The sequence below is a fragment of the Melozone crissalis genome, unplaced genomic scaffold, assembly GCF_028551555.1.
Source record: "Melozone crissalis strain CALT ecotype California unplaced genomic scaffold, PUWL_Pcris_2 ptg000231l_1, whole genome shotgun sequence".
NCBI classification, from domain to species: Eukaryota; Metazoa; Chordata; class Aves; order Passeriformes; family Passerellidae; genus Melozone; species Melozone crissalis.
In genome coordinates this window covers 641,077-712,342 of record NW_026535993.1, presented here as the reverse complement: position 1 = coordinate 712,342, position 71,266 = coordinate 641,077, and the positions used below count along the sequence as shown (strand labels likewise).

Here is a 71,266-nt window from a genome sequence, read left to right as displayed (position 1 = left end):
AGAGCTCGGTTAGAGTTCTCCGAGCTCCCCCCGTAGGCTCCCGAACCCTTGAAGTTCCCCCGAGGACTTCAACTCACGGCTCGGACGCAAAAGTGTCCCCCAAGTGCCTTCCCGCACTCCCAAATATCGTGTTCCAAAACACTTCCGGGACTACAGCTCCCATCATTCTCCGTGGCGCCTGTACAGCGGTATTCCAGACGGGACTTCATCTCCCGTCATGCCCCGCGCCCTACCGAGAGACATTGCAGCTGCGCTTAGAACTCCTGTGATGCTCCGCGGCTCTGTTAAAGTGTATGAAACGCACACATACATCTCCCATCACCCCCCGCGCCCCAGAGAGCCCAGTTCGAGCCCCCCAAGGGCCCGCCCGGACCCCGAAGGGCCCCAAATTCCCCTCCCTGACCTCCAAGGGCCCCCCTGGATCCCGAAGTGCTGTCCCTGGACCCTGAACTGTCCCTCAGAATCCCTGAGTGCCCCTCCAAGTGCCCACCTGCTTCCCCCAAGTGTCCGCCAGACCCTCAAGTTCTCTCTGAATTCTCTCCCCAGACCCAAAACTGCCCCAAATGTGCCCCAGAAATGTCACCATGGACTCCAAAGTGCCCTCACCCCCACCCCCGGATTGTAAAAAGAATTTTAAAAGTGTCACAACAAGAATACAAATGTATCTAATTACCAGAAAGAGGAATTAATAAATAACTGCTAAATCTTAATAAATAAATGAAGGTGTAAAAAGCGCCAATCACTTGTTTTTAAAATTTTAAACTTTTAATACTAATATAATGGGTATAAAAATAGTAATGGAATTTGAGTTATAATAATTTGGACAATTTGAAGCAGGATAATATGAGACAATAATGACAGAGAATTACGGACCTCCAGGTACCTTTTTCTGGGCAGCACGAGCCCGAAAAAGGACACCCGTTATCAAAGGATTAACCCTTAATAGCAATAGCCCGTTGCATAGTCATACACTTCCTACATGATGCATAAATTCCATTCAAATACAGGATTCTGTCTGGTCATCAGCAACTACTTCTTTCTTCTAATCCTTACAGCGCCTGTGTGGCAGGAAGATGTTAGTTTCTTCTGATAAGAGGGCAAAAAATTCTTTTTCTCTGACAGATTTAGGTGTCCTTGGGCTGCTATCTGCTGTGAGTGCCTCATTCCTTTCTTAAAAACTCCTACTAACATAGTTCTTATTTTAACTACAAAAGGTATCTTTTAATTACAAGACTACATTTATTATTAAAATGTTAATAGAGCACTAGTAATCAATACATCAAAATACATATGGTAAATATCTGCGTGGAGCCATAGAATATGTGCTTTTCACAAAGGGAATTGTCTTACTTAGAAACATCAAGCATTAATTTTCTTGTCTACTAAAAATGTAGCGATTTTTTCTATATAAATATGAAAACTAGGTAATAAAATTCAATACTCTTGTTATAAATATAAATACATATAATAAATATATAAATAATAAAATAGTAACACTAAATAATATGTTACAGAGTAAAAATAAAATAATAAATTTCATGAACATTTTTGGATGTTTTGGGATCTCAGTCCAAGGGGGCGATGGTGAGGCTGGGGGTGCGGACCAGGTTGTCCAAACAGGCTCAGCATGAAGGGGCTCATTCTTCTCCCTGCCCAGGCCTCCTAAGGAGACATTCAGCATCAAGGTCACTTGGGGAACGCTTCCGTCACCTCTTCAATGAACTGAAAAATAATAAAATGCACCCTTGATTAAAAACCAATCAGGAGGTGCATTTTGGAATCTCCCTCCTGAAGAGAAGTCCAAACTGACCCCAATCCCTGCACAAGCCCTGGAGACTCAAAGACAATGGAAGGGAGACAAAGAGCTCCTGAGGCCTTTCTGTATTTTAATCAGCCCCATGCTGGATTTGGGGCTGGGTCCAGGAGCCTCAGGAACGCAGAGAAGGATGGAGAAGCTGCTCAAGGAGTCAGCAGCAAAACTCCAAGTGCCTTGGAGCATGGCTGCGCCCCAGGGAGGGCAGGGAGTGCCCAAGGCTGCCCAGGGCCTGGTGAGAGCAGATCCTTGAGGGCAGGATTGCAGGGAGCCCAAGGCTCTGAGCAGGGAACTGCAATGCTGAGCAAGGCCTGGCTTGGCTGCAGGAAGCAGAAAGGCCAAGCCCTGAGCCCAGCCTGGGCCAGCAGGGCCTGTCCCTCACGGCTGCCTCGGGGCTCTTGGTGGGCCAGGGGGATGTGAGGGGCAGCAAGGACAAATGGCATCAACATGCGGCCCCTGCCAGCTGTGATAAATAGGGCCAGGAGACCAGCTCCTTTAAAAGGCCTTTATTAAAGTCAGCTCTGGGTGGGGAACCCGAGGGGTTGCGCACACCGCCACTGCTCCCACTGGACGGCGCTGAGGAGGAGGAGTGCAGCTTTGTCTTTCGGCACAGCTGGGGCTTCCGTCCTCACGAGAGTCCTTAGGAAGGTGATGTTGGCTCCTACTCCAGGGGTATCTTTCAAGCTGGGTACTATCAAAATTATGGTTCCAGGACTGAATCCAGCTCTGGTCTAGAGTGGGTGACTTAGTGTGGTTCTGGTGGGTTAAAGTCAAAGTTTATGCGCTGGTTTGTTGTTTTGAGAGGGTTCATATAGTTCCCACAGCCTCTCATTTGAATTCAGTCTGGGTGCACATCCTCTGGGGAGCAGGGGAGCAGGGGAAGTGGTTCCCCATGGGAATGGATACAAATCCCGGGTGAGAGGGAAAGGGGTACAAATACAGAGTATGACAGGGAGAGATACAAATACAAGGTAAAATAGTAACATCTAACAGCGGCAACTAAAGGCAAGTCTTAGAATTCTAACATTCAATGTTTAGCAGCACATTAACATGGGGTACCAGTAGAGAGTATGACGAGGAGAGATACAAATAGAGGGTAAAATAGCAACATTTATCAACGGCAACTAAAGGCAATTCCTAGAACTCTAACATTCAATGTTTAACAACAGACCAAACACTTCAAATTAAGACCATATCAACTTCATTAACATCAACTACCAATTACTACTCTGAAAAAGAGCTGTCATCTCCAGGATTTTCATTCCTCACAGTATCTCCCCTCTTTCTTTTTGATCGAGTTTAAGCCCGCATCAATTTGTAATTTCTGTTTTGTGGACATAAAATTACGTAACTTCTGATACTGGTCATAAACATTTTTAGCTGTTTTATGTTCTCCTTCTTGACTTTCAATCATCATTATTTTGGTTTTGGCTTGAGCAGTTGTTTCTGAAACCTCTGTACTAGCTTGAATTGTAGATGATATAATCTTAATTAAACATGGGAGTAGGCAAGGTAAGACTATTAAACTTATTAATGCTGCCACTACTATAAAGATTACTTTCTTCCACCATTTCCCTTTAAAAGACCAAAAATCATCCCAGCAAATGGTGCCTATTAGGGGAGTCCACTCCTGATTTCCCACATAGGCTATTTTTCGTATTTCTCTTGAGATGTTTCTTATTACCTCACTTCTATCATCGATTTTCACGCAGCACTCTGATGAATTAAATTTTACACATATCCCTCTTTCATCAGCTACTAAGTAATCAACTGCAAGTCGAATTTGGTAGATGACAGTTCTAGTTTGGGCCAATTGGTAATTAATATGGTCAAGGACAAGTGATGTTCTGTTGGGCACTACTTCTAGTACTGCCTGGAGTCGAATGATCCTACTGAGCATGTAAATTGGAGTACGATATCCCCAGGATCCATCCTGGGCCCAAGTTGCAGGTCCAAGTTGCAGGTCCTCTTCTGCTGTCCAGATTTTTCCCTTCCAGGTTTGTTTTCCCCCCAGGTCAATTACATTCCTTTTTTTCCAGTTAGTGTTTCTCAAATTGTCATACAATGGAACCCCTAAACTTGACCCTGATTCCTTTGGCAATAGAAAGAAAGCAGGTTTGATGACACCTATAGTGCAGCTTCCCATCCAGTCTCCTGGAAGAGTAGTATAGGCTGTGTTGCCACAAATCCAAAATAGATGATCGGGGGCTTTCCAAAAGATGTCTCGGACTTCCCAAGGGTATTCTCAATATTTACAGATTTGTCTTATTCCCCAAAAGGGGTTTACCCCTTTTTCTGCACATTTGTGCAGCCTATAGTCTTCAGGATAAATGCACGCCTTTTCCTTTTTCCCAGTGGACCATTATTGATTTCGCTCTTGGGGAATCCATCTAGCATTTAAGTCTTCAATCTTTAGATACCTCTTGCATGCCATCTTTCCCACTGGGCTATTATATCTCTTCCCTGCCCTTATTATGCATTCTACCCCAATTACTTTAGATTTTAAGTCCCATTGTTCTTTCCTTCTTTGTCCTAAAATGTGAGGTTTCTGTCCTGATTGTTCCCACCTTAGAATTTCTAATGGTTCTAAACTAATTCCCTCCCATGGCCAAATTTCTGTCATTTTAGTACTCCCACAGACCCAGCAGTTGGTTAGATTTAGTTCCTTACTAATTCTTTCAACTAGGTCTAGGAATAGATCCTTCCCTAAGGGCATTTCTATTTCATCCTTTTTGGTGGTTACTGTTAATTGTCTTTCCTTTATTAGATCTTTCAGTCCTTCCTGATTACTTTCAGGCTCAAAACAAAACCAAGCTTTTCCTACAGGGCATTCTCCAAGTAAGCGTTGCCTAAATGAGGCAATGCTTCTCGCAATCCAATAGACTTTCCCGTCCTCTTGACAGGTAAATAACTGGGAGTAGTTAAAAAATAAGGATTTACATTGGTGTGAAGCCTTATCAGTGACCCAAGGTTCTCCCCATCGTGTAGGGGGTGATAGTACATGGATTTTCCTTACTCCCTATACTTTCCTTAAACAGGAATAACACCAGTCCTCCCAAGAGTCCAGTATGAACCATTGCCATGATCTCACCCGGCCTTGCCTCTTAGGATTGGGGAACTTTCTCCCTTCTCTTTCCTCCCACTTTCTATCAATTTAATAGCGCTCGAGGAATGTTCTGTAGGAGAGTAGGTTTGAAACCCCCGGGGTTTTCCTTGGAGAAAAATAGATTATTAGAACTCTATTGAACCTTTTGAACTTAACTATCATACTAACATTTAATTCTTATAACTCTTCAGCTTGTAACCTTGAACAGTTTAAAAGAGATGGAGGAACCCATTCTCTATATTCAAGATAATATATGAAATCTTTACACCAAACAGTTAACAAAATGTTCACTCTAATCTCTAATCCAATAATAGCATAATATACTCCAAAACAAATGAAGGCTCCAACACAAACTAAAAATTCTACATTCATAAGTCAACAACAAAAACAATAAATAATGACTTGAATAAAAACTATAACAATTTTAATATATTAGTCTCTTGTACTTTTATCAGTCTTTCTAAGCAACCTTTGGTCTCTTTCTAAAGGTGACTTTGAGATTGTCCGAGTTCAGGATTGCAACCCATGTGGAAGCGTCTGTAGCTGGTACTGTTGGATCCAGTCTGCTGTTTGGGGGGGGTGGTACCAGTCCTTTGACTGGAGTGATGTGAGTCCAGCCTCTTTGTTGTGTCCTTCCTGCAGTGTGCGTCATGAGTAATACCTGGAAGGATCCTTCAAATTTTGGAGTTAATGGCGTATTGCTCCATGACTTCGCTAGTACCCAATCTCCCGGACTTATTTGGTGCACATCTGTATCAAGGGGGGAAGTTTGGGGAAGATTTCCTCTTTTTCTCAGACTCTCTAGGGTCTTTCCAATGGTTTCTATTTACTTTCAGGTAGCTTTTTCCCCTTCTAAATAGTCCCCACTAGTATATGGAGTCATTAAAAATGGGAGTGCAAACATCATTTCATGGGGCGGAAACCCTATATCTGATCAGGGTCCTGTCGTGGTCCTTAAAAGGGCAAGGGGTAGACATTTGAGCCAGTTCATCTACGTTTCTGCAATTAATTTTGTTAATATATTTGTGAGGGTTTTATTCATTCTTTCTACCCTCCCAGAGCTCTGGGATTGCCATGGGGTATGTAATCTCCGTTTTATTCCTAAAGCCTCAATTATTTTATGTAATGCTTGTGCGATAAAGTGTGGTCCCCTATCTGAATCAATATTGTTCATCAACCCGTATCGGGGATTGATGTTAGAATTCTAAGATAATCTTGGCTACTATTTCCGCTTTTCCGGTCTCTTTTCTAGTTGGAAAGGCTTCTACCCAATGAGTGAGGTGGTCAACTATTACCAATAAGTGTTTGCAACTCTGTACAGAGGGCATTTCAGTAAAGTCTGAGTGTTTTGGTATAGTCTTTGGGCTAATTCTCTTCCCCCTCGTATGGTCCTCCTCATCACTTTTTGATTTAGTTTTTGGCAAATTAACCATCCCTCAGTTACTGCTTTTGCTGCCTCATGTATTCCGATACATAAGTTTTCTCTTAAATAGTGATCACATAACCCTTGGACTCCCCAAATTGGTTAATTCCTGTATCTCTGCTAACATTTTCTGGGCTAGGGCTTTATTTAAAAGTTTACGCCCATCTGGTGTCAACCACTCCCCTTGGTTCCCCCGATGCATTTTTAATTCTTTTATTGCTTTTAGTTCTTTCTCACTGAATACTAGTTTTCCTTTCCTTTCTTCGCCTAACACTTTGTTTACCCTGAGCAATTTCACTGGCTCCCCTGGGTCTAATGCTGCCTCCTTAGCCACTTGGTCAGCTAAGTGATTCCCTTTTTCCTCGATGGTATCCCCTTTCTGATGTCCCACACATGTACCACTGAGATCTCTGCAGGTTTAGGTAGAGATTCTAATATTGACCTTATCCGTTCTGTGTGCACTAAGTTTTTTTCCTTTGGAGTTCAGATACCCACGTTCCTCCCAAATCTTTCCAAATGTATGAACGATTCCAAAGGCGTACCGTGAGTCAGTGTAAACTGTCCCTTGGCCCCCTTCCAATAAGTCAAGTCCCCTCTTTAAGGCATAGATTTCACAACACTGAGCTGATCAATTAGAAGGCAGTTTGCCCTTCTTGGTAAACCTCATGTCTTCCTTTTCTGTAGTTTCAATTATTACATATCCAGACATCCTTTTTCCCTCGACTACTCTTGAAGACCCATCAGTAAATAATTTTATTCCATAAGGTAGAGGTATCTTTTCTAGATCTTCCCTAACTTTTGTCTGAAAGTCCACTAGTTCCAAGCAGTTATGCTCTAGTTCTAATAATGGCTCTCCAGAGAGAAACTGCACTGGATTTAGAGTTTTAGAGGTTTCCATCTCTAGGTTATCAGTATCTATTAAGATTATTTCATATTTTAATACTCTGGAGTCAGTAAGCCACTTCTGGGCTCTTTGGCCTTAAAATTGTTTTTAGATCATGTGGTGTATGGATTCTTATTTTACATCGCAGGGTCAGTTTTTGAGTCTCTTCAATTAAGGTGGTTGCTGCAGAAACTGCTTGAATACAGGCGAGCCACCTCCTAGCTACCTGGTCTATCAGTTTGGAGATGTAAGCTATTGGTTTCTTACACCCTCCCCACTCTTGGGCTACCACCCCATATGCAATTCCTTTTTCGGTATTTACAAATAGGTCAAATTCTTTTTCCAGATTGGGTAAACTTAGGACAGGTGCTGAGGTTTGTTTATCTTTCAAATTATTTCGTTTTTTGTCATCCTCATTTCTCCATTCTATTGGGTCAGCGTTTTGTCATATAAAAATTTTACCCTTTGGGTATATTGGTCTAACCATAACTTACAGTACCCAAAAAAGCCTAATAGTTTTCTGACATCTCTCTTAGTTTTTGGTGCTGGTATGGATAGTATGCCTGAAATTCTTTCAGGACTTAATTTCTTATATCCTTTCCCAATTATGTGTCCCAGATAAGTAACTTCCGCTTCCACAAATGGCAATTTATTCTGAGATACTTTTAAACCCTTTGCTCTTAGGATATTTAAAAGGCGTATACTTGTTACCCTGACATTATTCCGTTCCTCTCCAGATATTAGTAAGTCATCTACATATTGTAGAATTTGTACTTCGCTCTCAGGGTTGAATTGTTCTAAAAGCCCTTCTAAGGCCTGCCCGGAGAGATCTGGGGACTCGGGAAATCCTTGGGGTAGGCACGTCCACCTTAATTGTTGTTTCCTCCTCTTCTCTGGATGTTCCCACTCAAACACAAAGCAATCCCTACATTCCTCAGCAAGAGGACATTCCCAAAATGCATCTTTTAAATCTATAATAGTAAACGAGGCATGCTCCCTTGGGATCTGACTCAAGAGGGTGTAGAGATTTGGGACCACTGGATGCCTGGTTATAGTTCTCTTATTTTTCTTCCTTAAGTCTTGGACAAATTGGTATTTTCCACCTGCCTCCTTGATTGCTAAAATAGGGGTGTTGTGGGGAGACATACACGGCTCCAGGATACCTTCCTATAATAGCTGCTCAATCACAGGGGTCAGTCCCTTTTTTCCCTCAATAGACCTTGGGTATTGCTTTACTTGAACGGGAGGAATTCCTTTTTGCATTTCAATTCTTATTGGTGGGATGTCTAGATAGCCCCTCTTTCCTTCTCCTGCCCAAACCTCTGGGTTTATCTGCTCTGTATCTCCTGATGTCAATTTCATGATCTGGACTATCATTCTCCTATCCTTTGGGATAATCCCCACTCCTAATGAGACTTGTAGGTCCCTTCCTAGTAAATTACTTTCTAGATTAGATAAATAGATAAAGTCAGCCACACACTGCCTTCCGTTTTCTTTAACTTCTACGTTTTCAGCTATGGAGGCTCTAAATGGTTTTCCCTCTGCTCCCATCACCTCACAGACCTTCCTCCCAGTCATCGCTCCTGCGGGTAATTCCTTTATACTTGATCTATCTGCTCCGGGGACTTCTCTTAGAGGAAAAAGCTTCTCCACTTTAGATGTTTTAGATCTTGTATTACAGTAAGGTCCCTCCGTGAGGTTACCCTTCTGGGAAGAAACAGGAGGAGTGGGGCTAGCTGAGTCTTACTGGGTTAGAGATGGAGGTGCTCACCTCCCAGTTAGGAGGGAGTAATGGTATAGCAGTAGGTAAGGGGAAAGACACTGAACCCGTAGGAAGGGACACTGGAAGTGGGGCTGGAGAGACAGTTGAAGAGGCTGAGGGGGAGACTGGAGAAATAACTGGATTAGAGGGAAGTGGGACATGAGTGTTTGGAGCAGGTAAGGGAGTTGAGGTTAGGGTAGGAGTAATAACCATAGGAGTGTTAATCAGAGGTGGTAATGGGATCGGAGCGGCTGCTGATTCTGGGGATGGAGAGGCCAGAGGTAAAATCGGGAGATCTGGGAGAGGAGCCTGGGGCCTTGCCAGGTAAATAGGAGGGAATGGAGGAGGAGGAGGTAAGCAATCAAGGGGGTCCCACTTAACACTAACCTCTTCTTTCCCCTCATTATTTTCCTTCCGTTTTTGTAGTTCACAGATTTTTATAACATTGTCAGTGGTATCCCTCTGCGAACATGCAGCATATGTTAACTGCTCAAGATTGGGACTTTCTCGGGTTTTCAGGTGTTGGTTTAATTGGGAACACATCCATGGATCTCTTGTCCCATACCATGGCCACTCCCCCTGCAGGTTTAACTTTGGCCCAATACAATAGTGAATATTTTTAATTTTGTCTAAGCCTTTCGTGGCCTCCTGAATTTTGGGAATTCTGTCCATCCCTGCCCCAAAGACCAAAAGAGATGTTAGAAAATTATTAGGTTTGTTTGATATTGCAGATTATGGTTTGATCAGTATTAAATCACTAAAAGCGTTAGTCATTTAGTCATTAAATCACTAAAAGCGTTAGTCATGACAAATTGATAGACTCAGAGCCTGTAACCTGGACCTCAAATGATGAGGAACAGCTTTAGAATCTGAAAACTAAATTCTCCTCTGCCCCTGTGCTGAGCCTACCAGACCTTTAAAAGATTTTTGACCTATTTGTAAATGTGGAAGAGGGGATAGCTTGCGGAGTTCTTACACAGGACTAGGGAGGATGCAGGAAGCCGGTCGCATCTCTCTCCAAGTTACCAGATCCAGTAGCCAGGGTGGCCAGCCTGTGTGCAAGTGAGAGATGCAACAGCCACCCCAATAGAAGACACACAGAAACTAACCTGAAAGGGGAAGATCCGGGTTCATACCCCATACAATGTGAAAGGTGTTTTAAGTCACAAGGCCCCTCAGGGGCTAACTGACACCCAAATACTAAAGTATGAAGTCATCATAATAAGTACCAAGGGCCTCGAATAAGTCACTTTAAAATGTTTAAATCCAGCCCTGCTCCTCACGGGAGAGCCATTAAAAGACCTGGAACATGATTGTTTAGAAATTATTGAAATGCAGACTAAAGTGCGAGAATATTTAGAAGATAAGCCCCTCCCATATGGGAGAATTTTATTTACAGATGGATCATCACAAATGGTAGCCAGTAAACAGGTCTCAGGGTATGCAAGCATAGATGGGCAGAATCTGCAAGTTGAGGAAAAAGGAAAGCTACCCTCAAATTGGTGTGCCCAGTGCTGTGAAATCTATGCCCTGAAGAGAGGACTAGATTTATTAGAAAAAGATAAAGGAACAACCTATATCGACTCCTGGTACACATTTGGGATTGCCCATACATTCGAAAAATATGGGAAGAACAGGGGTACCTTAACTCTTAAGCCAAAAATATAATACATGAAGAGCTAAGAAAATTAGTACCAGAGTCACTAAGGAAACAAATAGAGATAGCCAAAGTTCACATAAAAGGACATCAAAAAGGGGACACCCTTGAAATAAAGGGAAACCAATTAGCTGATCAAGTAGTGAAAGAAGTAGCTTTGCAACAGGAAAGTCCAGTTAAAATTCTTAAGATAGAGAGAACACCTAGTAGAGAAAGAAAAGTGGAAAAACCCATCTTTGATGAGAAAGAATTAAGGGAGTTAGAAAAGATGAGAGGACAGCAAAAAGAAAATGGAGAATGGTGGACCCCTGATGGACAGCAAATTTTAAATAAAGCTCCAGCCCGAAAGGTGATGACAGAGTTATATGAGTTGACCCATTGAGGAATACAAGGCTTATGTGACCCCTTTCCAAGGGATCATATGTGCATGGGAGTACATAACATAGCAAAGGCAGTTACCAAGGGATGTTTAACTTGCCAACAAATTAATCAGAAAGTAATGAGAAGAGTACTGTCAGATCTGGGGGAAGAGAGTTGGCCTTGTGGCCATTCCAAAGTGTGCAGGTAGACTTCACAGAAATGCCCCCTGTCCAGGGACAAAGACTTTTATTAGTGACCATGGATCACCTCATCCATTGGGTAGAGGCATTCCCAACCAAAAGAGAGACAGCCCAAGCAGCCACCAAAGGAAACCTAGAAAACATCATTCCCCGATATGGGGTGATAAATAATGTCGATTCTGACCGAGGTCCACATTTTACTGCCCAAGTCCTACAACAAGTTGTTGAAGCCCTGGGAATGAAATGGAGGTTGCACAGCCCATTGGCATCCCTGGAGCGCCAGAGGAGTAGAAAGAATGAATAAAACCATCAAAAACATGTTAACAAAATTAGTTACAGAAACTGAGATGAATTGGCTTAAATGTCTACCCTTAGCACTGTTACAAATTAGAACAAGGCCTCAATCAGGTATAAGAGTCTCACCGTATGAAATGATGTTTGGGCTCCCCTTCTTGACAACCCCATATAGCATTGGAATTTATCCAGAAGGAGAGACAGCCACCCTAAAATATCTAAAGGCTATTGGAAGTACGTTCAAAGATCTTAGGAGAAAGGGCTATCTCCCTCAAACCTCTCCCTTAGACACTAAGGAACACAACATCAATCCAGGGGACAGGGTGTTAGTTAAATCATGGAGCTCTGCACCTTTACCCTCTAACTTTGAAGGCCCTTTTCAGGTCCTACTCACTACAAATACAGCCATACAGACCCAGGAGAAGGGGTGAACACATGAAACACAGATTAAAGGACCTGCACCACCTCCCACTGAGGAGTCAAAATCAACCGCATCTCCTACTAAGTCTTCTGATGAATGGATTGTGACTAATCACTCAGACGATCTAAAGGTAACCCTCCAGAGGAGACCTAAAGACTATTGGAGACTGTCTATAGTCAAAAACTTGTTAAGAACTGTTTAAATAATCAAAACTTGTTAAGAACTGTTTAAAATTGTAGTTACTGTTATTTATATTTTAGTTTTGAGTTTGAAAAGTAGATACTTTCCTGTTGCATTTATTATTAGTTAGTGATTATTAATGAATGTGCAGTTTTTAGTTTGTGTTGGAGCCTTTGTTTGTTTCGGCGTATATTGTGATTTTGTAGGATTAGGCATAAGAGTAAATACCTCGTTATTTGTTTGGAGTATTTTTTCTATCATTTTGGATACCCAAAATTCTTAAAGTCATCTGACCATTGAGTTCAAGGTTTTTAGGTCATGTTTTCGTGTGAAAAAGTTTAAGTGCTCAGTTAACTCCAATCTTAGTGTGCAAAGCAATCTCCTATAAAACATCCCTCAGGGCAAAAATAAATTAGTAAAGAAAAGTCAAATGTGTTGACACTGAGAGAATAAAAAACTCTGCACTAAAACCAATGAGCTCTTCTGTAGCAGAAAAGCATAAGCAGGAGGCAAGGCTGGGTGAGTCTACAGTCCGCCTAAAAACAGCCACTCCAATCACTGGGTGCAGCTCAGTAGTTGTAGAGTTTAGGGGAATGCCTCATATCAGACTCCTGGGAATGCTCTTACTGATCTTACTTGTTAACAACACGCTGGGAAGTCAGAAGAGCCCATGTGCTAAATGTTACTACCCCCTTTACAAAGGGAAAGAAACCGGATCTTTAATACGAGTACGTACAAATTTAAGCTTAAACTGTGCCAACCTCTCTCTGTTAGCAACCTGTCTAGGGGAAGGGAAGACTTACTGGATTTCACAAAATATAGCCACTTATCAGCAATGACTGCTTGGGGAGTGTCCTATAGGAGATGCTTGGCTTTGCTTTGAACATAAGTCCAATCAAAAAGACACAGCAGACTTAATAAAAGAGAAAGAAGTAACATCAATAAATGAGAAAGAAGACCTAGAAACATCTTGTGAACATCCTAAAACAAGAAAAACTTGTTCATAGATTTAGTGGAAAAGATCAGTAAAGAGTTGAATGTAACTAATTGCTGGATCTGTGGAAATGCACAAATGGCCAAAGTCTGGCCTTGGGAAGGGATCAGCCTAAGACCAATAGAAATCTTAAAATGGACACAAACAAGAAAAAAGTACCAAGTATTGGACAAAGAGGAAAAGAATGGTGGGAATTAAAGTCTAAAATAATTGGAGAAGAGCAGTGTATATCTAGGAAAGAGAAAATGTATAAAATGTATAAATTTATAAAACCTCAGTAGGAGAAATGTCCTGTAAGATATATTTAAAAATAAAACATCCAGTAGCTGGATAGATCCATAGAGAACCCAATAAATACTGGAAGTATTATTTATTATTTATATATTGGATAAATAAATATTATTATTTATTAAGTAATAAACAATAATATTTTAACTTAATAAATTTTTATTATTTATTAAATAGTAAATAATATTATTAATTTATCTAAATATTATTTATTAAATAATAATAATAATTTATTAAAAGACTATTTAAATATAATAACAATTATATAATAATAATAATATATATTAATATTATATATTAGTATATAATATTTATTAATAATTAATATAATATTTACTATATATTTTATAATATTTTATAATATTTTATAATATATATAATGAAATATATAATGCATAAAATAATATAATATAATATAATATAATATAATATAATGTAATGTAACGTAATGTAATGCAATATAATATCATATCAAATCATATAATAATATAACAATAACTAGTAGTAGTAGTAGTAGTAGTAGTAGTAGTAGTAGTACTATTATTGGTGGTGGTGGTGGTGGTGGTGGTGGTGGTGGTGTTGTATTAAAAGAATAAATTAAATACTGAAAATCCATTGGGAAGAAAGAAACGGGGTGTATGTACTGAGAAGGATCTAAATTCCATGAGTGTACTCAAAAAGGAATAAATAAAGGAATAAATAAACGAATAAACAAAGGAATAATAGGAATAAACCCATTCTGCAGAGTGAGAGAAATATCCAAGTACTGGGAATTTCCAATGACTATCAGTGATGCTTCTTGGAAAGCTCCAGAAAACCTGGTTTGGATATGTCGGAATATGGCTTACACTGAATTACCTGGGGAGTGGAGCACAACTTGCGCTATTAATTATTAAATTTTTAAACCATCACTTTCCTTACTCCCAAAAGAGTCTGGATCGAACCAAGGGGTCCCAGTATATGATGATTTGAACAGATCTAGCTGACCAAAAAGAAACTTAATTGAAATTGGAGGAACACAGACACAGAAAAACACAGTATGGAGCCCCCAGGAAATAATTTGCACTTATGGACCGGCAACCTGGGCTCAAGATGGGTCCTGGGGACACCAGACCCCAATTTATATGGGGTTAAATCGGATTCTGAGATGACAAGCAGCACTCGAGATAGTATCGAACCGAGCCTCTCGGGCTTTAGGCCACATAACTGACCAACTATCCCAGACTAGAGCTGTGGTGTATCAAATCAGACTAGCAGTAGATTATTTATTATTTGTGGAAAATTTAACTCCTCGAGTGCTGCTTAGAAATAGATGACTGCAATGAAGTCATTAGAAATATCTCAAAGGAAATCCGGAAGTTAGTTTATGTTGGAACACAAGAGTGGACCCCTACTATTGATACCAGCTGGTGGGACAATTTCTGGTCATTAAAAGGAAACTGGTGGGAAAAAAAAACTGTTTCATTATATGTGAAATTTCTAGTTTGATCCTCCTACCTTGCATGCTCCCCTGTATAATCTGAGTTGTAACATCTGCTGTACAAGCAAGTGTAATGATACCCAAAGAGCTTCATAAGAAAGAAGTAAAAGTAATCATGATGATGAATGATCAAGAAAATGAAGATGCCAAGCAAATTTACAACCAATATCAAAATTGTACTTTCAAGAAGTAATTGCTAATTGATGCAGGCTTGAGCCCGATTGAACAATTAGAGGGGGAAATTGTAGAGAATACTTTGTTAAAGGAGTTGATATAAAGTTCATTGTTAAAGGAGTTAATATAAAGTTCCAATGTTACTTACAGATTGTTTGTTGAATGTTTAATAGTTATGTCAAGTTCCAATGCCAGTTAAAGGATTTTTAATTATGTAAATCCCCTCACTGTCAGGTGTTCCCCCCACTGCTCCTGTTAGCGTTCAGAAGCACATAATCACGAGAATGATTCTATGCAGGTGCTTTTATTGAAGAGCTCTGGGTGCCAGGGGTACAAATCCAAATCTGTCTCCAACATGCATTCAGGATAAACATGTTTTTATATTCTATCGTTATATAACTTTCATGGTAATTATTAAACTTTTATTGTTCTATTGTATACATAGATTTCAGCCAAGCATGGGCTCCTCGTGGTGCCCCTTAATTTTCTAACATAGTTTCTCATGATTCTTCTGATGATTATACAATATTTATATTTAATTACTAAACAATCATCACAATTATATCATTTTTCATATACTGCTTAAGTAAATGCAATTTCACATGATCTGGCAAACACAAAGCCTAACATTTTCAGAGTCCATTTGAAACATTTTTCCAGGGCCCCACTGAGTCTAGCTTCTTTCTAATTCCCCTAATTTTATGATTTTAAAACCTTTTACTATCACTCCCACTCTAATCTCAGATGGCGAACCACCCGACACCATAAAGAAGAGGATTATGTCACCCAATAACCAAATATGAAAATGCCATAAGACCAGGAAGAAAAGAATGACCTAACAAAAACCCCTAGAACAACAAGCCACCATGCAAATGAAGAATTAAAATAACACCTCTAACCAGAGAAAACATAAGACAACATCAGGACCGTGGTCAGAGCTTTTTGCCTTCCTCACCCAAACTAGAGCAGGCCAAGAGCAGCACAGGGACCATGGACCTGAAACCAACTGTGCCTACCCAGAGACTCTTGAAAGGAGAGAAAACCCAGCTCTGCCAGGCCTTGCTCAGCATTGCAGTTCACTGCTCACAGCCTTGGGCTCCCTGCAATGCTGCCCTCAAGGATCTGCTCTCACCAGGCCCTGGGCAGCCTTTGGCAATCCCTGCCCTCCCTGGGGCCCAGCCATGCTCCAAGGCACTTGGAGTTTTGCTGCTGACTCCTTGAGCAGCTTCTCCATCCTTCTCTGCATGCCTGAGGTTCCTAGACCCAGCCCCAAATCCAGCATGGGGCTGATTAAAATACAGAAAGCGCTCAGGGGCTCTTTGTCTCCCTTCCATTGTCTTTGAGTCTCCAGGGCTTGTAGAGTGATTGGAGTCAGTTTGGAGTTCTCTTCAGGAGGAAGATTTCAAAGTGCACAGCAGGATTTTTCTTTTCAGTCAACGGAATATTTTTCTTGTTTTCATTTCAGAGAAGAAGGGACAGAAGCATTTCCCAGGTGATCTTGATGCTGAATGTCTCCTTAGGAGGTCTGGGCAGGGAGAAGAATGAGCCCCTTTCATGCTGAGCCTGTTTGGACATGCTGCTCCTCACGCCCAACCTCACTATGTCTGACATGGCCCACCGGGGACTGACATCTCAAAACATGTAAAAAAATTAAAGTATTTTTCCCGATAAATAAAATTTAATTAATAAATAAAGTTATAAACATATTATTCTAATTTATAATAATATATTTTATTATTTTTATTACATAATTTTTATATTTTTCTTTCAAAATCTATACATTTTTAGCAGTAAAAACAAATTGTCTCCCATGCTAAGAAACACACTTCCTTTCATTAATTAATTAATATCTATTGGCTATTTCTTTCTTCCTCTTTATGGTAATTACATACTTTTGTACTCTTTTTGCCATCTTTTTTATCATCTTTTTCTCACACAGGGTCAAGGGGAAGCACTTTGGGGTCCCTGGACAAATTTCTGGGGCCCATTTGGGGCAGTTTTGGGTCTGGGTATGGAATTCAGAGAGAACTTGAGGGTCTGGAGGACACTTGGGGGAGCCGGGTGGGCACTTGGAGGGGCACTCAGGGATTCTGAGGGACAGTTCGGGGTCCATGGCAGCACTTGGGAGGTCCAGGGGGGCCCTTGGAGGTCAGGGAGGGGAATTTGGGGCCCTTCGGGGTCCGGGCGGGCCCTTGGTGGGGCTCCAACGGGGCTGTCTGGGGAGCAGGCGGAGATGGGAGTTGTAGGCGCGGGTATCATACGGTTTAACGGCGCCGCGGACCATCACGGGAGTTCGAAGCGCAGCTGCAATGGCTCTCAGGGTGGCGCGGGGCATGACGGGAGATGAAGTCCATGCTGGACTAGCGCTGGACGGGTACCGCGGAGCATGATGGCAGCTGTAGTCCCGGAAGTGGCTCGAACGCGATGTTTGGGAGTTCGGGGATGCCCTTGGGGGACACATTTGTGTCCGAGCCGCGACTTGAGATCATCGGGGAAATTTAAAAAGCTCGGGAGCCCATCGGGGAAGCTAGGGGAGCTCTAACCGGGCTCCTTAGGGTGCAGGGCACGGCAGGATTTTAGACGCGGGACTGTGTTCTGAGGGGCTCTGGGGCCGCGGGGGATGAGAGGAGATGAATTCCCAGAAGTGGCTGTACCCGGCATCTGTGGGGTTCGGACCACTCAGGGGATCCGGGGACGGTTTTGGGTGGTACCGAATGTGCGCTGAAGGGGCACTGAGGGACCCTGGAGGGTCTGAGAGACACTTATGGGACATATGGGGGCGGATCCCGGGGTTCTGTGGAGCGCGGGGCATGACGGGCATTGTAGTCCCGGCTCCAATGGAGCTGTATCTGTCCGAGGGGCATGATGGGAGATGTAGGCAAAAATAAAATAAGGCGCCCATCTAGGCACCGCCCTCAGGCCTAGATTCCTTGCGCTGATTGGCTGCGGCTGCTGATGGGCGGGAGTCTCGGCAAATGGAATTAGGTGGAGGTAGGAAAAGCCCTTTCACCCTCCTCCAGTCCATCCCGTACAGCCCAGTTCATCACAAGAAGAGCCCAGTACAATCCCAGTGCCCCTCCAGTTCCTCCCAGTACAACCCAGTCCCTCCCAATACACCTGAGTTTATTTCCAGTCGTTCCCAGTTCCTCCCCGTGCCATCCACAGGATGCCCCAGTGTCCCCAGTCTTCTCTGCAATTGTCCCAGTGTCCCCAGTTTCCCTCAGTATCCCCCAGTTTCACTCCCAGTATGTCCCAGTGTCTCCTACAGTGTTCCCAGTGTTCCCCAGTATGTCCCAGTCCTCCCCAGAGTTTCCAAGGACAGTTTAATTTCTCTCGGTGGCCGTGGCAGCCAAACCCAGCAGTGGGGTCAGTGCAGTGCCCATGGCCACAGCCCCTTGCAGTGGCCCAGTGCAGCTTGGGCTGATGATCCACCCTCACAGCTGGCCCAGGGCAGCTCTGCAGTGCCTTTGGTGGCACCTGGGGCTGGCACACACCTAAGCAGTGTGTCTGTTTGCAGTGGGGAAATTCAGGTGGTTCAGATTGCTTCAAAAAATCCCAAAAAGTGAAAACTTCTCTTAGGTTGAGTGCAGCCAGCTCTGCAAGCACAGCAGGTCCCAGGGGAGTGAGGACAGACAGGATGGGGCTGGGCAATGTGGAGCAAGGTTGTCCCCACTGGGTCAGAGCTCCAGGCACAGCTTCTGTGAGCAGGCCAGAGCTGCTGAGGAGAGACCGTGGGTCAATATCAATCACAGAATGCATCAATCACCTCTGCTCTAAAGAGAAAAAAGGTACCTCCATTAAATTAGAAATTCTTAAAAGTTGTTTTAAATCTTTCTCCATAAGTGGACTAGGAAAATTTTTATGAGCCTCTCAGGACTTTGGTGTTGTTTACATCAAACTCAGTCCCTGAGGGTGTCTTCAAAAAACTACTCAAGAACTCAAATTTAGACTCCAAAGGTCCTTAAAGTTTTAATGGGTCCCACTGAGGAACACGACTCAAAAAGTGTCCCCAGGTTCCAGTTAGAGCAGAACATTGGAGGCAGTGATGACAGCTGGGGACAAACAAGGAAAAAGTGTCTCTGGTGCTGAGCAAAGCTGGGTGTGTTTGAGGAATGCAAAGGGCCAAGGGCTGAGCCCCAGCCCCTGGCCAGGCAGATGCTGTCCCTCCCTCCTTGCTCAGGGCTCTTGCCGGGATGGGCACTGGCATGTGGGGATGTGCAATGGCAAGGGCAGGAGCATGGGGCGGCCCCTGCCAGGCTGCGGAGCAGGGACAAGGAGGCAATGAGGCCCCAGACCTGCAAGGGTCACTTGTCTCCTGCTCCTGCCTCAGGCCCAGGCCCAGCAGCCATGGCCAAAGTGCTGCCCAAGTTGGCTCTGCCAGGGCTGTCTTGCAGCTGCTGCACATGCCTGTGCCCTGTGCAGCCAGGGCTGTGCTACGGTGTCCCTGCCCTGCCCCTCTGTTCCTGCAGGCTGTCGGCATCCCCCGGCTGCCCCACCTGGCTGGCCCCTTCCTTTGCTGACAGCTCTGCCTCCTTCCTGCCCCTGCCTGCCCACACAAAGCCTGGGGCTGATACCAAAAGGGTTCATTCCATGTTTACCCTGCCTGTGAACTTTCAGCACAAGAACAAGGCATGCAGAGGCTGCTTTCCCAGCAAGGATGGTTGGAAGAGAAGAAGAAGAAATCTGGCTCAAAGATGCAGGGATAGAGAAAAGAAGGAGTGAATCTGGGAAGGTAGGGTGGGTTTTATGGAAATGAGTAAATTGTAATTCACATTTAGGGACTGTGTATAAGCAACACACTGGTAGAATTACACGTTCATGTTAGGTTGGGAGTTATCCCATGTTGGACCTCTGGCCTGAATAAATGACACCCTCTGAAATAGCAAATTAGTGTTCAGGAGCCTTATTCTGATATTTCAGAGAGTTGGTGACCGTGGTTCCTCACAGAACCAAGGAGTCAGCTGTGACACTGTGCAAACTCATGGAACAAAAGGTCCATTGTCACACAGCAGAACCCCATGGAACCAAAATCCATTTGGGCGCATTGGGGCCACATTGAACCAATGGTCCATTGTGATGGTGCGGATCCAAAGAGACCATTGTGACCCTGAGAAACCTCTTGGAACCAAGGGGCCATTGTGACACAGCAAGGCCTTGTGGAACCATGGGCCCATTGTGACACTGAAGAACCTCACGGAACCCACGTGACCGTGTTCTACTGCGGGACCTCACGGAACAAAGGGTCCATGGTGACAGTGCAGAACCAAGGAAACTGCTGTGGGCACTGTGAAAGCTCATGGAAGCACAAGTACATTGTGACACAGCAAGGCCTGATATAACCCAGGGTCCCTTGTTAAACTGTGTGGCCTCATGGAACCACGAGCCATTGTGACACAGCAGGGCCTCATGGAACCATGGAGGCAATTTTTACACTTGGACGCCTTGTGGAACCAAAGGGCCATTGTGGCACTTCAGAGCCTTATGGAGCCAAGGGGACCACAGTGACACCGTGGGGCTGCATGAAACCAATGGTCTGTTGTGACACTGCAAGGCCTTATGGGATCATGGAGACCATTGTGACACTACAAGGCCTCATGGAAGCAAGGAACCATTGTGACACTGTGGGGTCTTGGCAGGCCAAGGGGCAGTTGTAACACTGTGTGGCACCTTGGAACCAAGGAGGCCATTGTGACACTGCAGGACCCCATGGAACTAAAGATTCACGGAGCAGTCCAGAACCCCATGCAACAAAAGGTCCATTGTGACATTGTGGGGCCTCATGTTATCCTGGAAGCCATGATGACACATGGAGGCTTCGTTGAATCAAGGGGCTCTGCAGGGCCTCATGGAACCAAGCAGACCCTTCTGACATTGTAAGTCCCCATGGAACCAAGGGTCCATTGTGACACTGCAGCACCAAGGAGACCCCTGTGACACTGCCAGGCCTCATGGAAGCAAGGGACCATTGTGACACTGTGAAGACCCATGGAAACAAGAGGCCACTGTGACACATCTGGGCCTGATGGAAGCAAGGATCCAATATGACACCACCACTGGGACACTGCAGGGCTCCATGGAAACAAGGGAACAGGGAGCAGGTCTGGTTGCTTGGCCTTACTGGTCCAACTGCCCTTGGCATGTCAAGGGTCTCTTCTCATGTACCCCTGAATCCCTGGTGCTCTGGGCTTTCCTTCAACTGGAAAAGAACTTCCCTTCTCATTCAAGTATCCATGGCCAAAACGGGATTCCCCCTCCAAAATTCCCTATATCCAGGGATTTCTCCCACATAAAAGCTGCCATTACAACACGTCTGCCTGACCTTGTCTTCCTGAGGGCTGGGTCTCACCTGCCTTCAAACACTGAGGCTCGGTGCTTCCCTTCCTATGGAAAAGAACTGTCCCTCCTGCACAGGCACCTATGGGCAAAGCTGGTACTTGTCCTCCAAAATTCCTACATTCAAGGGTTTTTTCTCCCAGACAAGATCTCCCAGTACAGACAGGTCTGGCTGGCCTTGGCTTCTGGTGGTTGCCTGAATTCTGCCTTGAAACACTGGGGCTCTGCCCTTTCCATCCTAAGGGAAAAGAACCATCCTTCACCAGGCGCCCATGGCTGAAACTGGGTTTCCACCACCAGAAGTCCTATATCCAATTATTGCCCCTACACAAAAGCTTCCATTACAGACAGGTCTGGCTGGCCTTGGTCTCTGCTGCCTGCAGTTCATCAGCCCCTGAAGCACTGGGGTTCTGTGCTTTCCTTCCTATGGAAAAGAATTTTCTTATTCCTGCATGGCCAGAATTGCTGCTCCTGCTAAAATATTCACTATATGAAGGGTTTCTCGAGACAAAACCTGCCAGCTCTGGCTGGCGCTGTGGGCTCTGATGGCCACCTGTCATCTACCCCGAAACACTGGGGCTCTCTGCCTTTCTTGTGATGGAAATAGAACAGTCTCCTCGTCCAGGGGCCGTGGCCAAATTTGAGATTTGGCCCCTAAATTTCATATATCCAAGGATAGGTCCCAATCAAAAGCTGCCAGGAGAGATGAGTCTGGCTGGCTTGGCCTCCCAGGAGCTGCTTCTCATCTACCATCAAACCCTGGGGCTCTCTGCTTTCCTTCAGATGGAAAAGAAATGGCCTTGCCATCAAGGAACCAGTGGCCAAAACTTGTATTCTACCTGCAAATTATGTGTATCCAAGGATTTCTCTGAGCCAAAAGCTGCAATTGCAGAAAAGTCTGGCTCACCTTGGCCCTTGGTGGCTGCTGTTCATCTGCCCCTGAAACACCGGGCCTCTGTTTTCCTTCCAATGGAAAAGAATCAAAGTGCCCATGGGCAAAACTGAAATTCGACTTAAAAAATTCCATCTATCCAAGGATTGCTCCAAGGCAAAAGTAGCCAGGACACACAGCTCTAAATGGTCTTGTCCTAAGGTGATTTTCTTAGATTATGAGCAGAATGTTTTCATTTGCCAACACCTTGAAGAGGGTTGAGAGATCTCCCAAGATGGGGTTTGGAGGCCTCAAGCACATGAGCACAATATAGGGACAAAGCATCTCTGTGCTCAGTGGGGTGGAGAAGGGGGACAGCAGAGGACAGCCCTGGGAGGGACTGAAGGGTGGTTTCAGAGATGGTAGCTCCTTTTGACATAGTAGAGAACAGACAGAATAAGAAGGAATTAATGGAAAGGACAGATAGGGAGGGCCAGACAGGACCCAAAGAGAAAGAAATTTCCCTCCCAGGGCAGGGCTGTGGTGCAACACATCCCCCAGAAGGAGCCTGGGTCCGCCTCAGGCTTTGTGTGGGCAGGCAGAGGCAGGCAGGAGGCAGAGCTGTCAGCAAAGGAAGGGGCCAGCCAGGTGGGGCAGCCGGGGCATGCCGACAGCCTGCAGGGACAGAGGCGCAGGGCAGGGACACCGTGGGACAGCCTGGGCTGCACAGGGCACAGGCATGTGCAGCAGCTGCAAGACAGCCCTGCCAGAGCCAACTTGGGCAGCACTTTGGCCATGGCTGCTGGGCCTGGGCCTGAGGCAGGAGCAGGAGACAAGTGACCCTTGCAGGCCTGGGGCCTCATTGCCTCCTTGTCCCTGCTCAGCAGCCTGGCAGGGGCGGCCCCATGCTCCTGCCCTTGCCATTGCACATCCCCACATGCCAGTGCCCATCCCGGCAAGAGCCCTGAGCAAGGAGGGAGGGACAGAATCTGCCTGGCCACGGACTGGGGCTCAGGCCTTGGCCCTTTGCATTCCTCAAACACATCCAGCTTTGCTGAGCACCAGAGACACCTTGGCCTTGTTTGTCCCCAGCTGTCATCACTGCCTCCAGTGTTCTGCTCTAACTGGAACCTGGGGACACTTTTTGAGTTGTGTTCCTCAGTGGGACCCATAAAAAATTCAAGAAACTTCAGAGTTTCAATTTAATTTTGAGTACTTGAGAAGTTTTTTGAAGACACTCTGAGGGACTGGTTCTGATGTAAACAACACCAAAGCCCCGAGAGGGTCATTAAAGTCCTTGTTCTCTGTCTGGTCTGATGAGCTGGGCTGGGCTCCTGGCCCAGAGGCAGCTCCTGGCAAACCAAGAAGAGCTTCATGAAGACATTTCTCCTGAGGAGCAGCTCCTCTCCCAGCCCAGCAGGGCTTGGGCACTGCCTGCAGCCACCCCGGGCACAGCACAGAGGCACAGAGAGCTTCAATCAGTCTGGGCAGGGAAGATGCTTAGAAGTGCCCGGGGCACAATCACTGCCAGCGCTTGGCACAGGAACCTCTGGCTGCAGGACAATGCAGCTGCAGCTCCTGGAGCCATCTCCTAAAGCTGGAATATCCCAATGCCTACAGACTCTGTGAGTAAATCTCTGAATATTTCTGGTGCAGGGGAGGTGAAATGCTCATGAAGTTTTGAAATGCTGAGGAATGCTGGCCAGTCATAAAATATTTCCAATACAAGGATTTCATTAAAAATTAGGACATATCCAAAGACTTTGTATTCAGTTTCCTAATATTGGAGAATGGCAGGCAGCGGGGGGGAATTACCATTAAAGATTGATTATGAATTATTAATGATGAAATTTTAAAAGTTCCTCAGACATTGGAACTGTTATTTTAGTGTTCCGTAGATTCACAGGAGATCCCTAATGTGCTTGAAGCCACTCTGCCCATGGACAGCACCAGCATCCCCTTTGCTGGACCCATCAGGCTCAGTCTGAGCTGTCCTTTGTCCCACCTGCAAACACAACCTGCCCCAGCCAGTGCCCTGCAAACAGGCAGGGTTCTGTAGGGCCAAGGAGAGGGCACAGAGATTTGAGGCCTGTGAGTTCTGTCAGGAAGAGATCAGGCACAGGGAAACACCTGCAGGAGGGAAATCTCCAGGAAGCAGAGAGAAGATTGGGCAATGAGAGAAAACAAACCCCAGCAATGCTGTGGCAGAGAGAGTTTAGAGATGCCCACAGGATCCCCTCCAGTGCAGCCCCTCCCTCTGAACAAGCCTCCTCCCTCCTGTGCCCCAGCCCAGCCTCTGCCCTCAGGGCCGGGGCTCCAAGGCGTGCAGCCCCTCCTGTGCAGGCAGAGCTGCAGCAGAGCCGTGGGGCAGCTCTGCAGCCCCGGGCCCAGTTCCCTCGGCAGAGCACAGGGCTGGGAGCAGCTGCCCGGCCCTGGGGGCTCTGGACGGGGCACAGCTGGCTCAGGGTGACGCTGTCTCCAGTGCCCGGCTCTGGGCAATGCTGTCAGGGCAGCCAGGGAAGGAGCTGCACCTCCCTCAATCCAATGCCATCAGAAGGACACCTGGAATATCCCTGAAATTTCAGTCCAAGCTTTGAGCTTCCCTCCAGGATACAAACCTCTCCTGTAGCATCTCTGTGTTATCTAAAAGCCCCACGGTGAGACACAGAAGGTCTGTGATGAGAAAATGCTGTTGGGTTGGTGAAATGAGCTCTGTCTGTCCCTGGGTGCAAACGTGGGGCTGAGACCTTGAGAAGGGGATGGACATTTGGTGGACTGTGGGGATCCATCTGCTCTCAGCAATGTCAGGATGGCTTTTAAAGGAAACATGGGAGGGTGATCATCCTCTGTCTGGGAAAGGTGACAGCCCAGAGAATCCTGGAACAGGACAGGGTGACAGACCTCCCTCCCTCCCTCTCCACTCACCACCCTGCCTCAGAGAACTCACGGTTCTCCCTGAGGGCAGCAGAAATGCAAAGAGTTTCTGACATCCAAAAATAATCAGCAGGGGAGATGAAGAAAAGCTGTAAATAACACTAGTACATTTAACGAGACTTTACCATTCCTGTTCTGTGGCAGTGGGAGGGCAGATACTGACAGGGCTTTCTGTGTTAACAGAGATTCAAAGAGGAACACGAGGACCGCTCCCTGTCCCCCTCCTATGTCTGCACATCAAGGCTGAATTATAAAAACCTCTGTGTGTACCTGCCCTGAACCTGAAGTCCCAGTCAGGCAGCACCAGCAAGGGCTCCACACTTGGAGCTGAAGGAAAATCTGCTGGAAATTGAAAAGGGTGTCAGAGTATTACAGGAGAAGGGTCTGTGGGAAAAGGCTTTGATTTTGCCGGAAGAAGTTTCTCCCAACCGGTCACTGACTTTTCTCCATGAACAGCTTCCAATGGCCAGAGACAGCAAATGTCCAACAGCAGCTCCATCAGGCACTTCCTCCTGCTGGCATTGGCAGAAACGCGGCAGCTGCAGCTCCTGCACTTCTGCCTCTTGCTGGGCATCTCCCTGGCTGCCCTCCTGGGCAACAGCCTCATCATCAGCGCCGTAGCCTGTGGCCACCACCTGCACACGCCCATGTTCTTCTTCCTGCTCAACCTGGCCCTCAGCGACCTGGGCTCCATCTGCACCACTGTCCCCAAAGCCATGCACAATTCTCTCTGGGACACCAGAGACATCTCCTACTCAGCATGTTCTGCACAGCTCTTTTTGTTTGTCTTTTTCATTTCAGCAGGGTTTTTTCTCCTGACTATCATGTTCTATGACCGCTTCATGTCCATCTGCAAACCCCTGCACTACGGGACCCTCCTGGGCAGCAGAGCTTGTGCCCACATGGCAGCAGCTGCCTGGGCCAGTGCCTTTCTCAATGCTCTGCTGCACACAGCCAATACATTTTCCCTGCCCCTGTGCCATGGCAATGTCCTGGGCCAGTTCTTCTGTGAGGTGCCCCAGATCCTCAAGCTCTCCTGCTCACACTCCACCATCAGAAAAATTTGGATTTCATTGGTTGCTGTCTATTTAGGTTTTGGCTGTTTTGTGTTCATGGTTTTCTCGTATGTGCAGATCTTCAGGGCTGTGCTGAGGATCCCCTCTGAGCAGGGACGGCACAAAGCCTTTTCCACCTGCTTCCCTCACCTGGCCATGGTCTCCCTGTTCTTCAGCACTGCCTTTTTTACCTACCTGAAACCCTCCTCCATTTCTTCCCTATCCCTGGATCTGTCAGTGTCAGTTATGTACTCGGTGGTGCCTCCAGCCCTGAACCCTCTCATCTACAGCCTGAGGAACCAGGTGCTCAAGGCTGCAGTGTGGAGACTGATGACTGGAAAATTTAGAAAACATTAAACTGGTTGCCAATTTCGGCGTATCTCTTGTAATAAAAGTCATATTTGGCACATTTGTTGGATTGCTTCTTTTCCCATCTGTTTTAATTTTTTAGTATTCTCCCTAAACCAAGGCCATTGTTTCTGCCATTTCTAGTTTTGTTTCTCTCCATCTTCCCTGTGGCCCCAGACTGTGTCAACAGGACCTCTGTTCTGAATGGCTTCAAATGAAATAAGGGATCTCTCAGCATAATTTTCAAGGGAGATTCCCCTTATGTTGCCTTCTCTGGAGCTGCAGCAGCAATGTCTGTGTGTAGAGCTGGGGCAGATCAGGGCTAGCACAGCAGCTGTGCCCAGCAGCAGCAGCACTTGGTGTTGCCAGTGCTGCTGCCGTGGCCCTGCCCCGCTGCCCTGGTGGCCCTGGTGTTGCTGCAGGGCCTGAGTGCTCTCGGGGCCGGGCAGAGCCCTGGGGGTGGCAGTGGCGGGGCTGCAGCAGGGACAGGCCATGGGCACTGCTGGGGCAGCGCTGACGCCTCAGCCCAGGGCCTGGGGGCTCCAGGCTCCTTGCCCAGGCTCTCTCAAGAACACGCCCAGGCCAATGCTGAGCACAGAAAAGCCCCGTGAGCAGCCCCAGGCTGGCCGTGGGCAGGCTGGGGGCAAACAGCATGGCTGGGGCTCTGCAAGGGGCCTGGGGCAGACAGGAAGGAGCAGCAGAGCAGGGGCTGATCCATCCCCAGTACGCTGCACAGCCCAGGGCAGCGTCCCAGAGCATCCTCATGGAGCTGCCAACAACATCCCCCCCCTGCAGCCCTGACATCTCCCCCAGCTCACACAGGTGCCCCATCCTTGCAGGCACAGACACGGCAGCACTGGCTCTGCAGCCCCTGTTGCATTGCACAGAGCAGGGGGAGCACCCCCATGCTGTTGGTGTGGGGACATGAACCTGAGGGAGCACAAATGCCATCAGCCCCTGGGGCCAGCAAGGCCTGGGGGAGACCAGGGAAACCACTCAGCTTTGTCGTGGCCTCTGCAGTCAGCCAGAAAGTTTGTTCCCGTCAGCTGGGAGTTTCCTGTCCCACTGCAGACGCTGTTGCTCAGAGCCAGGGCTGCCTGGCAGCCACCCCCAGACTGCCCTGAGCATTTCCTTGGCTTCACCTTTGCTTTCTTTACTCTTCTCTGATCCAGATTTCTTCCTATTGCCCATCCCTTTCTCCCCCGCTGCAAGCAGCCCATCCCTGTTTGCCCTTTCTCTCTGGCCCCACTCCCCATTGCAGTTCCTGACTTGGCACAATGGGAACATCCCTTGGGCAGCAGGATCATCCTGCAAGTGCTGCAGGAATTGTCTGCAGGCTCCTGCACTGCCTCAAGCTGCTCCTTTGCCAGAGGCACCGCAGACCAGGGGGGCACATCTGGGCTGCTGTGTCTGGCTCTGGGGCTCCCTGTTCTGGGCACTGAGGAGGAGCTGCAGAGGCTCTGCAGGACTGACAGGATGGGCGTTCGGGCTGGCAGGAGAAGCTGAGGGACCTGGGCTGCTGGAGCTCCTGAAGAGGAGGCCCAGGGCTCCTCCTGCAACTGCTCCAAGGGTGGTTCCAGAGAGTCACAGAATCAGCAAGGTTGGAAAAGACCTTGGAGATCATCAAGTCCAACCTGTGCCCTGACATGGCCTCGTCTCCCCTGAGCCTCCTCTTCTCCATGGTAAACAACCCAAGCTCCCTCAGCCACTCCTCACAGGACTTGTGTTCCAGACCCCTCCCCAGCCCTGTTGCCCTTTTCTGGACACGCTCCAGCCCCTCCATGGCCTTCCTAAATTGGGCCCCAGAACTGGACACAGCACTCGAGGTGTGGCCTCACCAGTGCAGAGTGCAGGGGAAGAATCACTGCCCTGCACCTGCTGGCCACACCATTCCTGATCCAGGCCAGCAGTCATTGGCCTTCTTGCCCACCTGGGCACACTGCTGCCTCATGTCCAGCCTGCTGTCCATCAGTGTCCCCAGGTCCCTTTCTGCCTGGCCGCTGTCCAGCCACTCTGTCCCCAGCCTGTAGCACTGCAGGGGGTGTTGTGGCCAAAGTGCAGGACCCGGCACTTGGTCTTGTTCAACCTCACCTTGTTGGATTTGGGCCCTGGATCCAGCCTTTCCAGGTCTCTCTTCAGAGCCCTCCTGCTCTCCAGCAGATCCACACTCACACCCAACTTGGTGTCATCTGCAATTTTCCTGATGCTGGACTCAGTTCCCTCATGTAGATCATCAGTGCAGATATTGAAATCCACGCTGGCTGGCTCTGATCCCTCGGCCATCCTGTGGGTGCCCTGTGATGGCACTCAAGGTGATCTGTTCCATAACCTTGCCGGGCACCCAGGTGAGGCTGACAAGCCTGGAGTTGCCCAGCTCCTCCTTCCAGCCCTTCTTGGGGATGGGCTCACATTGGCACCTCCAGTCCTCTGGGACCTCCCTGCTGAGCCAGCAATGATGGTGAATGATGGAGAGCAGCTTGGGGAGCTCATCCACCAGCTCCCTCATCCCCCTGGGATGGATGCCATCTGCTCCCAGAGACACCTGTGAGCGTCTGAGTGGCTCAGCACGTTCCCAGCTGCTTCCTCCTGGATTACAGGGGGCTGTTCTGCTCCCTGTGCCCACCCACCATCTCAGGAGAACACTTGTCCTGAGGACAACCTGTCTTATTCTTGAAAACTGAGGGAAAGAAGTGGTTAGGTACCTCAGCCTTTCCCTCATATTTGGTAACCATATCTCCCCTAATAATGAATGGAGATTGTCCTTGTCCCTCCTTTTGCCATTAATGTATTTATAGAAACATTTTATTATCCTTCCCGGAGGTGGCCTGGTTAAACCTTAAGCATTTACCTCTCTTCTTTCTGCATCACCTAACAACATCCTTAAACATTTCCTGAATTACCTGCCTCTTTGTTCAAAGGTGATGCACCTTCTGTTTTGCCCCAAGTTCCTGCAATAGGCCCATCACATACAGAATGTCACCTGTTGGCTAAAGTACGCCTCAGAGGAGGAAAATACAAGAGTCTATAAATTGAAAGAAAGCAAGCAAACTAGGAAAGTAAAAGAAGAAAAGGCTGGGAATGGTAACAAAAACTGGGACCCCCTTGACCACTTACCTCCTCCTACCCTTACAGTACCTCAAATCCTTCCTCCAATTCCTCTTGCTGTGGAGCCAATTCCTCCTCCTCTCCCAGCTCTCATTCCTTTACCACCTCCTAACCCAGTTATACCTCCACCACCCTCCCCTCAGCCCTCTCCTTACTCTCTTTACCCTTCACTGCTGTCCCCTTACCTCAACCATCTCATGCCCCCCTTATTCACCAGCAAGTTCCTGCTCTGCCTCCCCCAGCACAAATGAGAAGCCAAACAACATCGCAGGATCTCTTGCCCAAGAGCGAAGTTACCCAGTCAGCCTCCACAGCTGATGTTTTACCACTTGGACCAAAGTGGCTAAAGTGGAAAAATTGTTCCCCCTCAGAGAAGTTCCCATGGCTGGGGTGGCCAGTGAGATTGGATTTGTAAACGCTCCCTTGACTGCATCCGAAGTTAGAAACTTTAAGAAAGAATTGTGGAATTTAGTGGAAGACCCAGTAGGAATAGTAAATCAAATTGATCCATTTTTACCCCTAATATTTATACATGGGGAGAACTGAACTCCACCTTTAACATCCTATTTTCCCCAGAAGAGACTCGATTAATAAGAACTGCAGGAATGAACATTTGGGAGTGAGAAAACCAACCTGGGCCCCCAGGTGACCAAACAATGCCTTTAGTGGAGCCTGACTGGGACCCTAATCAAGAAGAGGGCAGAAGGAATATGAGAGATCACAGGTCCCTGATGACCAGAGGGATAAAAGAATCAGTCCCTAGAGGGAGTAATACCAGGTTAGCGTTTGACAGCACCCAGGAAAAAGACGAGACCCCAGCACCATGGCTTAATAGGCTAAAGCAAAACTTCCAAATTTACTCTGATGTTGACCCAGACAGCCCAGAAGGCCAATCTCGGGTTCCCTGTGGTCAGGGATGACCCCAAGAATCCTTTTATCCCAGCCTGGTGTTTCCAAGAAGCAGTCTGAATTCTTCGGCTGTGGTTTCCAAGGTTGTTTATTGTTTCTTATCTATAACATTTTTTCCCTGGCCTGTCAGATGTCAGACAGAAGCACACCCCCCATCCCAGGGCTGGTGTCTACATTTTATACTATGAACTATGTGTACTTTATTTTCATTATTTTCCAATACCTAAAGACACACAGCAGGGGAATTTCCGTATTAATCAAAACAAATGCACCTGTTATTGAGTGCCCACAGCAGGTGTAACAGAAGGATTAGAAAGGAGATAAAGGACAGAGAGAGAGAGAAAGGAGGGTTGGGTAGGGGGAAATAGCTACCAAAAAAGAGATGAAATCCTTGTGGTCTGGCCAATAGATCTGTCTGGTCACATCGGGGAGAATCTCACAGTCTTTGGTTAACTCAGGGGCCTTTTATAATCTACCGCCGGGAGGGGAGCAGGACGGAACATGGAGGGCACAGCGGAGAATAAATCCATTGGGAACAGGAACAGACAGTCCAGTTCTGAACAGCACAAACCGGTGCCAGCAGTGAGCAGGGCCTGTTGTTTTAGGACTGGTTCCTTTGGGAAACCTCCTGCTTCCTATGGCAGACATCCCGCTCCAGTAAGGCCAGCACCCCTGGGTTAGAATTTTAAAGGTCTCATCTCAGTCCTTGGGGAGGGTTTAAATCTCTGTCCTTGATGGTGGTTGTGAGGCAGATGAGGGTTTTTTGGACCATATGTTACAGACAAACATCCCAAAGCATAAAAACAGTATGCATTTTCCAATAAAAATAAGTAATGAATGAATAAATGATAATTATTTTTCTAATGTATTTAGAGTAGTGTTATTCTATACTTGTATTACTGAATTTTATTATTTATATTTACAAATCCATACATTTTTAGCAAAGCAAAAAAGTTTTTGGTCATTGGTTCTTAGTAACACAATTCCCTTCATTGACAAGTGTTAGCTACTGATTTCTCCTTCTTTATGCTAGATAGTCGTATTTTAAATCCTTTTGTCATCATTTTTATCATTTTCACAGATACGGTAAAAGGGGCCACTTTGGGGTCCATGGAGACATTTCTGGGGCACATTTGGGGCAGTTTTGGGTCTGGGGAGGGAATTCAGAGAGAACTTGAGGGTCTGGAGGACACATGGGGGAGCCGGGTGGGCACTTGGAGGGGCACTCAGGGATTCTGAGGGACAGTTCAGGGTCCGGGGCAGCACTTAGGGGTCCAGGGGGGCCCTTGGAAGTCACGGAGGGGAATTTGGGGCCCTTCGGGGTCCGGGCGGATCCCAGGTGCTGATTGGCTGCCACTGCTGATGGGCAGGAGCCTTTGCAAATGGGATGTGTTGTAGGTTGGAACAGATAAATCACCCTCCTCCAGTCCCTTCCACTACAGCCCAGTTCATTCCCAGTACAGACCAGTATAACCCCAGGAATATTCATTTCATCCCAAGTAGAACCCAGTACAACACCAGGTCCCCTCCACTTCCTCCCAGTGCAGCCCAATCTATCCCAATACACCCAAGTTCATTCCCAGTCATTCCCAGTTCCTCCCAGTGTCATCCACAGGATGCCCCAGTGTACCCAGTCTTCCCTGCAATATCCCCAGTGTCCCCAGTTTTTGCCAGTCCTCCCCAGTGTCATTCCCAGTATGCCCCAGTGTCTCCCACAGCGTTCCAGTGTTCCCCAGTACGTCCCAGTCCTCCCCAGTGTTTCCAAGGACAGTTTAATTTCTCTCAGTGGCCGTGGCAGCCAAACCCAGCAGTGGGGTCAGTGCAGTGCCCATGGCCACAGCCCCTTGCAGTGGCCCAGTGCAGCTTGGGCTGATGATCCACCCTCACAGCTGGCCCAGGGCAGCTCTGCAGTGCCTTTGGTGGCACCTGGGGCTGGCACACACCTGAGCAGTGTGTCTGTTTGCAGTGGGGAATCTCAGGAGGTTCAGATTGCTTCAAAAAGCCCCCAAAAGTGAAAACCCCTCTTAGGCTGAGTGCAGCCAGCTCTGCAAGCACAGCAGGTCCCAGGGGAGTGAGGACAGACAGGATGGGGCTGGGCAATGTGGAGCAAGGTTGTCCCCACTGGGTCAGAGCTCCAGGCACAGCTTCTGTGAGCAGGCCAGAGCTGCTGAGGAGAGACCCTGGGTCAATATCAATCACAGAATGCTGCAATCACCTCTGCTTTAAAGAGAAATAAAATAAAATATATCCTTTAAAATAGGAATGTGTATTTCTTACAACTTCTTTGAAATCTTTCTCCATAAATGGACTAGGAAAAGTTTAATGATTCTCACAGGGCTTTGGTGTTGTTTACATCAGACTCAGTCCCTGAGAGTGACTTCAATAAACTTCTCAACCACTTTAAATTGAAACTCTGAAATTTCTTGAAGTTTTAATGGGTTCCACTGAGGGACACGACTGAGAAAGTGTCCCTAGGTTCCAGTTAGAGCAGAACACTGGAGGCAGTGATGACAGCTGGGGACAAACAAGGCCAAGGTGTCTCTGGTGCTCAGCAAAGCTGGATGTGTTTGAGGAATGCAAAGGGCCAAGGCCTGAGCCCCAGCCCCTGGCCAGGCAGATGCTGTCCCTCCCTCCTTGCTCAGGGCTCTTGCCGGGATGGGCACTGGCATGAGGGGATGTGCAATGGCAAGGGCAGGAGCATGGGGCGGCCCCTGCCAGGCTGCTGAGCAGGGACAAAGAGGCAATGAGGCCCCAGGCCTGCAAGGGTCACTTGTCTCCTGCTCCTGCCTCAGGCCCAGGCCCAGCAGCCATGGCCAAAGTGCCGCCCAAGTTGGCTCTGCCAGGGCTGTCTTGCAGCTGCTGCACATGCCTGTGCCCTGTGCAGCCCAGGCTGTGCTATGGTGTCCCTGCCCTGCGCCTCTGTCCCTGCAGGCTGTCGGCATGCCCCGGCTGCCCCACCTGGCTGGCCCCTTCCTTTGCTGACAGCTCTGCCTCCTGCCTGCCTCTGCCTGCCTACACAAAGCCTGGGGCTGATACCAAAAGGGTTCATTCCATGTTTACCCTGCCTGTGAACTGTCAGCACAGGAACAAGGCATGCAGGGGCTGCTTTCCCAGCAAGGATGGCTGGAAGAGAAGAAGAAGAAATCTGCCTCAAGGGGCAGGAATGGAGAAAACAAGGAGTGAATCTGGGAACTTGGGGTGGGTTTTATGGAAATGAGTAAATTGTAATTCACATTTAGGGACTGTATATGAGCAACACAGTGGTAGAATTCCATGTCCATGTAAGGTTAGAAGTTATCCCATGCTGGACCTCAGGCCTGAATAAATGATACCCTCTGAAATAGCAAATTAGTGTTCAGGAGCCTTATTCTGATTTTTTGGACATTTGGTGACAGCAGAGGCTGACAGATCCAAGGGCCTGGCTGTGACACTGTGGAACCCCATCTAACAAAGGGTCCATTGTGATGCAGTGGAGCCCCATGGAACCAAATGTCCATTGTGTCAGAGCGAGGCCTCGTGGAACCAAGGAGAGCATTGCTGACAGTGTGGAAGCTCATGGAGCCATGGGGTCATTGTGACCGTTTGGGGCTGCATGTTACCAATGGTCCATTGTGACACTGACACTGCAGAGCCTTCTGGAATCAAGGGGATCATGTTATGCTATGGAACCCCATGGAACAAAGCGTCCATGGTTATGCAGTGGAACCCCATGGAACCAAAAGTCCATTGGGACACAGCAAGGCCTTCTGGAACCAAGGGTCCATTGTGGCTCTGTGGAGCTTCCCAGAACAAAGGAGACCATTTGGACACTGTGGGACCTCATGGAACCACCTGGCATAGTGACACAGCGGGGCCACATGGAGCCAAGGGGCCACTGAGACACTGAGGAACCTCATGGAACCAAAGGTCCATTGTTACACTGAGGGGCCCTGTGGAATCAACAGGACTGTGGTGACACCGTGGTGCTCCATGGAACCAAGGGGCCATTCTGATTCTGCTTTCCCTCATAGAGCCAAGGAGCCACCATGACACGGCAGGGCCTCATGGAATCAAGGGGACCACAGTGGCACTGTGGGGCTCCATGGGACAAAGGGGCCTTTCTGACCCCATGAAACCAAGGCGACCATTGCTCTGCTATGGGACATCATGGAACCAAGGGGGCCATTGAGCCACAGCGAAGCCTCATGGAACCATGGAGATCATTATGACACATGGGACCTCATGGAACCAAAGGGCATTGTGACACAGCATGGCCTCATGGAACCAAGGGCACAATAGTGACACTGTGGGGCTCTGAGTGACCAATGGGACATTCTTACAGTGCACAACCAAGCTGACCACTGTGACACTGTGGTGCATCATGGAAACAAAAGTCCATTTTGACACAGTATGGCTGCATGAAACCATGGGGGCCATTTTTACACTTTGAAGCCTTGTGAAACCAAAGAGCCATTGTGGCACTTTGTGTCCCTATAGAACTAAGGAGTCCATTGTGACACTATGAGGCCCTGTTGGGCAATTGTGGCTCTGTGTGGCACCATGGAAGCAAGGGACTATTGTGACACTACAGGAACTAAGGATGTGACATCCCCATGGAACTAAGGATTCATGGAACAATGTGGGACTTATGGAACCAGAGGTCCATTGTGACTTTGCAGGGCCTCATGGAACTGAGGGGAGGGACAATTGTGATACTGTGGGGCCCAATGGAAGCAAGGGGCCAGTGTGACACAGCTGGGCCTCATGCAGCCAAGGGGCCACTGGGATCCTGGGGAGCCCAAAAGAACCAAGGAGCCATTTTCACACTCTGCAGCTGTGGAGACCCTGAGAGGCATTCCCTGGGTTAGAGAGACACAAGAAGCTTCCCTCAAAAGCTGTGCGACCCCATTGGCTCCTTCCCCTTGTTCTGTGTCCCTCAGCCACTCCCTCCCCTTTCCCCCACTGGCCCCATCTTTGTACTGCCCCCATGGCACTGATCAGACCCTTCCTCTGGAGATACAGAAACCTGGACTCCTCTCAGGAGTCCTGCCTTGTGACCCTGAACATCTCACCGCACGGCTGAATTAAACATCTGTGGATTCCATGCAAAGGCCCTTTTTGCTTCCCTACCCTGGGCTTTATTAGCTGCTATTCCGGCTGCACCGATGGCCCATTATGGCAGCGTGGATCCAAGGATACCATGGAGACACTGTGGGACCTCATGGATCCAGGGGGCCATTGTGACACTGAAGAACTTCATGGAACCCAGGGTCCATTGTGACACAGCAGGGCCTCAGTGGAACAAAGAAACTGTTGCTGACAGTACAGAAACTCATGGAACCAAGGGGCTGTGTTGACACAGCAGGGCCACATGGAACCCAGGAGACCACTGACATTTAGGGACCTCGTGGAGCCAGGATCCATTGTGACACTGCAGAAACAAGGAGGCCATTGTTGATGCTATGGAAGCTCATGGAACCAAGCAGCCATTGTGACACTCCAGGGCCTCATTGAACCAGGCAGACCATTGAGACACCACAGAACCTCATGACACTGAGGGGTTATTGTGACACAGGAGGGCCCATGGAGCCAATTGTCCATTGTGCCAATGTGGATTTGAGGAGACCATAGTTACAGAATGTAAGCTTATGGAACCATGGGTCTATTGTGACAAAACAAGGCCCTGTGGAACCAAGGAGACCATTGTGACATCATGGAACCTTGTGGAACCAAGGAGACCATTGTGACATCATGGAACCTCATGGAAGCAAGGGTCCATTGTTAGAGTCCAGAACCACGGAGACCATTGTGACAGTACAGAACCTCAAAGGACAACATTCCATTGTTATGCAGTGGGGCTTCATGGAACCAAGGAACCACTGTGACACAGCAGGGCCACATGGAACCAATGGTCCATGGAGATACTGCAGATCCAAGGAGACCATGGTGATGCTGTGGAACCTCCTGGAGCCAAGGGGCCATTGTGACACTGGGGGCTCCATGGAGCCAATTATTCATGGTGACACAACAGGGATGCTTGTGACCAGTTGTCCATTGTGACCCTGCAGATCCAAGAGACCAGGGTGACAGTCTGGCAGTTGATGGAACCAAGGGGCTGTTGTGACACACCAAGGCCTCGTGGAATCAAGGAGAGCATTGTGGCAGTGCAGAACCAAGGAGGCCATTTTGACAGTACGGAACCCAATGGAACCAAGGGTCCATTGTTCTACAGCAGGGCCTCATGGAACCAAGAAGCCATTGTGAAACTGTGGGGCATAATGGACTCAAGGACACCACTGATACTGAAATCCACTGGATAAAAACTTCTGAACAGAGTTTTGAGTATTTGAAAGCAGGTATTCTTTATTACAGCATGGTGGTCCCTTGGGCCATCCTTCCTCCATTGGAGTGCATTAGGCATTGAATGAACAGAGTTTTTATCACACACATTCATTCTGTATTGATGAGGTATCCCCACTTCCTTTGAGTTTATTTGACATAGCTGCACCCCTTATCACAAATCCTTTCATGGTTCTTTGGGTTTTGTCTTCAACATCCAGTGCCCTTTTTACGTGGCTCTTCCTTGACTCCTCCTTTTGAGTAACGGCAATATTATAATTTTGCATAACTTCTGTTTTGTTTGCCTTGCAGAGCTGTGCTGGCATCCTGCTTGTATTGTGTGTGACTTCTGTTTGCCAGAGGTGCATCCTCAATCAGTTTCTCCAAGGCTGAGCTGTTCTGTTCTACTGTCCTTGACAAGAGTAAATCTTGTTCTGGTCTCCTGTCCTTGTCTCAGTGCTCGCCCCACATGAGGCGTCTGCAACCCCCTCCAACCTATGGGCCTGGGGTGGGTAAGTGTTCCTGGGGAACAGGGATGGGACAGCTGGGCTGGACTGACCCAAGGGATGTTCCATTCCGTGTCACACCATGATCAGTAATCAACTGGGGGGGGGGGGAGGGGGACAAGGGGATTAGGAGATTAATTTCTTTTTTCAGATATTTTTCTTTCCAAACAGCACCTACACATACAGAATCCTCTCCTGCCAGAAGTTGGTTAAACATTTTCTGCTGATAGGAGATATCCTGTGAATTTGATTTTTTTCTATTTGTGGCTTTTTCTTTTTGTGGTTGGTTTGTTTTTGGGGATTTTGTGTTGTTGTGGGTGGGTCTTGCTTTGGTTTTTTTTGATTGGGTTTGGGGTTTTTATTTTTTGTTTGGGTTTGGGTTTTTCCCTATTGAACTGACTTTCTTCTGATGCATAAGTTTTTTCTGCCCTTTATTGTGGCTTGCTTGGCACCTGATGGCAAGATAAATTTACCCAACTCAGTCACCTTGCCCAATTACAGTTTGCAGTCACCATTAACGAGATGAGTTCAGTCACAGACTCCCTGCAATCTGGCAGCATTCATAAAGGAATTGAAAGTACATTTCATGCCATTTTAGAGACGCTAGAAATATTCCACAGTGGTGGCCAAGGGCTGGTCAATGAGGGATGTCACCAGGGTGTGGCTGCCAAGAGGACTCTGTATCATGGATGACATTTGACCCTCATTGTTCAGCCAAATTCCCACCCAGCCCATGTTCCACTCCTTCAGCCCAGCCCTCTCCAGTCTGGCTCTGAGGAGGCCACAGCAGACCCTGTCCCAGGCCTGGCTGAAGTCTGGGCACACAACATCCCCTTCTGTTCTCTCCCACGTGGGTTCTGCAGTCCCTGCCCTGTCCTGCCAGTGCCTGGAATGGCTGCAGGAGGATTTGCCACATCCCCTTCCCTGCTGAGCCTGAGCAGGCTGTGACTCTCCCAGTTCCCCTCCCTGCCCTGTGTGCAGACTGTTCCATGTCTGCCCTTCCCAAGTGCCCAGGACCGTCTGGGATGGCTCTGGCCTTTCCAAGGGGTTTGAGAGAGGTCCCACAGGGACACTGCCCAGCCTTCTCAACAGCCCTGACACCAAAGGCCTTTTCCACATCCCTCAGTTCCACGTCAGTTCCCAGAACACATCACAGCCCTGTCCATGTCCCTGGGCTGTTTCAGAAGGGAGGCAGCTCTGATTTCTCTCCACAGACCCTCACTCTATCCAATGTCTCCCTGTGCAGTCCATGGCTGCCCTGAGCATTTTTCCCTGGAGCCTCTCTGCCTGGGATATTCCTCTCTATGCAGTCCTAACCACAACCCAGCAAAGAATTCAGGTGTTTTCCCAGAGGACGTTACTCTCAGAGTGAAGCGGCCTCAAGGTCCTGTTTGTGCCACTGGAATTGTGCCATCCCCGGGTGTTGCTGATGGTGTTTGTGCTCACTGGGGTTCATCTCCACTCACACACACACGATGTACTGCTGCGATCTCCTCAGCACAGAGCAAACATGGCCTGCTGGCCTGGTCACTTGGTGTCCCTCCGTGCAGGGACAAACAACCTCCTGCAGGTGGGGAGAGGCCAGTGCTGGCAATGGTGGTTGCAGGGGCTGGTGTGGGACAATTGCCCTGGGGCACCTTCCCAGGCTGTCCCAGAACAGAGACACAGCCCAGGCCCTGCTCTGCTGCTGCCTCAGGTCCATGCCAGGAGCTCTGGCTGTGCCAGGACACTGCTGTGAGCCCCCCCTGCACACTCCCCCCCCCACCCCAGGCACTGGACATTGCTGTGCCAGGGCATTCCTGGAGCACATTGCTGACAGCAGCTCTGGAGGGGAGCAAAGCCTCCCTGCCCTGCCCTCAGGAGATGCCCTTTGCTGCTGGAGCTGCTGTGCTGGAGCCCAGCTGTGTCCCAGCAGTGCCCATGGCCTGGCCCTGCCTGTGGCCACAGCAGGGACACGCAGCAGGACAGTGACCAAGCTGCCAGAGCACTCCGGCCTTACAGCCGCAGCAGGGCTGGCAAGGACAAGGTGGAGTTGGGCAGAGCAGATGGGGGAAGAGGCGGGGGCATTGTCCCTGGCTGTGCTGCTGCGCTGGGAATCGTTTCCCGCACCTCCGCTCACCGGCACTGCCCGTGCAGAGACAGGAAAGGGCTCAGGAAATGCCTTGGACAGACAAGTCAGGCAGGCACTTGTTTTTATTTAAACACCAAGGGAACAGACCACTTGCAAGTATTTTTATTTCAAAAGAAATGTAGATATTCATGTAAAAAGCTAAGAGTAACAATACAGTATTTTGATAGAAACACTACAAAAATAGAAAAAGTTACCATAGCAAAGAATAGACAAATAGGGAAAAAAAGGCTGAGATTGAAAAGAGTTATATTCTAAAGGCTCTGTAGCAGAAAAGAGAATTTATTGCTTCTGAAGTTGCGGTCACCAGTTTTCCCAAGGCATCCTTGAGCTCCTGGTTCCTCAGGCTGTAGATGAGGGGGTTCAGGGCTGTAGGCACCAACGAGTACAGAACTGACAGGGCCAGATCCAGGGATGGGGAGGAGATGGAGGGCGGCTTCAGGTAGGCAAAATAGGCAGTGCTGATGAACAGGGAGAGCACAGCCAGGTGAGGGAGGCAGGTGGAAAAGGCTTTGTGCCGTCCCTGCTCAGAGGGGATCCTCAGCACAGCCCTGAAGATCTGCACATAGGAGAAAACAATGAACACAGAACAAGCAAAAAATAGAAGAGCACTTAGCACAATAAGCCCAAGTTCCCTGAGGTAGGATTTGGAGCAGGAGAGCTTGAGGATCTGGGGCACCTCACAGAAGAACTGGCCCAGGGCATTGCCGTGGCACAGGGGCAGGGAAAATGTATTGGCTGTGTGCAGCACAGCGTGGAGAAAGGAACTGGCCCAGGCAGCTGCTGCCATGTGGGCACAAGCTCTGCTGCCCAGGAGGGTCCCATAGTGCAGGGGTTTGCAGATGGACACATAGCGGTCACAGCACATGATGGTCAGGAGAGAAAACTCTGCTGACATGAAAAAGGCAATGCAAAACACCTGTGCAGCGCATCCTAAATAGGAGATGGTGCTGGTGTCCCAGAGGGAATTGTGCATGGCTTTGGGGACAGTGGTGCAGATCATGCCCAGGTCACTGAGGGCCAGGTTGAGCAGGAAGAAGAACATGGGCGTGTGCAGGTGGTGGCCGCAGGCTACGGCGCTGATGATGAGGCCGTTGCCCAGGAGGGCAGCCAGGGAGATGGCCAGCAAGAGGCCGAAGTGCAGGAGCTGCAGCTGCGGCGTGTCTGCCAATGGCAGCAGGAGGAAGTGCCTGATGGAGCTGCTGTTGGACATTCCTTCATTCTGGACATTTTGAGCTGTTCAAAGACAACATTGACAATTTGGACAAAGTACCTGGAGTATATCCTATGCTATTTTCTTTCACAGGCACTCAAAATTGCTTCTCTTTCTCTGGGGAAATTTCATTTACCTTTTTTTTTTTTTCAGTGTAGCTTTGGGCTACAAAGTAACTGTGTGCTTTTCAGAAGGGACAAAAGTCCTGTTCTTAACATTGCTCTCAGGCTGAACACTGGGGAGGCCAGATGGAAAACAGGGCTCCCTGTGCCCCAGTGCACTCAGACCTGCTGGGCCAACACAGGCGCCCTTTGCTCATTTCCCCTCGCTCTAGTACAGGATGTACCAATTAAAAACTGCTCTTTAAAATAACATGGCTTTTTTTGAAGACTCCAGTTTCAAAATCAATCTCTCCAACTCTTCTCTCTCTCCCTATGAAGCAGGACATGGAGGGAAGCAAAGGATTGGTCTGGCTCTCTGCTGCCTGGAGTTGTGCCTATTGGGAGCTGTTTCTCTTTACCCAAGCCTTGTCCCTGCCAATGCTGCCAGAGCCCAGCCCAGCCCTGGGGACTCAGCTCTGCCCTGCAGACCCCTCCCAGCACAGGGAACTCCCCAGGGGCATCTCCCTGGCAGCAGGGCCTTAAGGGCAGGCCAGACAAACAGAGATGCTGCAAGCCAAGGAGCTGCTGCTGCTGTCTGTAGGGAGAGGAGGCTGAGAAGGCACTTTCTGAGGGTGATCTGAGGCCCATCTGCTGATGCCCAGGGTGACAGTGCAGGAGTCTCAGTGACACAGACAAAGCTGACAGCCCCTTTTCTCTTCCCTTGAGGAGAAAGCTGAGAGCAGCCCTGGCCATGCAGCACCATCTCCAGAGCAGGAGGAATCTGCCCTGATGGGGGTGGCTCCTTCCACCTCCAACTTCTCCCCTGCAGCGTCCATGGGGAGCTGCCAGGCAGGCTGAGAGCTGCCCCTGGCAGGTGGCACATGCCCTGGGCTGGCCAAGAGCCGTGAGGGCTGCAGGAGCTGCTCTGCAGGACAGCCCTGGGCAGCCCTGGCTGCAGCCCCAGCTTCAGCCCCTGCAGCCGTCCCTGACAGCAGAAGCCGTCCTGCCCTGTCCCTCTGACAGTGCCCAGGGCAGCCCCGCTCTGCAGCACATCCTCCTCCTCCTCCTGCTCCTGTGCCAGAGAGAAACTGGGAGAGTCCTCCTGACACATCCCCCAGGCTGTGAGTTGTGCTGGCTTCAGGAGATCCCTCCAGGAGCACAGGGGACATTGCCCTGCACCCACACACTCACCATGCACAGGGCTGTGAAGATGTTTCCCCAAGTGAAGTCTCAGCTCAATGTCTTCCCAATCCTGATTGCCTTCAGCCTGTCTCTGCCTGGCTCCTGTCCCCTCAGTGCCTGCAGGCAGAGCCCTCAGCTGGGCTGGGCTGGGAGAGGAGCTGGCCCTGGGAAGAGCTGTTCCTTTAAAGCTCAGCAGCACAGACACAGCAGAATGACTTTAATGAGCCCCTCAGGGATTTGGTGTTGTTTACATCAGATCCAGTCCCTCAGAGAGTTTTCAAAAAACTTCTCAAGGATTCAAAGTTAAATTGAAACTCCAAAGTTTCTAAAAGTTTAATAAGTCTCTCTGAGAATGTGTCCCCTGGTTCCAGTTAGAGCAGAACACTGGAAGCAGTGATGACAGCTGGGGACAAACAAGGCCAAGGTGTCTCTGGTGCTCAGCAAAGCTGGATGTGTTTGAGGAATGCAAAGGGCCAAGGCCTGAGCCCCAGCCCCTGGCCAGGCAGATGCTGTCCCTCCCTCTTTGCTCAGGGCTCTTGCCGGGATGGGCACTGGCATGTGGGGATGTGCAATGGCAAGGGCAGGAGCATGGGGCGGCCCCTGCCAGGCTGCTGAGCAGGGACAAGGAGGCAATGAGGCCCCGGGCCTGCAAGGGTCACTTGTCTCCTGCTCCTGGCTTAGTGCTTTCCTTTTTATGGAAAAGAATCCTCCCTCCTTCCCAGGCACCCACTGTGGGAAAACAGGACTCCCATTCTACTAACCAGTATGATTAAGCAGAAGCCATTTATTGTTTACATTATGCACCTATTTATACATTCTAACCCTAATGCATGCACCAATCACACTCTTCTTCATCGGTGCCTCTGCGTTGTCCATGTGTCCTGCACTCAGTTCTCAGAGTTTGTGATTGGTTACAGTCCAGGTGGTTCACAGCCTTCTGTTATCGAGTTCTTGTGGTCTTGGTATTCTGTTTCTCAGCCTTTTCATTCTTCATTTAGCACAGTTTCTGTCTTAGTAACCTTGATTAATTCCAGATGGCTCTGATAAGAATAACTAAAAGTGGTATGGCTGGTGCACAGTGTGGCCCAAGTTGTTTAGATACATTGCTACAATTTCCCCTTCTTCATCTTGCATCACCCAAATCCTTTTCACTGTATTTTCTGCCAAGCGGGTCACAAATTTCACTATGCTGGAATAGCACAAAGCAATATAATAATAACTACTAGTAATAACAAAGCTCCCTTTAAGATATCTTTCAATCATCCAGTTATTACCCATTCCTCAAACTATTCATCCAAGCCCAAATCATTCAGAGTCAATTTCTTCATGTTGTCTTGTAGTTGTTTGAGTTTCCTGTGAATGGAAAGAGGAGGTTCATAAAACACATTCCTTCAAAATTCTCACACCTGTGTCCATGTGCTAACAGCAAAAAATCTATAGCAGCTCTATTTTGCAGTGTGCCATGTCTAATACTATCTACATCAGTGAGCATTTGGTTTAAAATAGCTGAACTTGTGTTCAGTGTGGGACTCCACAAAATCAGAGGGTTTTGGGGAAGCTGCACAAGGCAGGCCTCAGAGACAGCAGAACTGTGGTTAGAGGTACCCAGTAGCCATGAGATAGGTCAGCAGAAGAATTATTTAAAAAGTAGAAAAGTAAGAACAAATAGAACAATGGTCTGTGTATTAATGCTTGTCTAGAATACCTTCCTAAGCTACAGAAAAGTTTATCTAGCAAGATATTAGGAAGTTTGAAGCTTAATAATGGAGCTCTGTGCATTGTGTTTTAAGGCTCACAAGCAGGTATTGTATTCAAAATAGGCAAGCATTGTTTTAACCAAAGGTACATGTGCTTATAGTGGTTGGAATGAACTGCTGTCAATGTGCTTTTGCTTTCTGTGATTGGTCAAAAAACTTATAAAGTAAGTTATAACATTAAGTTCTTGGTCAGCTGCTTGGGATGTGGGCTGCTGGCATCTTCCTATTGTCATACCCATGTAATGAGACTGATGCTGAGAAATAAAACAGCTCAAGGCACGTTCCACAGCAGTCCCTTCCCATTTGTGATTTGTACATAGGCCCCAGCTGGCGATATCATCCACATCATAAATAAAGAGATTTCACTGACCTGGCCCCAATCCTGAGCCCTGGGGACACCCCTGGATGTGACTCCATTCCTCAGCTGCTCTCAGTGCCAGGGGCTGGATGAGGGAAATGGTGGGGTGGGGGTAGGGACAAAGTGTGATTGATTGTCAGCCATGAAGGGTCTTGATTTTCATATGTGTTCAGTCTGCATGAGGAGGTGCTGGGGATCAATATTAAGTCAGGACTGCTGATACCAATCTATAAACAGGAAAAGAAAACTAAACAGGACAAAACAATTCTCTATTCATTGTTTTCAATATAGTAGGTTCACTTTGAAAACACTTCTGACATCTGTCTAACCGCAGAAGAACTGAAGATTTGAATTATTCCAATGAGCTTGTCTTGCTTGGGTGTTTTGAACAAATGTTAATCAGCTTTTCTCGCTGAATTTCTGAACTGAAGAGATCAAGAAAAAAGAGGCCTCTGGAAAAGCAAAATTCGTCACCAACTGTTGGAAAAGATGAAAGTTTGACAAGAAAGTCCCACACATCTGTATGCTTAGCAGAAAGATTTTTAAATGTAGAATCTGAAGAAGGAATAGAAATGAAAGCAAGTTTTGATATGGAAGAAAATAATTTTTGAACCAGTCTTACTGGCTAACCAAGGAGGCAAAGGGTATGTTAGTTAGAAGGGGTTTTTATGGCTTAGAGCAAAGGATAAACCCACCTCAATATCCCTGGACACTGGAAATTTTGGAGATGGAATCATGGTTTGGTCATGGATGTTTCAATGAGAAGAACAGTTCTTTTCCATTTGAAGGAAAGCCCAGAGCCCCAGGGTTTCAGGGGTACATGAGAAGAGACCCTCGACATGCTAAGGGCAGTTGGACCAGTCAGGCCAAGCCAACCAGACCTCTTCCCTGTTCCCTTGGATTCATGGGACCCTGCAGTGTCACAGTGGTGGTGTCATATTGGATCCTTGCTTCCATCAGGCCCAGATGTGTCACACTGGCCTCTTCTTTCCATGGGGCTCCAGTGTCACAATGGTCCCTGGCTTCCATGAGGCCTTGCAGTGTCACAGGGGTCTCCTTGGTGCTGCAGTGTCACAATGGACCCTTGGTTCCATGGGGACTCACAATGTCAGAAGGGTCTGCTTGGTTCCATGAGGCCCTGCAGAGCCCCTTGATTCAACAAGGCCTCCAAGTGTCATCATGGCCTCCAGGATTCCATGAGGCCCGACAATGTCACAATGGACCTTTGGTTCCATGGGGTCCTGCACAGTTCCATGGATCCTTAGTTCCATGGGGCCCTGGAGTGTCACAATGGCCTCCTTGGTTCCATGGTGCCACACAGTGTGACAACTGCCCCTTGCCCTGCCAAGACTCCAGAGTGTCACAATGGTTCCTTGGTACAATGAGGTCTGTAGTGTCACAATGGTCTCCATGATCCCATAAGGCCTAAACCAGGACACAGTGTCACCACAGACCATTGGTTTCATGCAGCCTCACAGTGTCACTATGGTCCCCTTGGCTCCACAATGCCCTCAAGTGCCACAATAGCCCTTTGGTTCCACAAGGCCTCCAAGTGTAAAAATGGCCTCCATGGTTCCATGAGGCCCTGCTGTGTCACAATGGACCTTAGGTTCTATAATGCCCCAGAGTGTCACAATGGTATCCTTGGTTCCACAGTGTCAAAATGGACCCTTCATCCCATGGACACCCACAGTGTTCACTGTTATCCCCTTAATTCCACCAGGCCCTGCCATGCTCTAATGGCCCCTTGGTTCCACTGGGTCCCAAAGTGTCAGAACAGTCTCCATTGTTCCATGAGGCCCCACAATGTCACTGTGCTCCCCTTGGTTCCACAGGGCCCCACAGTGGAACAATGGACTCTTGGTTCCATGAGGTTCCTCAGTCCCAATGGTCTTTGTCGGAGGAAGGAGACCCAGACACCAGTTGGTTCATCCAAGTCCAATTTATTGATCGAATACGGCGGGTTAAATACAGTTCTTAATAAGCTTCATACATATTGCAAAAGTAGAGCTCAGGATTGGTTAGTTACATATCAACAACTACACCTACTTCTACATTCTTGTGCTTATTCTTCTGTTACATTCTGCAGATATTCAGGACTAATCTCACCTCCCTTTCCTCATGTTGCAGCAAGGCCATCCGGCATTCTTGCCTGTCAGCAGTCACTGAATCAGAGACTGCTGATCTCCCTCTTTCAGCTTAACCAGCGGCCTTATGTCAGTATGGCCTTTCTCAGCTAACCAACTCTTAATAAAATCCTCCACAGGTCTCCTTGGATCCGCAGTGTCACAGTGGCCCCTTGGCTCCAAGTGGCCTTGCTGTGTCACAATGGCTCATGGTTCCATGAGGCCACACAGTTTAACAAGGGACCCTTGATTCCATCAGGCCTTGCTGTGTCACAATGGACTTGTGCTTCCATGAGCTTTCACACCGCCAGCAGCAGTCTCCTTGGTGCTGCAGTGTCATCATGGACCCTTTGTTCCATGAGGTTCCGCAGTAGAACATGCTCACCTTGGTTCCGTGTGGTTCTGCAGTGTCACAATGGACCCATGGTTCCACCAGGCCTTGCTGTGACACAATGGCCCCTTGGTTCCAAGAGGTTTCTCAGGGTCACAATGGTCTCCTTGGATCCGCAGCATCACAATGGACCATTGGTTCAATGTGGCCCCAATGCGCCCAAATGGATTTTGGTTCCATGGGGTTCTGCTCTGTCACCATGGACCCTTTGTTCCATGAGTTTGCACAGTGTCACAGCTGACTCCTTGGTTCTGTGAGGAACCACTGACACCAAATCTCTGAAAGATCAGAATAAGGCTCCTGAAATCTAATTTGGTATTTCAGAGAGTGTCATTTATCCAGGCCTAAGGTCCAACATGGGATAACTCCTAACCTTACGTGGACATGTAATTCTACCATTGTCTTGCTTATACACAGTCAGTAAATATGAATTACAATTTACCCACTTCCATAAAATCCACCCCAAGTTCCCAGATTCACTCCTTGCTTTCTCAATCCCTGCACCCTTGAGCCAGATGTCTTCTTCTTCTCTTCCAACCACCCTTGATGGGAAAGCAGCCTCTGCATGCCTTGTTCTTGTGCTGAAAGTTCACAGGCAGGGTAAAAATGGAATGAAGCCTTTTGGTATCAGCCCCAGGCTTTGTGTGGGCAGGCAGGGGCAGGCAGGAGGCAGAGCTGTCAGCAAAGGAAGGGGCCAGCCAGGTGGGGCAGCCGGGGGATGCCGACAGCCTGCAGGGACAGAGGCGCAGGGCAGGGACATCGTAGCACAGCCTGGGCTGCACAGGGCACAGGCATGTGCAGCAGCTGCAAGACAGCCCTGCCAGAGCCACCTTGGGCAGCACTTTGGCCATGGCTGCTGGGCCTGGGCCTGAGGCAGGAGCAGGAGACAAGCGACCCTTGCAGGCCTGGGGCCTCATTGCCTCCTTGTCCCTGCTCAGCAGCCTGGCAGGGGCCGCCCCATGCTCCTGCCCTTGCCATTGCACATCCCCACATGCCAGTGCCCATCTTGGCAAGAGCCCTGAGCAAGGAGGGAGGGACAGGATCTGGCTGGCCAGGGGCTGGGGCTCAGCCCTTGGCCCTTGGCATTCCTCAAACACATCCAGCTTTGCTCAGCACCAGAGACACCTTGGCCTTGTTTGTCCCCAGCTGTCGTCACTGCCTCCAGTGTTCTGCTCTACCTGGAACCTGGGGACACTTCCTCAGTCGTGTCCCTCAGTGGGACCCATTAAAACTTCAAGGAACTTTGGAGTCTAAATTTAAGTTTGAGTTCTTGAGAAGTTTTTTGAAGACATTCCCAGTCACTGAGTCTGATGTAAACAACATCAAAGCCCTGAGAGTGTCAATAAAATTTTCCTAGTCCAATTATGGAGAAAGGTTTCAAGGACCTTGTAAGAAATACACATTCCTATTTTAAAGGATATATTTTATTTTATTTCTCTTTAGAGCAGAGTTGATTGCATAATTCTGTGATTGATATTGACCCAGGGTCTTTCCTCAGCAGCTCTGGCCTGCTCACAGAAGCGGTGCCTGGAGCTCTGCCCCAGTGTGGACAACCTTGCTCCACATTGCCCAGCCCCATCCTGTCTGTCCTCACTCCCCTGGGACCTGCTGTGCTTGCAGAGCTGGCTGCCCTCAGCCTAAGAGGGGTTTTCACTTTTGGGGGCTTTTTGCAGGAATCTGAACCTCCTGAGTTTCCCCACTGCAAACAGACACACTGCTCAGGTGTGTGCCAGCCTCAGGTGCCACCAAAGGCACTGCAGAGCTGCCCTGGGCCAGCTGTGAGGGTGGATCATCAGCCCAAGCTGCACTGGGCCACTGCAAGGGGCTGTGGCCATGGGCACTGCACTGACCCCACTGCTGGGTTTGGCTGCCACGGCCACCGTGACAAATTAAACTGTCCTTGGAAACATTGGGGAGGACTGGGATATACTGGGGAATACTGGAACGCTGTGGGAGACACTGGGACATACTGGGAGTGACACTGGGGGATACTGGGAGAAACTGAGTACACTGGGGATATTGCAGGGAAGACTGGGGGACACTGGGGCATCCTGTGAATGACATTGGGAGGAACTGGGAACAACTGGGAATGAACTCGGGTGTGTTGGGATAGATTGGGCTGCACTGGGAGGAACTGGAGGGGCACTGGGGTTGAACTGGGTTCTACTTGGGATGAAATGGACTTTACTGGGGTTATACTGGTCTGTACTGGGAATGAACTGGGCTGTAGTGGAAGGGACTGGAGGAGGGTGATTTGGCTCTTCCCACCTACAACGCATCCCATTTGCCGAGGCTCCCGCCCATCAGCAGTTTCAGCCAATTAACACCTGGGATCCGGATGTGGCGGCGGTGCCTAGATGGGCACCATATTTCTTTTTGCCTACATCTCCCACCATGTCCCGCGGCCGGATACAGTACCATGGAAGCCGGGAGTACAACTCCCGTAATGCCCTGCACTCCAAAGAACCCCGGGATCCTCCCCCATCTGTCCCATAAGTGTCTCCCCCAGACCCTCCAGGATCCCTCAGTACCCCCTCAGCGCCCATTTGGGACTCCCCCAAAAGCGTCCCCGGATCCCCTGAGTGCTCCCAACCCCACAGATGCCCGGTACAGCCACTTCTGGGAATTCATCTCCTCTCATCCCCCGCGGCGCCAGAGCCCCTCAGAACACAGTCCCGCGCCTAAAACTCCTGCTGTGACCCATGCCCTAAAGACCCCGTTTAGAGATCCCAGACCTCCTCCCAAGGGCTCCAAAGACGTTTACGTTCCGCTCGAGGGCTTCAAGTCGCGGCTCGGACACAAAAGTTTCCCCCAGGAGCCTTCTCTGACCTCCAAATAGCGTGTTCGAGCCACTTTCGGGACTACAGCTCCCATCATGCTCCGCGGCGAACGTCCGGCACTATTCCAGACGGGACTTTATCTCCCGTCGTGCCCCGCGCCCCACCGAGAGCCATTGCAGCTGCGCCTCATACTCCCGTGATGCTCCGTGGCCCCTTTAAACCGTATGATTCCCGCGCCTACAACTCCCATCACCCCCCGCGTTCCAGACAGCCCCGTTCGAGTCCCCCAAGGGCCTCCCTGGACTCCCAAGTGCTGCCCCGAACCCCTAACTGTCCCTCAGAATCCCTGAGTGCCCCTTCAACTGCCCACCCGGCTCCCCCAAGTGTCCTCCAGACCCTCAAGCTCTCTCTGAATTCCCTCCCGAGACCCAAAACTGTCCCAAATGTGTTCCCGAAACGTCTCCATGGATTCCAAGGTTCCTTCACCCTCCCTCCCCCCCGGCCCTCTATTGTAAAAAGAATTTTAAAAAGATGACAAAAAGAGTACAAATGTATCTGATTACCAGAAAGAGGAATAAATAAATTACTGCTAGAACTTAATAATTAATGAAGGTGTGAAAAACCCCAATCACTTGTTTTTAAAATTTTAAAAGTTTAATAATAATAGAATGGTTATAAAAATAGTAATGCAATTTGAGTGATAATAATTTGGACAATTTGAATTAGGATAATATGAGAGAATAAAGAGAAAGAGTTACGGACATCCATGTACCTTTTTCTGGGCAGCACGAGCCCAGTAAAGGACACCCGTTATCAAAGGATTAACCCTTAAACCAATAGCCCGTTGCATAGTCATAGACTTCATACATGATGCATAAATTCCATTCAAATACAGGATTTTTTCTGGTCATCATCAAATTCTTCCTTCTAATCAGAACAGTGCCTTTGAGGCGGGAAGAAGTTTGTTTCTTCTGATAAGAGGGCAAAAAATTCTTTTTCTCTGAAATATTTAGGTGTCCTGGGGCTGCTATCTGCTGTGAGTGCCTCATTCCGTTCTTAAAAATCCCACTAACATAGTTCCTATTTTAACTACAAAAGCTACCTTTTAATTACAAGACTACATTTAGTATTAAAATGTTAATACAGCACTACTAATCAAGAAATCAAAATACATGTGGTAAATATCTGCATGGAGCCATATAATATGCACTTTTAATAAAGGGAATTGTCTTACTTAGAAACATTGAGCATTAATTTTCTTGGCTACTAAAAATGCCTTGATTTTTTCTATATAAATATAAAGACAAGATAATAAAAACCAATAGTGTAATTATAAATATCAATAAATATAATAAATATATAAATACTAAAATATTAACATTAAATAATGCATTATAGAATAAAAATTAATAAATTGCATGAACATTTTTGGATGTTTTGGGATCTCAGTGAGGTTGGGGGTGCGGGTCAGGTTTTCCAAACAGGCTCAGCCTGCAAGAGGCTCATTCTTATCCATGCCCAGACCTCCTAAGGAACCAGTCAGCATCAAGATCACTTGGGGAACACTTCTGTCACCTCTTCAATGAACTGAAAAACAATAAAATGCACCCTTGATTAAAAACCAATCAGGAGGTGCATTTTGGAATCTCCCTCCTGAAGACAACTCCAAACTGACTCCAATCCCTGCACAAGCCCTGGAGACTCAAAGACAATGGAAGGGAGACAAAGAGCTCCTGAGGCCTTTCTGTATTTTAATCAGCACCACGCTGGATTTGGGGCTGGCTCCAGGAGCCTCAGGCACGCAGAGAAGGAATGAGAAGCTGCGCAAGGAGTCAGCAGCAGAACTCCAAGTGCCTTGGAGCATGGCTGGGCCCCAGTGAGGGCAGGGAGTGCCCAAGGCTGCCCAGGGCCTGGTGAGAGCACATCCTTGAGGGCAGGATTGCAGGGAGCCCAAGGCTGTGAGCAGGGAACTGCAATGCTGAGCAAGGCCTGGCTTGGCTGCAGGAAGCAGAAAGGCCAAGCCCTGAGCCCAGCCTGGGCCAGCAGGGCCTGTCCCTCACGGCTGCCTCGGGGCTCTTGGTGAGCCAGGGGGATGTGAGGGGCAGCAAGGACAAATGGCATCAACCTGCAGCCCCTGCCAGCTGTGATAAATAGGGCCAGGAGACCAGCTCCTTTAAAAGGCCTTTATTAAAGTCAGCTCTGGGTGGGGAACCCGAGGGGTTGCGCACACCGCCACTGCTCCCACTGGACAACGCTGAGGAGGAGGAGTGCAGCTTTGTCTTTCGGCACAGCTGGGGCTTCCGTCCTCACGAGAGTCCTTAGGAAGGTGATGTTAGCTCATAGTCCAGGGGTATCTTTCAAGCTGGGTACTATCAAAATTATGGTGACAGGACGGAATCCAGCTCTGGTCTAGAGTGGGTGACTTAGTGTGGTTCTGGTGGGTTAAAGTCAAAGTTTATGCGCTGGTTTGTTGTTTTGAGAGGGTTCATATAGTTCTCACAGCCTCTCATTTGAATTCAGTCCGGGTGCACATCCTCTGGGGAGCAGGGGAGCAGGGGAAGTGGTTCCCGATGGGAATGGATACAAATCCAGGGTGAGAGGGAAAGGGGTACAAATACAGAGTATGACAGGGAGAGATACAAATACAAGGTAAAATAGTAACATCTAACACCAGCGACTAAAGGCAAGTCTTAGAATTCTAACATTCAGTGTTTAGCAGCAGACTAACATGGGGTACACATAGAGAGTATGACGAGGAGATATACAAAGAGAGGGTAAAATAGCAACATTTAACAACGGCAACTAAAGGCAAGTCCTAGAACTCTAACATTCAATGTTTAACAACAGACCAAACACTTCAAATTAAGACCATATCAACTTCATTAACATCAACTACCAATTACTGCTCTGAAAAAGAGCTGTCATCTCCAGGATTTTCATTCCTCACAGTATCTCCCCTCTTTCTTTTTGATCGAGTTTAAGCCCGCATCAATTTGTAATTTCTGTTTCGTGGACAGAAAATTACGTAACTTCTGATACTGGTCATAAACAGTTTTAGCTGTTTTATGTTCTTCTTCTTGACTTTCAATCATCATTATTTTGGTTTTGGCTTGAGCAGTTGTTTCTGAAACCTCTGTACTAGCTTGAATTGTAGATGATATAATCTTAATTAAACATGGGAGTAGGCAAGGTAAGACTATTAAACTTAATGATGCTGCCACTACTATAAAGATTACTTTCTTCCACCATTTCCCTTTAAAAGACCAAAAATCATCCCACCAACTGGTGCCTATTAGGGGAGTCCACTCCTGATTTCCCACATATGCTATTTTTCGTATTTCTGTTGAGATGTTTCTTATTACCTCACTTCTATCATCGATTTTCAGGCAGCACTCTGATGAATTAAATTTTACACATATCCCTCTTTCATCAGCTACTAAGTAATCAACTGCAAGTCGAATTTGGTAGATGACAGTTCTAGTTTGGGCCAATTGGTAATTAATATGGTCAAGGACAAGTGATGTTCTGTTGGGCACTACTTCTAGTACTGCCTGGAGTCGAATGATCCTACTGAGCATGTAAATTGGAGTACGATATCCCCAGGATCCATCCTGGGCCCAAGTTGCAGGTCCATATGTGTTTAATTATCTCTTCTGCTGTCCAGACTGTTCCCTTCCAGGTTTGTTTTCCCCCCAGGTCAATTATATTCCTCTTTTTCTGGTTAATCTTTCTCAAACTGTCATACAATGGAACCCCTAAACTTGACCCTGATTCCTTTGGCAATAGAAAGAAAGCAGGTTTGATGACACCTATAGTGCAGCTTCCCATCCAGTCTCCTGGAAGAGTAGTATAGGCTGTGTTGCCACAAATCCAAAATAGATGATCGGGGGCTTTCCAAAAGATGTCTCGGACTACCCAAGGGTATTCTCAATATTTACAGATTTGTCTTATTCCCCAAAAGGGGTTTACCCCTTTTTCTGCACATTTGTGCAGCCTATAGTCTTCAGGATAAATGCACCCCTTTTCCTTTTTCCCAGTGGACCATTATTGATTTGGCCCTTGGGGAATCCGTCTAGCATTTAAGTCTTCAATCTTTAGATACCTCTTGCTTGCCATCTTTCCCACTGGGGTATTATATCTCTTCCCTGCCCTTATTATGCATTCTACCCCAATTACTTTAGATTTTAAGTCCCATTGTTCTTTCCTTCTTTGTCCTAAAATGTGAGGTTTCTGTCCTGATTGTTCCCACCTTAGAATTTCTAATGGTCCTAAACTAATTCCCTCCCATGGCCAAATTTCTGTCATTTTAGTACTCCCACAGACCCAGCAGTTGGTTACATTTAGTTCCTTACTAATTCTTTCAACTAGGTCTAGGAATAGATCCTTCCCTAAGGGCATTTCTATTTCATCCTTTTTGGTGGTTACTGTTAATTGTCTTTCCTTTATTAGATCTTTCAGTCCTTCCTGATTACTTTCATGCTCAAAACAAAACCAAGTTTTTCCTTCAGGGCATTCTCCAAGTTAGCGTTGCCTCAATGAGGCAGTGCTTCTCGCAATCCAATAGACTTTCCCGTCCTCTTGACAGGTAAATAACTGGGAGTAGTTAAAAAATAAGGATTTACATTGGTGTGAACCCTTATCAGTGACCCAAGGTTCTCCCCATCGTGTAGGGGGTGATAGTACATGGATTTTCCTTACTCCCTATACTTTCCATAAACAGGAATAACACCAGTCCTCCCAAGAGTCCAGTATGAACCATTGCCATGATCTCACCCGGCCTTGCCTCTTAGGATTGGGGAACTTTCTCCCTTCTCTTTCCTCCCACTTTCTATCAATTTAATAGCTCCCGAGGAATGTTCTGTAGGAGAGTAGGTTTGAAACCCCCAGGGTTTTCCTTGGAGAAAAATAGATTATTAGAACTCTATTGAACCTTTGGAACCTAACTATCATACTAACATTTAATTCTTATAACTCTTCAGCTTGTAACCTTGAACAGTTTAAAAGAGATGAAGGAACCCATTCTCTATATTCAAGATAATATATGAAATCTTTACACCAAACAGTTAACAAAATGTTCACTCTAATCTCTAATCCAATAATAGCATAATATACTCCAAAACAAATGAAGGCTCCAACACAAACTAAAAATTCTACATTCATAAGTCAACAACAAAAACAATAAATAATGATGACTTGAATAAAAACTATAACAATTTTAATATATTAGTCTCTTTTACTTTTATCAGTCTTTCTAAGCAACCTTTGGTCTCTTTCTAAACGTAACTTTCAGATTGTCCGAGTTCAGGATTGCAACCCATGTGGAAGCGTCTGTAGCTGGTGCTGTTGGATCCAGTCTGCTGTTTGGGGGGGGTGGTACCGGTCCTTTGACTGGAGTGATGTGAGTCCAGCCTCTTTGTTGTGTCCTTCCTGCAGTGTGTGTCATGAGTAATACCTGGAAGGATCCTTCAAATTTTGGAGTTAATGACGTATTCCTCCATGACTTCATTAGTACCCAATCTCCCGGACATATTTGGTGCACATCTGTATCAAGGGGGGAAGTTTGGGGAAGATTTCCTCTTTTTCTCGGACTCTCTAGGGTCTTTCCAATGGTTTCTATTTACTTTCAGGTAGCGGTTTCCCCTTCTAAATAGTCCCCACTACTATATGGAGTCATTAAAAATGGGAGTCCAAACATCATTTCATAGGGCGGAACCCCAATATCTGATCAGGGTCCTGTCCTGATCCTTAAAAGGGCAAGGGGTAGACATGTGAGCCAGTTCATCTACGCTTCTGCAAATAATTTTGTTAATATATTTGTGAGGGTTTTATTCATTCTTTCTACCCTCCCAGAGCTCTGGGGATGCCATGGGGTATGTAATCTCCGTTTTATTCCTAAAGCCTCAATTATTTTATGTAATGCTTGTGCGATAAAGTGTGGTCCCCTATCTGAATCAATATTGTTCACCAACCCGTATCGGGGATTGATGTTGGAATTCTAAGATAATCTTGGCTACTATTACCGCTTCTCCAGTCTCTTTTCTAGTTGGAAAGGCTTCTACCCAATGATTGAGGTGGTCAACTATTACCAATAAGTGTTTGCAACTCTGTACAGGGGGCATTTCAGTAAAGTCTGAGTGTTTTGGAATAGTCTTTGGGCTAGTTCTCTTCCCCCTCGTATGGTCTGCCTCATCACTTTTTGATTTAGTTTTTGGCAAATTAACCATCCCTCAGTTACTGCTTTTGCTGCCTCATGTATTCCGATTCATAAGTTTTCTCTTAAATAGTGATCACATAACCCTTGGACTCCCCAGATTGGTTAATTCCTGTATCTCTGGTAACATTTTCTGGGCTAGGGCTTTATTTAAAAGTTTACGCCCATCTGGTGTCAACCACTCCCCTTGGTTCCCCCGATGCATTTTTAATTCTTTTATTGCTTTTAGTTCTTTCTCACTGAATACTAGTTTTCCTTTCCTTTCTTCGCCTAACACTTTCTTTAACCTGAGCAATTTCACTGGCTCCCCTGGGTCTAATGCTGCCTCCTTAGCCACTTGGTCAGCTAACTGATTCCCTTTTTCCTTGATGGTATCCCCTTTCTGATGTCCCTTAACATGTACCACTGCGATCTCTGCAGGTTTAGGTAGAGATTCTAATATTGATCTTATCAGTTCTGTGTGCACTAAGTTTTTTTCCTTTGGAGTTCAGATACCCACGTTCCTCCCAAATCTTTCCAAATGTATGAATGATTCCAAAGGCATACCGTGAGTCAGTGTAAATTGTCCCTTGGCCCCCTTCCAATAAGTCAAGTCCCCTCTTTAAGGCATAGATTTCACAACACTGAGCTGATCAATTAGAAGGCAGTTTGCCCTTCTCGGTAAATCTCATGTCTTCCTTTTCTGTAGTTTCAATTATTGCATATCCAGACATCCTTTTTCCCTCCACTACTCTCGAAGACCCATCAGTAAATAATTTTATTCCATAAGGTAGATGTATCTTTTCTAGATCTTCCCTAACTTTTGTCTAAAAGTCCACTAGTTCCAAGCAGTTATGCTCTAGTTCTAATAATGGCTCTCCAGAGAGAAACTGCACTGGATTTAGAGTTTTAGAGGTTTCCAGCTCTAGGTTATCAGCATCTATTAAGATTTTTTCATACTTTAATACTCTGGAGTCAGTAAGCCACTTCTGGGCTCTTTGGCCTTAAAATTGTTTTTAGATCATGTGGTGTATGGATTCTTATTTTACATCGCAGGGTCAGTTTTTGAGTCTCTTCAATTAAGGTGGTTGCTGCAGCAACTGCTTGAATACAGGCGGGCCACCTCCTAGCTACCGGGTCTAGCAGTTTGGAGATGTAAGCTATTGGTTTCTTACACCCTCCCCACTCTTGGGCTACCACCCCATATGCAATTCCTTTTTCGGTATTTACAAATAGGTCAAATTCTTTTTCCAGATTGGGTAAACTTAGGACAGGTGCTGAGGTTTGTTTATCTTTCAAATTATTTCGTTTTTTGTCATCCTCATTTCTCCATTCTATTGGGTCAGCGTTTTGTCATATAAAAATTTTACCCTTTGGGTATATTGGTCTAACCATAACTTACAGTACCCAAATAAGCCTAATAGTTTTCTGACATCTCTCTTAGTTTTTGGTGCTGGTATGGATAGTATGCCTGAAATTCTTTCAGGACTTAATTTCTTATATCCTTTCCCAATTATGTGTCCCAGATAAGTAACTTCCGCTTCCACAAATGGCAATTTATTCTGAGATACTTTTAAACCCTTTGCTCTTAGGATATTTAAAAGGCGTATACTTGTTACCCTGACATTATTCCGTTCCTCTCCAGATATTAGTAAGTCATCTACATATTGTAGAATTTGTACTTCGCTCTCAGGGTTGAATTGTTCTAAAAGCCCTTCTAAGGCCTGCCCGGAGAGATCTGGGGACTCGGTAAATCCTTGGGGTAGGCGCGTCCACCTTAATTGTTGTTTCCTCCTCTTCTCTGGATGTTCCCACTCAAACACGAAGCAATCCCTACATTCCTCAGCAAGAGGACATGCCCAAAATGCATCTTTTAAATCTATAATAGTAAACGAGGCATGCTCCCTTGGGATCTGACTCAAGAGGGTGTAGGGATTTGGGACCACTGGATGCCTGGTTATAGTTCTCTTATTTTTCTTCCTTAAGTCTTGGACAAATTCGTATTTTCCACCTGCCTCCTTGATTGCTAAAATAGGGGTGTTGTGGGGAGACATACACGGCTCCAGGATACCTTCCTATAATAGCTGCTCAATCACAGGGGTCAGTCCCTTTTTTCCCTCAATAGACCTTGGGTATTGCTTTACTTGAACGGGAGGAATTCCTTTTTGCATTTCAATTCTTATTGGTGGGATGTCTAGATAGCCCCTCTTTCCTTCTCCTGCCCAAACCTCTGGGTTTATTTGCTCTGTATCTCCTGATGTCAATTTCATGATCTGGACTATCATTCTCCTATCCTTTGGGATAATCCCCACTCCTAATGAGACTTGTAGGTCCCTTCCTAGTAAATTACTTTCTAGATTAGATAAATAGATAAAGTCAGCCACACACTGCCTTCCGTTTTCTTTAACTTCTACGTTTTCAGCTATGGAGGCTCTAAATGGTTTTCCCTCTGCTCCCATCACCTCACAGACCTTTCTCCCAGTCGTCGCTCCTGTGGGTAATTCCTTTATACTTGATCTATCTGCTCCGGGGACTTCTCTAAGAGGAAAAAGCTTCTCCACTTTAGATGTTTTAGATCTTATATTACAGTAAGGTCCCTCCGTGAGGTTACCCTTCTGGGAAGAAACAGGAGGAGTGGGGCTAGCTGAGTCTTACTGGGTTAGAGATGGAGGTGCTCACCTCCCAGTTAGGAGGGTGTAATGGTATAGCAGTAGGTAAGGGGAAAGAGACTGAACCCGTAGGAAGGGACACGAGGTGGGGCTGGAGAGACAGTTGAAGAGGCTGAGGGGGAGACTGGAGAAATAACTGGATTAGAGGGAAGTGGGACACGAGTGTTTGGAGCAGGTAAGGGAGTTGAGGTTAGGGTAGGAGTAATAACCATAGGAGTGTTAATCGGAGGTGGTAATGGGATCGGAGCAGCTGCTGATTCTGAGGATGGAGAGGCCAGAGGTAAAATTGGGGGATCTGGGAGAGGAGCGTGGGGCCTTGCCAGGTAAATAGGAGGGAATGGAGGAGGAGGTAAGTAATCAAGGGGGTCCCACTTAACACTAACCTCTTCTCTCCCCTCATTATTTTCCTTCCGTTTTTGTAGTTTACAGATTTTTATACATTGCTGGTGGTATCCCTCTGCCAACATGCAGCATATGTTAACTGCTGAAGATTGGGACTCTCTTGGGTTTTCAGGTGTTGGTTTAATTGGGAACACATCCATGGATCTCTTGTCCCATACCATGGCCACTCCCCCTGCAGGTTTAACTTAGGCCAGACTTCGATACAATAGTGAATCATTTTCATTTTGTCTAAGCCTTTCGTGGCCTCCTGAATTTTGGGAATTCTGTCCATCCCTGCCCCAAAGACCAAAAGAGATGTTAGAAAATTATTAGGTTTGTTTGAGTATTGCAGATTATGGCTTGATCAGTATTAAATCACTAAAAGCGTTAAATTTCCATATGAAAAATTGATAGACTCAGAGCATGTAACCTGGGCCTCAAATGACGAGGAACAGCTTCGGAATCTGAAAACTAAATTGTCCTCTGCCCCTGTACTGAGCCTACCAGACCTTTAAAAGATTTTTGACCTATTGGTAAACGTGGAAGAGGGGATAGCTTGCGGAGTCCTTACAAAGGACTGGGGAGGATGCAGGAAGCCGGTCGCATCTCTCTCCAAGTTACCAGATCCAGTAGCCAGAGGGTGGCCAGCCTGTGTGCAAGTGATAGAGGCAACAGCCACCCCAATAGAAGACACAGAGAAACTAACCTGAAAGGTGTTGCCTTCTGATGCAAGGCAAGGCGACCTGGTTCTGAGGAAACGGCATGGCGACCCACTGCCCAGGGTCGCTCGGGCCAAAGACGCATGCAGACACCAATATGGTGGACGATCCAAAGGCCTTTATTGCCCCATTTCTTGGGGTTTTATAATCTGGGAGGTTTTTCTCTACGTCAGGGGGTCTTACCTTACTGTGATTGGTTAATAAGGAGTGGAAAGTTACTAGTGTTAGGGTGGTCTACATTCTTGGGTGATCCCTTATCACTAGGCGTTAGGGGGAGAAGAATCCTGCTGCTTTCCGTGACATCGCGAGATCTTCCTAACGCCTGTCCCTATCTACCACATCTCCCCCCCCCCTTTTTCACAAATGAACGAGGTAGTCATATACATAGGTACTGAGATGAGGCATGAGGTTGTTGACAAAGAAAGGGGTTTGGTAAACCTGGGTAAGTTTTTTGCCGGGCAAGTTTAGAAGATCTTGTGACTGGCAGTGTTCCCTGGTCGAATTCACAGCAGTTGCTGCCGGCCTATGAACAGGATGTTGGCCCGTTCTAGGCGGGTCTGAACGAATGAGACTAGCTTGTTCAGCAGGCATGGTCCGAAGGTGACAGCTAAAAGTAGCATTGCCAATGGACCTATTAGGGTAGAAATTAGGGTGGTTAGCCATGGTGATTGATTGAACCAGGACTCGAACCAACCCTGTTGGGCTTCCCTGTCTTTCTGTCTCTGAGCCAGTCTGTTTCGGATTTCTGCCATGGAGTCTCTCACAACTCCCATGTGGTCTGCATAGAAGCAGCACTCCTCCTTCAAGGCGGCACACAGGCCCCCTTGCTGCATGAACAGGAGGTCCAGGCCTCGCCTGTTCTGCAAGACTAATTCTGAGAGTGAGGAGACTGACTTCTCTAGAAAGAAGATGGATTTCTCGATCCTTTGCAGGTCCTCGTCAATTGTTGCCTGCAGCTGTGACAGTCCTTGGTGCTGTGTCGCTAAGGCTGAGACTCCTGTGGTCGTCTCGGCTGCTCCCAGGCCGAGCAGCATTGCAATAGTTATACCTGTTATTATTTCTCTTTTGTGGAGCCGGCTGGGTTCCTCAAAAAGGTGATACACTTCTTCATCTGCGTGGTACAGGACCCTAGGAACAATCAGAACTTGGACACAAAAGTCGTTAGAGTCATCGAATTTGGCAAGGAACACACACGGACTCACTCCAGATCACTGGCAAACTCACATCCCAGATGCGGATGGGACTACCCACTTATTGTTTTTCCTGTTGGGTTTGACAACTTTGGTGCAGACGTTGCCTTTCCGCCTAGCTAGGGTTGCATTGCCAAAGCATCTGCCTCGGCCTGTGACTTGACTCAGGGTGATTCCTTTGCGGGGGGTGTCCCATCTACATTGGTTGGGTGCATCTGCTGTGGAGTAACTGAAGGGAGTGTTTAAAGCGACTCCTTCGTAAAAGGGAGGCTTGACATCGTAACAAAGCAAGCAGGATTCGGTTAGGTTAGGGTTAAATTCGTTCAGGGATAGGAATGTAGCTTCTAACATACGAAGGATTGGGTCTGAGTCTGACTCGGCTGAACGGCCTATCTGAAAGGCTTCCGCATGGCCGGTCGGGATATCAGCGACCCTTGTGGGCAAGGCTTTGGGGTGGGTCGCATTTCTCCCTTTCGGCACGCTTTTAATCACTTTGTTGGGTCCGACTGCTCGGGGTGGTGAAGGTTGGAGCCTAATAATTCGCACATTCACCCTCTCTTTTGACCCTTGAAGGACTACTGTCCACGTTTTGCCTATGGCCCAGCTAGGGTGATCTGGCTGCAAAACTGTCATGTTGTAGTCTGTGCATTTCCGAAATTTGGGGATTTTATGATGGTTTCGATAAAAGTTTCCGTGGAGGAAGATGGGTGTTTTGCAACTGGTGGGTGCCCAGGTGAACTGTAAGAATTTGTCGGGCTCTTGTGGATCCCACCCAGGCCCTGACGGTCTGGCATCTGTGACAATGGTTTTGCAGCCCCAGTGCCCACAATGTCGCCACCCTGGGTGATTGCAGTAGCTTTTCCCAGGGTTTGAAGCTGGGCACCAGCAGGATAGGTACATGTGTGTGGCGTGTGGGGAATGGGGGTCTACCTTTGGCTGTCCTGGAAACAGGTCGGTGATGCGGAACACGAAGAATGGGGCATTCGGTGGGGTGATTTCTTTGAGCACTTTGTCACTACTAAGGTTTCGCATGACCCACCTGAATGGCCGATGGGGGTAGTGATTTGGGCTGGCTTGCCCTCTGGCGACAAGCCCCAACAGCAAAATCACACAGAAACACCTTTGATGCTTGGGTCCCACCCGTGCGGGTCTCTCGGGCGCTGCCTGGCGGCTTGGTGGTCTGTCACTTTCCTCTGGAATGGGGATGTACGCATCACGAGGACGTCCCACGAGCATGTCCGGTAAACACAAACTCGCAACTCTCATCAGTCTCATTCCGCTCATTGTGAAGTTCGGGCTTGATTGACTTAAGTGGACACCACCTGATTTTGCCATCCTTTTTGATAGCTGCGTACCCTCGCCCCGTGAGCATCAGCTCGTTTCTGATCACCACCTGTGGGCTCTCCTCTAGCGTTCGGGTGGCCCAGTGCTTTTGAACGGGACTGTTTGTTTCATCTCCCCTAGGGAATTGGTTCAGTGCCAGCAAAGCGGTTGCCAGCATACGTGCCTGATCTCCTGGGGGAATGGAATTGGCAAAGCCCTCTGCTTTCGCCAACACTTCTAGCTTGGTTTTCAGGGTCTGATTTGCTCCATCAACTATGGCCTGCCCGGTACTGTTATACAGGATACCTTGCACTAATGTGATGCCCCATTTGTAGGCGAATTCTTGTGCTGGTTTGGAGGTGAAATTGGAACCATTCTCCATTTTTATCTGCTTGGGAATACCGAGCCAAGCCATGGCTGTCAGCCAGCACTGGATTGTGACCTTGGAGTTTGTTTTGGGGTGCTGTGTGGCTATGATCGTTCCACTATAAGTGTCTACTGTCACTGCAAGCCATGCTCGGGGCTTCAGCAGTTGACACCAGGTGAAGTCCAACTGCCAGATCTCTGAAGGCTTGAGACCTCTCAGGTTGACCCCGCAGGTCCATAGGGGTGACTTCTGGCAATAAGGGCAAGTGGCTACCACGTTTCGCGTCCGCTGTTGGGATTCCACATCTCTTGGCCAGTGCTTTGGCTCCGATGTGGAGCAACTCGTGCAGTTGATGAGCTCTTTGCAACGTCCATACGCCTTTTGCTGCGGCATCCGCTTTGTCGTTTCCAATCTGGAAGTAACCTTTGTCTGGGTCATGGCTGTTGATGTGGATGACTGACATGGTGCCCTGTCACGAGGAGAGTGCTTCTTCCAGCATTAGGGCTGCTGCAGATGTTGACACTCCTGGTCCTGCCATGGCTAGGCAAAGCCTTGCCATGAATATAGAGTCCATTACTATGTTGAGGTGTTCTTCTTGGAAGAGTCCACACGCCAAAACCACTGCTGCTGCCTCCAGTTGTTGCACTGACAGTGTGGAGTCACACACTTTGACGCAATGCCATTGCTCTCCTGCCTGCCACACTGCCGTTGCAGTTGAGGTCATGGAGGAAGCGTCTGTGAAGACCGTTGGTCCTGGCTGTGGTCAGTCCTTGACCTTTGGCGGCATGTCCATGTCGACTACGGTCAGCAGCTGAGTCCAGGGCGGTGTGGCAGAATAGGAGATTTCTCCTCCGAAGCCGGTGAGAGCAAGGGCTAGGTACTCCGATATTGTGGCTGACTCCGTGGTCGGTTGCTCGCGAAACAGAAGGTGGATGCTTGTCGGCTCGGTTCCTAGGTGTTTCAAGGCAAGTTTCCTGCCTTTCATGATGAGGTTAGCGATGCATTCGATTCCCGGGGAGAATGCACGAGCAGGTCTTCCGAGGACCACCCATTGGATTGGTTGGGCCTTTTCGGAAACTCCTTGAGCCAGTGTTCCCACTCCCCCATTCGGTGTAAAGTGGACGTACAGGTCCAGTGGCATGGCTGGGTTCCACCTGGCAAGTGTGCCAGTGGTCATCTGGCTTTCGATGAAGTCGAGGGAGCTCATTGCTTGCAGCGTCAGCTCCCTGGGTTCCCAGGGGTGCTTTCCTTTCAGGAGGTCATATGAAGGGTCCATGACCTCGGGAGGAATCAGGATGATGTTGCGAAGCCACTGCAGCGATCCCACCAGGCGTTGTACGTCATGGAGCATCTTGATGTCTCGACTGACCTTTGCCTTGGGGGGTGTCACGTAGGAGCTTGTGGTCCCCACTCCCAAGAAGGTCATGCAGGGTCCTGTCTTGATCTTTGCGCTTGTGATCTCGAAGCTGTTGGCCTGAAGGGTTTCCGTGATTGTGGACACCAGGTGATCTACTTGGCTTGCCAATGGTGCTGCGACTAGGATGTCGTCCATGTATTGAATGATGGTCACAGTGGGGTGGGAGTGTTGGACTGGCATCAATGCTTTGTCCACGGTGATTTGACATATAGTGGGGCTGTCTACCAGATCTTGTGGTAATACTCGCCATTGGAAGCGGAGGTTGGGCCGCTCGCCGTTCTGAAATGCCACGGAAAAGGCGAATCGTTCTCTGTCCTCAGGGTGCAGGGGTATCGAGAAGAAACTGTCTTTGATGTCCAGCACTGCGCATGGCTGCCCTGCGGGGATGGTTGTGTTCGTGGGTAGCAGTGTCTGAACTGGACCCATGGGTCAGATTGTCTTGTTCACTTCTCTCAGGTCGTGGATGAGGCGATAACCTTCTCCGGACCTTTTGGGGATCACGAATACAGGGGTGTTCCATGGGCTGATGGAGGGTTCTATGTGACCCTTTTGCAGTTTGCAGTCGACCAGTTCCAGCAAGGCTGCCGCTCGAGGCTCTGTCAGGGGCCACTGCTCGACCCATACGGGGTCTGATGATTTCCAAGTCAATGTGATTGGCAGCGGAGGGTGTACGGCAGTGGCCCTCATGATAAATTTGAAATCCTGACTCCTAGCATAGCAAGGACGTCCCTTCCTATCAGGGGTGGAGAATTTTGCAAAATGTAGGGGTAGATTGCTACTGTCTGTTCTGGTCCCTTTTTCGTGTGAAGTGTTATAGCCACCAGCTGGGTGCTTTTCCATGCCCGGGACTGCCCTCCCACTCCGTTCACTGGAGGGACTTCTTTGAATTGCCAATGTCCGGGCCAATGTGCTTGGGGAAAAATTGTGCAGTCTGATCCCGTGTCCGTCCAAAACTGAAATCCTATGACGTGGGGATCTTGACTGCCATAAAGGCAGCATGTCCCCCACACCATCAGGGGTTCCTTCCCTATTTTCATGGCAAGGGCCACCCAGGGGTCCCGCTCTGGGGCATCCCCTGCTGGCTCTGTGGCACCGGTGCGGCTTGTGGCGGTGGAGGGTGCGAAAGTATTTCTGGAGGTGCTGCACAACTCTGCCATTGTGCTGCTGGCGGGGATGCGAAACTGACTGCTCCCTATGGGGGCATGGGGTATGAGGGTCCCCTGCCCCACTGGGGGTTGCTGTAGCTGGGCCGCTGCATATTCCAGGTGGGAGGAGGCTGGATACGGCCCGGCTGCCCCCTCCCTCTCCCATTTTCTTGAGGTCTAGATCTGCATTCCTTAGCTAAATGCCCCTTCCTTCCACATGCCCACCATGGTCCCCTAAGTCCCCCTTGGCGTGGTGGAGCAGCTGCTGATGAGCGTCTTGGCTGGGGGCAGTTTACTGCCAAGTGGCCTGCCTGGCCACACTTAAGGCACGCCATCACACTGGTTATTGCAGTGTGAACTGCTGCTTGAATGGGAGCTAGGTGTTCCTCCTTTGTACCGTGTCTGATCATGGCAGTTATATTAGACCCCTGCGGCAGTGATCTTAAAATGTCCTTGGTGACTGAGTTGCATTGCTGGCGTAGGCACTCTGCTACCACAAGACCCTTCGCCTCTGAGGGTAATGCAGAGGAATCTAATGCTGCCTGAAGACGGTCCACAAACTGAGTGAAGCTCTCACTCTCACTCTGTTTTATACATGACCATGGGGAGGTTTTGGCTATTACTTTGGAAGCAACACGGATGGCTTCTCGGGCAGCACGAGTTGTTGTCATAACCTCATGGGCCCGCAAGCCCTCAGCCTGCGCCTGGGGGGTGATCATAGTGGGGTCTGTTCCCATTAACCTCTGTATGCTGGAGCTGTGCAGTGGATGGTCAGCTCCCGTTACCAAGGCTAGCTGCTTTATGCAGTCGTCCTCCCACTCTTGTTTAAAAACAATCATCCCTGCCCCATCGAAAATCATTCTGCAGGTCTGCTTAATATCAAAGGGTAACATGTCGTCCCCTCCAAAAACGCCGTCAATGAGTGTGGAAACCATGGCAGAATTAATTCCCTTGTCTGCAATCACTTTAATAATTGCCTGCACGTCTTTCAGGTTTACCGGGGAATAGGTCCTTTGATTTCTGCCTGCCCCCCCGACACGGACCGGGAACACCAGTGTGGCAGACTGAGCCCACTCTGCGCACGCTATTTTTATTTTCCGCCAGTCTGTAAGCGGGGTTCGGTCTTTCTCTGATAACCCCTTCACCCACACGGGAGCGCTGTGACTAGTGACCTTACATGCCGCTGCTCTCTTTCTGTTAAATCTAGAATCCGAATCGGAATCCTCCGATTCCCTCTCGAGCTCGGAGCTCGAGTCCGAGGCTGAGCTGGAAGTCGACTGGATGGATGTTTCCGGGCTGCTCAGCCGTTTTCTCGGGCTCCGACCCCGCCCCTTCTTGCAGGGGTTTGGCCGTCCCCTCTCCCTGGGGTCCCCCCGCCTCCTGCTGGGGGAGGTCCTTGCCTTATAGGGACCTAATTTGAATATAGCGCTCTGATTGGTCTTACGCTCCTCCGCAGGGGCCGCCCCTTCTCCCCGCTCGCCCACGCATGTGTTGTTAAGCAGGCTGACTGCATTTCCGCCCTCCGTGTCTTCCTTTCCGCCGTGAACATGCGGTTCGGCGCCATTTTCAAACGCATAAGTTGGGGGGGCGTTTTTATCGATCTCTACGGGGTCTGACAATCAGGCCGCGTTCCGCGCCTCCTCCGCGAGCCCCTGCCAGAAGGCCCACGCGTGTTCCCCCACCTCCGATGGTGAGTCCGCTCGCTGAGGGGGTTCCGACGTTCCCACCTCTGCGCACTTGCCCGCGTCAAAATCCTCCGCGGTTTGCGTCGCCGCGCCCACCCCCAACTGCGACGTGGCCAATAAACAAGCTTGCGCGGCTTTCCAGGTTTCTTCCTCTTGTCGAGCTTTTTGCAGAGCTTGGATAACTCTGCCCCACGATTTTAGGGCTTTCCCTGAGCCTGAGGACATAGCTTCCTCGGCCAGAGCTTTTGTACAATTATCCCAAACCCTTGAATGGAGGATATCTATCGGGCTTTCTATAGCCCCAAGCTTAATCAGTCTCAGCAATGCAAGACTTAAATCTTTAATCTTACACTCAATACCCCATTGCGCATGCATCTGAGTTACGACCTTCGCTATGGCCTCCATGGTCCACGCTGGTCCGGGGGTGTCCCCCCCGCTGCAGACGGTCCCGCCGCTGCAGCCGCCGTCCTCTGTCCAGGCGAATTCCCGTTACCCGAGCTTCTTCCCAGGTGTTGGCACCAGTTGTTGCCTTCTGATACAAGGCAAGGCGACCTGGTTTCAAGGAACAGCGCGGCGACCAAACTCTCCAGGGTCGCTTGGGCCAAAGAGCACGCAGACACCAATGTGGTAGATGGTCAAAGGCCTTTATTATCTCTTCTCCTGGGGTTTTATAGTCTAAGGGCTTCTCTACGTCAGAGGGGGTCTGCAATACCATCTATGGTTAGTAAGGAGTGGAATGTTACCAGGAGTGGAAAGTTACTGGCATTACTATCGTTAGGGGGGCTACATTCCTAGTTACATTCATAAAGTGATCTCTTATCTTAAGAGATTAGGGGAAAAGGAGTCCTACCGCTTTCTGTCACATTGCGTGATCTTCCGATCGCCTGTCTCTATCTACCACTTTTCACTTGACTCCTGTTTCATCATCCTTCCACACACTGATCTCTTCAGATGCTCTCTAAACCTTTGGTTTGCTTTCTGAAGGGGAAAGGACTTGTCCTAGAGGAGGAGCAGAGCCAGGCTGCTGAGGAGAGCTGGTCGCTGTCAGCTGGCAAGAGTGGAGGGACACGGAGGCCAGAGAGGGGGGACACTGGGTGAGGACATGTTCACACTCATCTCCATCCACTGCGAGTTTTCTCAGGCCAAACACACCTGCACTCCTGTTTGTACTGTTTGCTGTACTTGATAAACTGATATATGTGAGTTTCGGGATTTTTGTTACCTTTTTGTATTCTGAAGAGAACTAAAGATGGTTCACATTCTTTTTTTTTTTTGTTCCTTCTGCAGTGCAGGCGATGCAGGCAGGGATGGAACAGCAGCATCTTTATACTTGTCAAGTCTCCATCCACACCCAAGGCTCAGCCTGAAGCTCAAAGTGATTTTGTTGCAGGCTTTGAACACTACACCAGCAGGGAGAACAAGAAGCTCAGTGGAGATTTTGCTCCAGAAAAACTGTATCCATGGTCCAAAAGCTAAATATGGAACCATGGAAGTGCACACTGCAGTGGTAGTGGAGCTGGGAATGCTGAATGGTGAGGTTTCCTGTCCTTCTGGCACGAGGAACCAGGCGTTCTCTGGTTCTCCATGGTCTTCCATGAGGACCTCTGGTTCCCCATGGTTCTCCATGAGGACCTCTGGTTCTCCATGGTCCTCCATGAGGATCTCTGGTTCTCCATAAGGATCCGTGGTTCCCCATGGTTCCCCCCAGGGCTGTGCTGGTGCCTTGCCCAGAGCTTGCTGTGACAGCAGGCAGTAGTTTCAGGTGGGGCTGCTCTGCTGGCAGGGCCTTGGTGTTCCCAGCAGGGCAGGGCAGGGATGCTCCTGTCCCAGCAGGACACTGGGCATGCAGGTACCACCCCACAGCAGCTGCTCCTCCTCTGCATCACTTCCAGGGGCAAAAGTCCTGTCCAGCTGCGTGGCATGGAGCCCTGCAGAGCCAGCATGGAGGGGACAGGCTGGGCAGCACTGGTTTAATCCTTTTTGCCTGTTCTTGCCATGGAAGCTGTGTACTGGGTGAGATGTGTGTGTTTGGGGAGGGCTGGCCCAACCATTAGCTTGTCAGGGTTTGCAACACTGGCAGCTGGGGAGAAAACTGTTATTAAGTGTAACGTGGCACCTTGGAGATGGAAGCATGGGGAGACAATAAATACAGCCTTGCGTAATGCCATTTTATGTTGTCACTCTTCAGAATTTATGAAGACTTAGTTGCAGCCATGCCTGCAGCCTCCTGTGCTGGAATCCGTAAATTGTGTTCATTTTCTCCAGCACTTGCTCTGACCTGCTGTGTTTTAAAGGGGGGAGACACTGGAGGCGTGGGGACACCCCAGCTGCTTTCTGCAGCCATTCCCCTGGTGCCAATCCAGCTTTTCTGGGGTTGCTGGGACACCCCAGGCAGTGCTTGGCTGCATGGATGGACCCCAAGTGTGATTTGATGGTTGAAGAGAACACTGAGGGACTGAGGAGCTGCCAAAATCACCACAGCTCCACAGGGAGCAGGGAAGGAGCTGGGCGAGGAGGGAGCCATGGGCACCTTGGAGCACACTGGCACATTGTCACTCCACTGTGGGACCACTCCAGAAGTCTTGGATGTGCTGAGGATGCTGGAGGTGGAAAAGGGTTCACAGGAGCTCCCTGAACTGCAGACAGGGAGATGCTACACCCCTGCTTGGTGTCCTCTTGCACCAGTGTTTTCAGATGAAAACACAAATGAAATCGTGCTCCTTTCGCCCACTTTTTGTCATGACAAATCTCAGCAGCAGCATGTTGTGTACCTTCATCCTTATCCTCAGCATTTAGGCCCAGGATGGAGGAAAACAAGTTCAAGCCCAACCTCCTGATAATTTATTATGCTCCTTATGCTTAAGGACAAAATTTAAGTTGCCAAAAGCAGATGTTTGCATGCTCTTTTTTTAGCTCTCAAAGTACTTTCTGTGTGCTTGATTGATGGACGTCCCTGTTACATTAATAGCTGGGCTTTGCAGAGAGCTGGTATTACCAGGAGAATCTGGTGTGGGTTTCAGTTTTTCTTCTTGCATTGAAAATCCATTATTAATGTCTTTCTGAGGGAAAAAAAAAGGTTTCAATTCAGGCATTTTGCTTTGCTTTCTCAGGCTTCTTCTCAACTGTCTTTACAGAGGTGCTTTTAAAATCAATATTACAATTGTTCTTTATATTTTACTGAGTGGTTGAGGGTTTCTGCATCTTGCTATTGATTTCTGATTGTACTGCAGGACATGTAGGTGAACACAGGTTGTTCTGTGATGGATAACTTCATATGTGTCTTCCTAATCATCACTGAGTTGCCTTCTGCATGTTCCCTGTTGCTGGATGCGGCTGCTGATCTTGGAAGGCACCAGGAGAGCTCTGAGTGCAATCCTGAGACACCAAACTTGTGACTGCTCATTTAATTTGGGTTTGGTTTTCAATCAGACACAGGGGTCACATGAGGCTTGTGGGGTCTCCTCTTTTGTGTAGTCTTTGCAGAGTTCTTCTGCCCTGGCTTTTCCGGCAGCTTTGTGTTCTGTGATGTAGGAGCAAAACAAGTCATTGTCCTGGCTTTGTGTGGAGTGGTCATAATGCACCTTTAGCTTCCAGCACTGACCTTGGCCCTTGGGGCAGCTCTGCAGGCAGATCTCAGCATTTCAGAGGTGCAGAGTCATTGGATCCCAGAATGGTTTGGGTTGGAAGGGAGCCTTGAACTCATCCAATTCCAATCCCCTGCCATGGCAGGGACACCTTCCACCATCGCAGGCTGCTCCAAGCCCCAATGTCCCGCCTGGCCCTGGGCACTGCCAGGGATCCAGGGGCAGCCCCAGTTGCTCTGGGCACCCTGTGCCTGGGCCTGCCCACCCTGCCAGGGAAAAATTCCTGATTCCCAATATCCCATCCATCCCTGCCCTCTGGCAGTGGAAACCATTCCCTGTGTCCTGGCATTCCAGGCCCCTGTAAAGGTTCAAGTCTCAATGGAGCAATGCAGAAGCCCAGTGTGCATTGGTAGCTGCTGTAAAGCTGGATTTGCAGACTGAGGCTCTTGGAGCACATCAGCACTGATGGCACAATCTGTGTGAGAGCTTGTTGGCACCAAAGGAACCTGTGAGGAGTGACAGGACTGTGGCTAGCACGGGGGCTCCAAAATGCTTCCGTGGCTCCAGGTGGGCATGCAGGGGAAGAGCTCTATGTGTGGGCACAGTCCTTCCCAGCTCTGCATGCCCTGGCACAGGCTCCACATCTGCCAGGGGCTGTGGCTGTGCCAACAGGCACTCTGGAGAGGGCTGGGTGGGCACAAACCTCTGCTGGCTGGACTGGGCTGTTTGCTCCTCAGGCTTATCCTGGACAGGCTCCTGCACCTTCAGACATGCAGGCTACACCTGGCTTCTGAGGAATTGGTTGTTGCAGTTTGTCTGTCCGTGCTGGGGACCAGGACAAACACTGGCACAGGAGCTGGTCCTGTGTCCCCGGGATAGCAGGGCTCGGTGGTGGCAGCGCTGGCAGGGACACGGCAGCCCAGCCCTGCCTGGCCCTGCAGAGCCGGGGAGGGGACAGGGCTGGCACGCATACCAATGGGCAGGCTTTGACACTGCTGCTGGAACTCACTTAGCAATTCTGTTGATGTTCTGGAAACGAAAATATAATTCAGGCCACCTTCTCCTCCAAGCTGACCCTGAGAATCTGGGAGAAGAGCTACTGAGTAATTAGGGACTTTTTTTTCTCCCCCCTTTTTGCTGGAGTTA

The 71,266-nt window shown here is 48.3% G+C and overlaps 2 protein-coding genes across 2 annotated transcripts; one reads left to right on the top strand and one right to left on the bottom strand.

Annotated features, from left to right (window-relative positions):
* Window positions 1–25,820: 25,820 nt before the first annotated feature.
* Window positions 25,821–26,585, top strand: LOC128949378 (olfactory receptor 14A16-like). The gene has a single exon (XM_054294241.1). The coding sequence runs from the start codon at window positions 25,821–25,823 to the stop codon at window positions 26,583–26,585; it is 765 nt and encodes a 254-aa protein (XP_054150216.1).
* Window positions 26,586–39,529: 12,944 nt separating this feature from the next.
* Window positions 39,530–66,415, bottom strand: LOC128949377 (olfactory receptor 14J1-like). The gene is made up of 4 exons (XM_054294240.1): window positions 66,296–66,415; window positions 63,629–63,763; window positions 39,913–40,374; window positions 39,530–39,538 (listed from the first exon to the last, which is right to left on the bottom strand). Exons 1-4 carry the CDS (start codon window positions 66,413–66,415, stop codon window positions 39,530–39,532), a joined length of 726 nt encoding a protein of 241 aa, XP_054150215.1.
* Between the last annotated feature and the right edge of the window lie 4,851 nt (window positions 66,416–71,266).

Bases quoted from the DNA above. Each gene is read 5' to 3' on its own strand.
- LOC128949378 (XM_054294241.1), top strand. From the start codon at position 25,821: ATGTTCTTCTTCCTGCTCAACCTGGCCCTCAGCGACCTGGGCTCCATC.
- LOC128949377 (XM_054294240.1), bottom strand. From the start codon at position 66,415: ATGGCGCCGAACCGCATGTTCACGGCGGAAAGGAAGACACGGAGGGCG. The intron at 63,764-66,295 runs GTAAGACCAATC...GAAACCCTTCAG, and splicing joins GGCGGCCCCTGCGGAGGAGC to GCCAACAGCTTCGAGATCAC. The intron at 40,375-63,628 runs GTACAACGCCTG...ATCTGCAAACCC, and splicing joins ACATCAAGATGCTCCATGAC to CTGCACTATGGGACCCTCCT.